At 41.5% G+C, this 72,089-nt stretch overlaps 6 protein-coding genes across 6 annotated transcripts in view; 3 read left to right on the forward strand and 3 right to left on the reverse strand.

Moving 5' to 3' along the window:
- Window positions 1–21,362: 21,362 nt before the first annotated feature.
- On the forward strand, window positions 21,363–23,568 carry dmbx1a (diencephalon/mesencephalon homeobox 1a; the record flags this gene model as incomplete). The annotated part of the gene is made up of 4 exons (XM_080502870.1): window positions 21,363–21,516; window positions 21,833–22,011; window positions 22,562–22,961; window positions 23,129–23,568. 4 exons carry the CDS (start codon window positions 21,363–21,365, stop codon window positions 23,566–23,568), a joined length of 1,173 nt encoding a protein of 390 aa, XP_080358996.1.
- A 7,401-nt stretch (window positions 23,569–30,969) lies between these two features.
- Window positions 30,970–34,410, reverse strand: nsun4 (NOP2/Sun RNA methyltransferase 4). Its single transcript, XM_080503272.1, has 8 exons — window positions 34,294–34,410; window positions 33,536–33,755; window positions 33,208–33,367; window positions 32,969–33,123; window positions 32,717–32,877; window positions 32,484–32,608; window positions 32,243–32,375; window positions 30,970–31,651 (listed from the first exon to the last, which is right to left on the reverse strand). The coding sequence occupies exons 1-8, from the start codon at window positions 34,384–34,386 to the stop codon at window positions 31,508–31,510; spliced, it is 1,191 nt and encodes a 396-aa protein (XP_080359398.1). The 5' UTR covers window positions 34,387–34,410; the 3' UTR covers window positions 30,970–31,507.
- Window positions 34,411–34,575: 165 nt separating this feature from the next.
- On the forward strand, window positions 34,576–36,739 carry LOC308135505 (cytochrome b-c1 complex subunit 6, mitochondrial-like; the record flags this gene model as incomplete). The annotated part of the gene is made up of 4 exons (XM_080503533.1): window positions 34,576–34,722; window positions 35,606–35,668; window positions 36,141–36,302; window positions 36,440–36,739. The coding sequence occupies 4 exons, from the start codon at window positions 34,576–34,578 to the stop codon at window positions 36,470–36,472; spliced, it is 405 nt and encodes a 134-aa protein (XP_080359659.1). The 3' UTR covers window positions 36,473–36,739.
- Window positions 36,740–37,281: 542 nt separating this feature from the next.
- pif1 (PIF1 5'-to-3' DNA helicase homolog) lies at window positions 37,282–43,928 on the reverse strand (the record flags this gene model as incomplete). The annotated part of the gene is made up of 12 exons (XM_080504087.1): window positions 37,282–37,329; window positions 37,525–37,716; window positions 38,397–38,542; window positions 39,300–39,387; window positions 39,488–39,594; window positions 39,964–40,103; window positions 40,551–40,657; window positions 41,100–41,214; window positions 42,128–42,281; window positions 42,623–42,748; window positions 42,841–42,964; window positions 43,377–43,928. 12 exons carry the CDS (start codon window positions 43,926–43,928, stop codon window positions 37,282–37,284), a joined length of 1,899 nt encoding a protein of 632 aa, XP_080360213.1.
- A 14,683-nt stretch (window positions 43,929–58,611) lies between these two features.
- On the forward strand, window positions 58,612–60,174 carry ptger4c (prostaglandin E receptor 4 (subtype EP4) c; the record flags this gene model as incomplete). Its single annotated transcript, XM_080503647.1, has 2 exons — window positions 58,612–59,463; window positions 59,581–60,174. 2 exons carry the CDS (start codon window positions 58,612–58,614, stop codon window positions 60,172–60,174), a joined length of 1,446 nt encoding a protein of 481 aa, XP_080359773.1.
- Window positions 60,175–62,998: 2,824 nt separating this feature from the next.
- LOC308135180 (uncharacterized protein) overlaps window positions 62,999–72,089 on the reverse strand; it is a gene marked incomplete at both ends in the record, with an annotated part of 16,638 nt that continues 7,547 nt past the window's right edge. Inside the window, 3 exons of the mRNA XM_080503055.1 lie at window positions 62,999–63,501; window positions 63,719–63,932; window positions 65,755–65,825. Coding sequence (XP_080359181.1) covers window positions 62,999–63,501; window positions 63,719–63,932; window positions 65,755–65,825 — 788 coding nt within the window. The remainder of the gene's footprint in view (window positions 63,502–63,718; window positions 63,933–65,754; window positions 65,826–72,089) is intronic.

Consider the following 72,089-nt stretch of genomic DNA (forward strand, 5'->3'; position numbering starts at 1 on the left):
GCTCCCCCACTGGGAGGCGGCAGCTTGAAGTTTACCCAGGGTTCACGACCTCGTGACCCAGAGGCTTGACTGAGGCAACCGGGCTCCATGGAGACGGCGCTTTGAACGTATAAACAGTCTCACATCGCACATGCGACCTCGTGCTCACGCGTAGACGCACGCTCAGGTGGGAACAACTTCAGACCCAACCAGAGGAATTTCCTGCACAAGTCAATGAAGTATAAAGTTTGGTGGTTGATCTGCACACTGCAACAGAGGTATACTGTGCATCCAGTGGTTTGACATGTGGGGTTCTGTTGAGCACCACGGCGGAAGTTTGGCGGGAATATTGTGCAGAAATGCAAACCACAATTACCTGTACAATTTTAATTTACTACAATTACAATTGAAAGCATAATGCACTCTACCCAGAAACTACTAATCGACCCCCTTTTTTAAAATATTAATATAATTTCCCATAGCAGGCACGTAAATTAAATGTATGTGTTTGAAATATATCCAAAATTAAAGCACAGTTCACAGACAAGCAATAAATGTATACTTTATGAAAACAACTGTGAATTTGAAGGATGCATTTTCTTTTTATTGATTACATTTATTGACTGGGAAAAAATGCAGATAAAACAGTTTGAATAGTCGTGAAAAAAACATTTGTGTACTCACTAGAAAAAATATTATTTTAGATTTCACAAAGTAGATAATATGCTTTAAATTGTAGCTACAAATTAAGTGTAGGTAGAATTATATACTTGAAAAAGAACTAGTACCTCAAATTACACCTAAATACAGTGATTTGTGTACCGTCTTTATAATTCATTACTTCCTCACCTAGTGATACACCTTCTGTGGCCAAAAGGAAAAAAAAGGATTTCTTCCTACATCTATATAGAAAAAAACAAGAACAAGGAACAAACCCCCATGATGGTGATTTAGAATGACCAATTAACCTTACCCAGAGAAAGAACCGGATCGAGTGCCATCCACTACACTGTGAGAAGTGTCACACAATATATTTAATAAACAGATATATGATTTTCGACAAAGGGAGGACACTGAATTACCCTGATAGAAACAACAAATAACGCGGTACAACATGCAAACTCCACACAGAAAGGCCCCACTACAGGAATTGTATAATGGATGTTTTCTTTGCGGGGTAGGAGTGCCAACACTACACCACTGTGCGGCCTTACAGGAAACCATTCTATGCAATCATATGCATTATAACGATAATTAATTTGTAGTTTCACTGCTGCTTGTTTGGTTAAGAGATTACAGCGCCAGAAGTCAAGTATTATTTCCACCACTATAATGCAGCTAATGTAACATTGATAGGCTATAATGATGGGAATAGATATGAGACATTAAAATATTACAAACAATTCTAATGGGCTCACACATTTCTAAATGCATAAAAACAAATATCAATTCTCTGCAGGAGGTTTTCATTACAGCCAGCTGTGTTCACACACACACAGACACACACAGACACAGCCAGTTTCGGTTTTTATTGTTTTGTTGTACACATGGCAGATGGAGCATGAGAGGTGTAAGAGGGGCTGTCCAACCATGAGATCAGAGTAAACACTAACCCTGACACAATACTGTGGAAATACCTCAGTGACTTACAGGAGCTCCGAGGTGCAGGGCAGCAGGATTTAGAGGGAGAAGAAGAAAGACGAGAGGACGCCGACATTTAGGTGAGTCAGAAGGTAAACTACAGGGCGCACGCACGCACGTACACACACACACACACACACACACACAGGTAGCTGTCCCCACAACACCCGAAGCCACAACCACCTCCATCCCTATGATGACACGTCTCTTCAACACCTCCACAGAGCTTAGCGGGCAGAGTGCCGGGATAGCGCAGAGCTTTAACACAAACTTTAAAAACCCAAGTCCCCTCATTTTGTCCCATTGTGAGACGCTATTGAGTCCACATGTAATAATGTATTGAGTTTAGCTATGGATGCAGATGTTCTGTGACTGTTGTCTTTGTTTTACGTGGATCTGTCTGAGTTTTTAACTGCCTGCGTCTTCTTTCAGATCTGAGGGAAGGTGTTTATGATCTGAGCCGACCATTAAAGCACATGAGAAGGCTGATGGTTTCAGAATGATCACATTACGAATACATGCTAAAGCTGCGAGGAGACAGTGCGGCCTTCTATTTATTATGTTTTCAGGTCGGGGCAGAATGTTCCATCAGACTGAGAAAAATGACGGAGACTTCACCGACGCACACTCGGGTTTCAATGCAGGTGGGCAGGAAAGAGTGGACATGCGTGACTATAGTGTGAGTCAAGGGTCACATCTGTATGGCGAAAGAGGAAGGAGAGGGAGAGAAAAGGAGGAAAGCGAGGAGGAGAGGAGTGGCCTGCTGAGCGAGAGTTTCAGTCAGGGTGCAACATTTCAACACTGGACTGATAATGGAGTCAACATACTCTGCACAGGTTCAAGAGCAGAAGGATGTATATGAGGAATGTAAGAGCAACAAATAAAAGCACTTTCACCCCACAAACTAATACATGCTCTTCTTAACATATATATATATATGTGTGTGTGTATATATATATATATATATTCTATATATTCTATTCTATTCTATTCTATAATACTGCACAATCATCCATGAATCTTGAATGATTCTGAATGAATAATAAGTAGAATAAGTAACACATCATTCCTCCATCTTCTAAACTGTTTTATCCATTTCAGGGTCATGTGGGGCTTGGAAATGATCTCAAACACATGTTTTTGGACTGTCGGAGAATATTGGAGTACCAGAGGAATCCCGCCCATGTGTGCACAGGGAAAACATCAACGTCTCACACTCAAGTCCAGACACAAACTGTAGACGTCTAACCACTAAACAGCAGGGGGGATCAATACAGTGATTTTCAAGCTTAAATTGAAATAATCAACATGTGTTATTTATCCAAAAGTGACACCATATCATATAATTTAATTACACAGAGCCAGCGACTAGTGTCAGCAGTCCATTTTGGGATCCTACACAAGCGCTTTGTCTTTCGAAGCAACAGAAATGCAATATTAGTCAAATTAGTGTATAAAAAAACCCTCTAATGTTATTTCCAAATGGGATTTCCATGGCATCATCATGCTCTACGCCTGCACAAACAAGATTTGAAGATTATGAGCAACAGAGATGCAGACTAATCGCTGGATTTGTTGGAGTAAATGCCTGAAAATCCTGGGATTTTCCACTGTGGTTTAGATTTAAATCCACCCCGAGATACACAGTCGAGGCACTTTTTCTTCCTGTACAACCGCAAGCCATCACTAGTTCTTGTAGGGAAGTGGCAACATAATGAAGGATTATCAAATATTATAACATATTTCTTACAGAATAGATTGAGCTCTCATGGTAAAGGTTGGAGGTATGCACACATATGAAAGTTTTACGTTTTTAGCAGGCAGAAAAAACCCCATCAAATTCCTGTTATAATGACATTGATTATGCTTATTGTGCTTAATGTGTCTGTGCTTCCAGTTGCTGTTTCGAATTTTTTCTTCTCACTTTTAAGTACATCTGAATTTAGAAGCAGATGAACAGAAAGAGGATGACGGGTAAACCTGTTATGACGTCTTTTATGAAACATTTCAGCTTAATTAAGAGTGACAATACAAACCTCGGCAGGCCACTCCAAGACATTACAAACTCTTGCCGTTTCAAGCCGAGGTTTCGGCCGCACGGTGTGGCCGAACACCCCGAGTGCTCCGCTGGCTGCCTCTGAATGGTGACCCTTGGGAGCAAATGAGAGGGGTGTCAAGAGAGAACAGAGGAGGGTGTATGGAGGAGGGAAAGGGGAGGCACGCCGGGATAGAAGATGAAAGGGATAGACGACAGAAAGGGAAACAGAGGAGGTTGTGAGGGAGGGGGGGGGTCGGATGCAGAGAAACGAGGGAAGGTCGCAGTTCTCAGCGCAGGGGAATCTCTCTCCGAGGTAACAGTGTGGAACCACCCAGGGCCTTGTAATAGTTAAATCATATCAATTAACCATGGGACATCAGGGGATTAGGGGTTAATCTCTCCCTTGAGGGGGGAGAAACAGTAAATTAGAAGGGAAGAAAAGAAGAAAAGGGAGAAAAAGAAGAGATCAAAAATGTACATATTGAAAGGGCAATGGCTGACGTGATGAATTAGAGAGCATACAAACGCATGTTTCACATAAATAAATAAATGTTATGCTGATGACTTCTTGTTCTCCCATGCTATCAACAATCAAGTGGTGTAATTATTCTGCAGAAAATGGGCGGTGGAACACTACATTTACATTTTGCTACCAGCACCAAAGGGACCAGAAGTGGCATTTCGGGATTAAAAACAACACAAAACAGAAGATAATCCCGCAGCTCAGCCACACCCGCCTGGGAAGTGATTCATGCCATTTTCATTTGGGGTTGAGGGCTCACAAGAAAAAAAAAAGAAAAAGAAAAGAGGAGGGGTCTGTATAATTTACTAACCTTGAAAGGCTCGTTCCATCTCTTAAAATGGTCCCATTCAGATTTAGAAATATACGCCACTGATTGAAAATGAAACTATATGCAATGAGAGGTGGCATTGGAGGTTTTGGGAGGATCTATATTTGGGGGGGGGTGTTGAAGGACGGAGCTTTGGGGGCTTGTGGATGAGATGAGGAGCCCCTTTTTCTTTGGTGTAAATGCAGAAACGGCTAAAGTGGGTAATGGAGCAGAGAGGTAAGAGGATTAAGATCTGCATTGGGTCAGGACTGATAAGGAAGTATAGCGTGGTGGGAGGACAAAAGAATGAGCAAAAGGAAAAAGGGAAGAAATGGGCAGAAATAGAGAAAATGAAAAGGGAAGAGATGTCGAGTAAATTGGACAAAGATGAACGATTTGAGGTGAATTGATATGAAATTCACACTGGAAGGTCTGTGCCTCGTACTTTTTCTGTTTGAGGGTCCAAAGACTTTCCTTCATCAGTGATGAGGATCTTTGCGATCTCACTCTGGTACTTGTACTGGTTCTGACAGCTGGAAGCCTGAAGCATCGACACTGAGAAGACCTGGAGGCACGTATGGAAAGACGAGTGGGCTGAAAACTGAAATGAAGAGCACAACAAAAGTTTGAAGGACTACAAGTTTTGAGGGTATGAAGAGGCATATGAGGGGAACAGCTATGAGCAGAAGCTTTCATAAATACAATATGAACCAGGACACCATAAGTATCTAATTATGAGTTTGTCTCATTTCGGGGTAAGTCCGTGCTTAATTAACAGAGAGATTTATTTATTTAACTGACAAAACATCTGCGGAGGGACTGAAACGTTCCGCAAAACAAGTGTGTTTGAAAAAGGTTAAAGATGACAGAGGTTTACAAACTTCTTCATAAGTTTCTGCTTTGAAAAACTTCAATTGTCACCCCCAAAACAGTCTGTAAGAACTGAGGAGGAGCCTCTTCCGAATGTTCCCCTGACCAATACGTCCTTCCTTTAGCCAATTAGCTTCCATCACAGGATCAGACTCAGCTCTTATTTGCCAGCCAAAGAGGCTCAGCTGCTCGACCCCGGCTGTAGCCTAATGGAGTAACCCCCCCCTCCCCTCCTCCTCCATGCCTCAGTTACCCCATCCCAAGTCTTAATTCACACACTTTGAAGTATCTTGGTCGGTGGTGAGGAGCCACTCAATCAATTACGAATGAAATAATCTCCTTATGATATTCCGAGGTTTCCCCAAGTATAGAGGAGGGGGGCAATGCAAGAAGAGATTACGGAAGCCAAATCAGTCTCTCAGCTGCGTCTCAAGTGACAGGGGGAGAATCAGCTGAGAGGATGGTGGGAAATTAAATAAGAAAAAAAAAAAGATTATGTATAAGTGTGTCACCTCCGAACACTGCTGTGAAATCTCTAACCTGATCCATGAGGAGTGGAGGAGCGAGAACGGATTATTGCAAGCCGTGTTTAAAAAAAAAAAAAAAAGGACCCATCATTGCTTAAAAAAATGTTTTGCTTACCACAAAAAAAAAAAAGAAAAAAAAAAGGAGCAATAACAAAGGAAGACGGTGTGTCATCTTGCAGGAAATCTGACTTTTCCTGATGAATGCAAAGTTAAGCAGCATTCGGTTCAGTTCTGAAACAAATAAATCTTGTGAGAACAACCTCCAGTGTGGTAACAGGCAGTGTAGATCAGTGACACAAGCTCATACACATGTTTACATGCAGAAATCATTGAAAGCGCACAAATGTTCTTAATTCATTACCCAAAAAAGTCAGAGTTTGGAGCCAGTTTTGATAACATTTACAATTATTGCAATCATTTTTTTTCTTTTTGGAGATTTGATTGAGCCACAGATTATTCGCTGATCAATTAAAGTGAGAAGCGGACACATAAAGTTTAAACATAATAGTAGTCCAATGGAAGCATGCAAATTGATTGATTTGGGTTTTTTGATACAAGACAAGTACGAAGTTTCATCCGTCTTCTGTGCCTCTTCATCCTGTGCAGGGTCGTGGGGTGCCGGGGGACCAATCCCAGCTGACTGTGGGAGAGGCCAGGATACAACCTGGACCGGTCGCCAGTCCACCTCAGGGGCAAACACAGACGCACACTCATTCACTCCTAAGGGCAATTTAGGGTTACATACAATTTTTTTGGGACTGTGGGAGGAAACTGGAGTACCTGGAGGAAACCCATAGGCAATGGGGCGAACACGCAAACTCGCAATGAAACAGTGATGAAGTAAAATTAAAAATATAACCATCCATCATCTTCCCGTCATCTGTGCCCGTGTAAACATAAGATTTATCAACCTGAGAAAAAAAAATGCTTATTAGCTTCATGTAATCATTCACTCTAATTGTTCAGATGGACTTTGAAAAAACAAGCAGTGATAGAAAGCTATAATGCTTGATTTATTTGAGTAGATCTTGAAGGAGATGGGAACTTTAGATTATTCAGTCATAAAGGTGGAGAAACCAACTAAAACCCAACAAATAACTATTGTGAAGTTCATGAGCCATGAGAAACACCACGGCTGTCTCCCCAATGTGCTGCTCTAACAAACACACATGTAAAACTTTAAAAGCTTGTGCACTTATCATCTTGTTAATATGAAAGAAATAAAACAAGTTGCTTTGTTAATTCTCAGAATCACAATAGAATTCACGTTTCAGAAGAGTTGCATAGCGAGAAAGAACTTGGATTTCCAAACTCCCAAGTTGCTAATAAAAATGTGTTGTTATTGATCTGGCGCCTTTTTGTGGATTGTTTGTGCATGTCTTTACTGTACCTGTGGGCTAATGTTTATTTAAGTTATGGAGTGCACCAAAACGAGTGCGTGTGTGCGTGTGTGTGTGTGTGTGTGTGTGTGTGTGTGTGTGTGTGTGTGTGTGTGTGTGTGTGTGTGTGTCTGTGTCCCTCTATCCCCATCACCTTGTAGAGAAAATTGTAGGTATTGCATGTTATTACCATTCTACAGCTCCTCCCATCCCCATCACAGCTTTATAGGTATTCCTTTTCTGTTGTGTAGTGAAACATCAATAATGGCCAAGCATCCAACACATGATCAGAGAAGAAACATTCCCGTCATCTCTTCTCCCTCTCTCCTTCAGTTTTCCTCACCCATTTTGCCTGTGGCCCTTGGGATTTTCTCCATGGCTGACTGTTGTTTCTGCTGCTGCAAGCTCTGCCATCAGCGTGCATTGATCGCTCGCCTTCATCCTCAGCATCCCCTCCGTTATACCTGACTATGGCGGCTAATTCCCCCCATTCTCACCCCTCTTCATCTCAGATTGAGTGGGTCGGAGGTAAAATCAATAACTGTGCCAAGTGGGGCAGGGTCAGGGGTCAACGAGGCCTTTGACAAGTGTGTCAAGGGAAGGAAGGCGAGGGAGAGGGAAAAAGTGCTTGTGTGTGTGTGTGTGTGTGTGTGTGTGTGTGTGTGTGTGTGTGTGTGTGTGTGTGTGTGTGTGTGTGTGTGTGTGTGTGTGTGTGTGTGTGTGTGTGTGATATCAGGAGTGGTCAAGAGAAACAGAGTGACCAAAGGCCTCGTGGGTTCTGGTGTCAGACTTGTCACGGATCAAATTTATGACCATTGATCGAAGCAGTGTGTGGAACTGTGGGCGGGTTAGCGGGTGATGAATGTGGGTTTTTGTTTGGATCATGGTAGAATCTGACAGGGGTGAGGAGTCATCATATAAAGCCCATTACGGCCAAACAAGCCAATGAAACAAATGAACCCCTTGAGATATCTCAGCGAAGGCCCTGCAGTTTATGTTTCCATCCCGTCCAGACTTATCTTACTGGACTGTGACGAATACCAACTAAATGGAGACACGAAAATGCAAGAAAATATGTGAATTGGCAACAATTTACAATTAGAATGAATTGCAATGGCTTGTTATTTATGTATCTGTCATACAGATATTGCAGTAATATTGCACAAAGTCCTGGTGGGATTTGGGAAAAAATGTTTCTGGTATTTGCATTTATGATTTATGACATCTACTCAGAATTTTGAATGGAACGCACTTTAGATTTGAATTCATCGACAGTAATTTGATTGATTTGATTTTCAGTCATCAAGAGAAATATAGCTTATGAACTGAAAGAAGTACAGAAGCTAGTAAAATGCAGGTTTCAGACGATCGCAATGACGATGGAACTAAATAATTAGACCCAGAAAATGTTCAAAATTCAAAATAGATTTGTGAGTTTCTGCCTCTCTTACCAAGCCTCTGTGAAAATATCAAGATATTTTCTAAGCTGTTTCGGGAATTCTTTTGACACTTTTTTGCAACATTATGAGATAAGAGCTTTTGTCTGAGAGGTTTCTGATATTGTTGAGGATTGTCCAATAACAACAAACTTTCTATAAATAAATGGCAAAGGCAACTACGTACATATTTTCTTATTAAAATAAACACAAACCTGCATTCACACTGCGGAGGTGGGCTCTTGAACACAACTTCCATACACAAGATGGAAACTGTATGGATCTGTACAGTAACTGCAGTCAATGCATCATAATATCACTCACTGACCAGTATTTCCTTTTGTTCAAAATCACTTATTCACTGTGTTGTCTTCTGAATGTCTCAGATCTACGACAAACTAAAAAAAAAAACATTGCCATGTCATTGCCATGTGTATGCAGAAAGCTTTAGTGTAAAAGGTTTAGTAAATATGAACTGCTTTTTATTGAAAGTCAGATTAGAGAGACCCATTTCTCACATCTGTTGATTTAATTAGAAATTGAGTGTGATAAACTGTTATTTTCTTAACTTTAACGTTTTCTTTCCAGAGATGTTGCCTCCAACAAAAGGTTTAAGCTAATTAGTTGAGCTCTACATGAACAATATAGAATAACAATATTAAGCCATGACTCGTTGTCAAATTGTGATTTATTGGGTGAAATACTCAATATTACTCCTGAAAAAATAATGTAGATGAAAAAGTTAAGTCTAGGTCAGGTCACCACCAGCTGAGTTGTTGAAGTAGTATCATAATGTCTGAAGTTGATCAATTAAAATCTGCATTTTGGAAGACAATATAACAGCGACAGTTCTTCAGCAAGTTCAGGAAATTGCACGTCTTCACTGTTGAGCAGCTTCTGACATTTCGTGGAAGACAACACCAATGTGATATTACAATATAACAAAAGGTACATTCATCATTGTAATAGTTCTGTTTGGTGGAGTTGGATTTAATATTTTATGCGAGAAACACTAAACAGAGACAGAGAAGGATAGTGCCGCTTCTCAACAGAGATTTAAAATATGATTCTTTCAAATCACATTAGTGTAAACTAAAACATTCACAGCTAAAACTTGTCGCAGCATGTTCAAATATTCAGTTCAGCAGTTAAAGTGTATTCAAACTGCGCTCTGCAGCCAGAATCGCATTACAAGAAACTCATCTGTGATAGTGTCAATTAGTGCTGAGCTTAGTGATCTCCTGCTGCTGCTCAATTTGGCTGCTCAGTCCCCCTCTGTTTAAATTCCCCATCAGTAATCGTTAACTGTAATCTTCCCAGCAACACATAATCATAGGCTTTTAATGCCCCGGAATTAGCTCACAGTCCTCCCGGGAGACTGTGTGTGTGTGTGTGTGTGTGTGTGTGTGTGTGTGTGTGTGTGTGTGTGTGTGTGTGTGCGTGTGTGTGTGTGTGTGTGTGTGTGTGTGTGTGTGTGTGTGTGTGTGTGTGGAGGTGTGTGTGGTTGATGCTTTATAAATAATGGAAACAATAATAGTCGAGACTCATGTAAACCAAAGTGAAACTTTTTTTCCCCTCTGAAATTAAACTTCAGCTTCGTACACTCAAATATATTTATGCGGCAAGAGTATTAAGGTGTGCACAGACACACGCACACGCACACGCACACGCACACGCACACGCACACGCACACGCACACGCACACGCACACACACACACACACACACACACACACACACACACACACACACACACACACACACACACACCTCTACTGTACATTCACAACACACACATGCAAAGGTAATTGGAAACAAAGATGAAGCCTCGCAGAAATCCATTTGCAATTTAAATGGAAATGTAATGAGTCCATAGTGGCAGTGAATTAGCCCGCTGATCAATTGATCATGTCAAGGACAAATAGGTAAACAAACATATCCATTAGCCTCCTGCTCCACCTCCTCCCTCTGCTCCCTGCTGTGGAGGAGTACTGGAAGATCACCGAGGAGGTGCGGTGGTGCTGCGTGTGTCTGTGTGTGTCTGTGCGTGTGTGTCTGTGCTTGGGATGAGAAGAAGTGCTCACTGCAAATACACTGAAGTGCTTCTGCTTGGGGAGAGCCCCAGACAAAATTACAAGGTGCTCACTATAAATGCATACATGCAAATGTAAACACACTGACACCCACAACGGCATACCCCACTGTGACTGTCCTGCCCAGCTCGTTACACAGACAGTTGGGCCCAGCAAGGTTCCTTTTCAGAGGCAATGGAGAGAGCAGAGGAGGAGGAGGAGGAGGAGGAGGAGGAGGAGGAGGAGGACGAGGGCAACAGAAACAGCAGCATGGAGAAGTCAGAGCAGAGCCCGTGAGAGGACGGACTTCCACGTCTGAGCCCAATCGGTCCGAGTGCGTCTGACCGATTGAGAGAAGAAGCTCATCCAAGCATTTTAACTCTTCTTTGTTGTTTGAGAAACTCCCACTTTGGCTGCAAGTACACAAAGTCATCAGACTTTCATTTTGCTCCCAGACAGTGAAATTTAGAGCCGATCAAAACATTGATATTCCATAAAATTGCCTCGGTCCAAACCTACTGAACCACGTCTCCTTTCGGTCACAGCTGCTTGTGGGGCTAATCTATCAGAAGCGTCTGAAAACTCAATCAACCAAACTAATTCATCTTAATAGGGACCCAATGAAGAGCTTCGGTGGTTTGAATGCCTGCTAGAATAACTTGATTGCTGCTCGTTGGCCAAAGCAAGCAGAGTAATCCATTTCGCTGACAATACTTATTGGAAACTTTGGGAATACTTTAGATAAGAATTCTTTTATTGGTTTCTTATCTGTTTAACCGATGTCTTTGTGATCATCCTGCTTCTCATTTCAGTTGCTTTTACTCAGTTTGGTCTTTGGGTATCTTGGGTCATTTCACAGGTTTTTATGGCCTTATTGGGTCTTTATTCATTGTTTGAACTTGGAATATAGTATCCTACATTTCTTTTGGTATCACTTGGAGTCTCATGACTCCTTGAACCGTGCCTGGTAGAACAGTTCAGTAAACCACATATGGGTCAACCCATAAGTCTTTTTTTTTTTTCCTTGTAGCATTTATCTTTATCGGTTTCAGTAAATAATTAATATTAATAAAATGAACTTACTGCTGGGGTTTTTTTTTTTACTTTGGAACTTTCTCAAAAAGTTTTATCTGAATAATTTTCAGTCGTTAATTTGGATACTTTCCAGAACTTCTCAATACAATCTGTTCGGGCTCAGTAAAGCCAGCAAAGGAGACATGGGAGAGGATGACAGCTTGAACATTTCTATCAGGACTTATTTCATGCTGGCTGCCTGTTCAACGAACAGAAAAAAATGCTACCATCTCCACTTCCAAAGCAGGATATTACCCTTAGCTTTTGAGGGCAAGGACACATGGAAAGGCATTTGGAAAATTAGAATACCCTAACATGTACTGTATCCCGCATTGGTCTATCTACTGACACCACTGCTACCAGCTAATAGGAAACAAATGCAATTCATATGGAAACGGGTCTTGTAGATTTGCATTTTGTGTGTAAATACACTCAGAAGACGTTCCAGAAAGAAGGAAACGAAATTCTACAAAAATAGGTTGCTACCGATACCCGACCCTATGCAAGCGAACAAAAAAAATTAAAAACTGCTGATGAGGAAACAGCAGGTTAATGCAGGATGAAGAGAAAGAGAAAACAGATCCATGCAAAAAAAAAAAAAAAAGAAAGCTTTTTAAAGAGGACCATTTGTAAAACAAGGAGTTTAAAGCCAGATTATAGGCCAACAATGACACAATCCCTTATGTTCATTCCTGTAATACGCTGTGAAGAAGAGGATTTATACTTTATTGTGGTGGAATGCATCACGGCTGCCTTGTGCCTCCTCTGTCTGCCTGCCTCTTTGGGAAACATTTTCCTCCTCCTGAGGCCAGGTGTAATCCCTGCGTGAAGAAAACTGAGATGCCTTCAGCCAACTGCTGATCAGCCCTGTAATGGTTCAAGTACTGCGAGTGATACCACCAGAGGGAAAATTCCTTCAATCCAGTCTAAAGCATTTTCTCCACACCGGCTGACTTTTTTTGCAGAACGATGCTTAGTTTGGGTGTCTGCTCGACGGATCTCTCCATGACTTCTCTCCTGGCATGAGTTGGATTGCATTGGATTGTCCTAATTGTCCTTAATGACTAAATTGTCCCAACTATTTGCTTCATTAGCTCTGTGCTAGCTCTATTAGGATGCAGAGCAGTTGAAAAAGGAGGAGGGGGGGCATAATTGGAGGAGTTAATGAAGGCAACATGATCAGTGCAACATTGAATGAAGCTGGAAGTGAAAGAACTGTTGTACTTGTGCTGACTTTCACAGACTCGTGGAGTATTTTATTCGCAAAGACTGTCTTATTACTCAAAATTACAGAGAGAAAAAGCAACACATGACAAAGTCTCAGAAATGAATGTAATATTCATGGCAATTAACTCTAATTTCAATGACAGCTTTTAGTACTCATGCTGCAGGTGTGCTTTGCCACCTTTCCATCTGAGCTCTGACTTAAACTATGCGAGCTCTCAGTCTGCAAAATCCAGCTCCAGCTTAAGGTCTGATTGCCTGCGGTGGAGCCGATACAGTAGGATTTTCTGTCGTAAAGACAGATGTTTGAGAGGAAGTGAGGGGATTCAGGCTCGACAGAGGAGCTTTAGCTAAGTCATTGCTGTTAAGATTTGGCCTCTGTACCCATTTCTTTAATTGGAGCATGAATCTGGATATAAAACAGGCCACACCCAAAGTCAGGAGGAGGCACACCCGGGTCCACAGACCCCCCCCCCCCTTCTGTCCAATGCCATCACAGATTTGTTTTTGGTTGTTTTATTTTGGTTTTTGGTTTTTTTGGTTCCGTATGTGTCACAATCCAAAAAAATAGCAATGTGCCAGACTCTATATTCTTCGTCAGTCTCTGTCTTCAACAATTTGACAATGAAGCTTTCCGGTTACAGTGACAGATAAAGGTGCATATTCATCTCACCGATCTGTTGAATCATGTCGAATATAAGCCTGGCATCATCAATCATATCATTAAAAATGTATTTGGGCTTCATGTAAATATTGGCAGGATAATAGGCCAGCTGTGGTCATAGTGTGATAACTATCATACCCCCCCCAAAAGTAAACACCCAACAGCTTAGCACGTGACTCCTGACAGGAAGGATACATTGTCTGTTTTTAATATAGTGAACCCTTAACGCACATTCAACAACATGTACATCCTTATTTAATTGACAAGCTTGTAGCCAGACAATCAATGGTTCAAACCCTGGTGCCCACAGGTCACCACTGCAGGTCACCTAAAACCCCAAATCACTCAGGTGCTGTCAGGAAGGAATCTTCTGCAAACTTCTGATATAACTTCTAATCTAATATGAGATCACATGATCTGTTGTCGCAAATAGAAGAGCAGATGAAACACACCCTCATATTCGTTTTTCTGTCCTAATCTCGAGGTGATTAACACTTGTTTTTCAAGTTAATTTCAGAAAACAGAATTATTCTGCCACTGTGAGGAATTTCATTAGACTTGTAATTTAAGTAAATAATAAAGGTGCATTGAGTTAAGCCTTCATCGGAGCATTGGGCAAGAAAACAGCCAAACTTTACAATGCAAGTTGCAGTGAATTGATGTGGTAACCAAGTGATAAGAGAACAGCCAAAGAGAGCATGATTCTAAATTAAATGTCCGAGACTTGCTGCATATTCACTGAAAATCGAAACAGAATATTAAACTCTACTGTTCAGTGGATTGACAGGGTGTTTAAACAAGTAACGTGACCACAGTTATGTGATGATTTGCTTGCATCGGTCCAATACTTCAACCTATGTTTTTAATCACAGTAAAACTGCAAAGATCATTTATTTTAAAATAAACCAAAAACATTTTTGTCTTTGAAATATCGCTCATTCCCTTACATGCTGTTGCACTTAGTTGTTAAAGTTTAGGTTGTCCTCTCACTTATTTCCTTATTGACCGATTGTCTCCCTGGTTTGTTTAAAAACGTCATACACCTTGGTAATTTTAAACACACTACCTAACTACCACCACTGTATTTTGTAATACACGTGCGTTAATGTGAACCATCTTTAAATGAGCGGTCCTTCACATTGTGCAGTGTTGTGGTGAGCACATGAAGCTTTCCGCAGGTGACAGCTTGTCAGCATTACTTACCTCTTCCAGGAAACTTCAACCCTCCCTGTATGATCTCTCTCAGTTCAATCCCAGTGTGTGAGATTTTTTTCCTCTTGTTTTCACCCTCTTTTCTCTCCCATTCTCTGCCACTCTCTCCAATTTTTCCTCTTTTTTTTTTTTTTTTTCAACACATAGGTGGATTAAGGCAGAGGGGCTTTTGTTTAGATAAAGCGAAGGATTAGGGAGAGATTTGCCCCCATAAAGTTGTGGGCTTGATGGGCCTTTTATCCCTGCATGTCCCTAAAGCTGTGTTGCTTCTGGATTAGGACTATACAATGGGGCCCCTTGTGCAGAGGGATCCGGGCCAGAGAGAGAGAGAGAGAGAGAGAGAGAGAGAGAGAGAGAGAGAGAGAGAAAGAGAGAGAAAGAGAGAGAGGAGAGAGGAGAGGGAGAGAGGGGGAGGAGAGAGGAGAGAGGGGAGAGAAGGCAAGGAAAAGAAATGAGACAGAGGGATTGAGACAAGGAAGAAAAGAGGGCGAAAGAAAGAGAGAAGGGGATGGACGGAGAGAAAAGAAGAGGGGGAATTATCCAGCTTTCAGAGGAAACTGACAGGTTGAAAACTTTTAGAGGAGGGATTTGCAGAGGAGATCCTGAGATCTTGTCACCAATAAAAAAGGATTTCAGGAGGATTCAGAGGCGTGGCGCTGACAATAAAGCACAAAAACTGTTGCTTTCTCTTTAAATTCATTTATCTAATATACTTTAAAAAAAATAACTGAGAAAGCAGGTCTTACTGTGGAAGTGCTGCTAATAACGTGTCTAAGAGGTGGCTTCCGGCAAATTGCTTTGTTATTCTTGTCAAAAAGGTCTCCTGCAAGAAGTCGATTTTAAACTACACATCAAAATGATTAATTGCTGTGGGATGAACAGATGCTGAAATACCCTTGAATGGTGCAGGGAAAGCTGAGGCTTGCTGGATTGCAGACCTAATGTATTCATGAAGTTGCAGAAACATCATTAAGAGTATTAATTAGCTATTAGAAGGAAGAATTCAGCAGCATTAGAGATTATTTTCCCTATTAAATAAAAGGGTGAAACAAGACGAGCCAGTGACTTCTTTACATATATCTGTATGAATTATAGAAAGGGCAAACACACTTTCTGCTGGGGGAGGGAGGGAGGGAGGGGGGGGGGGGGGTATTTGATATGGGTTGAACCTGGAAAGAAATCAATAAGGAAACAGAAAGAATTCCACCCAGAAAATTTTGATTTAGAAAACCAAAACCCTCATACTTTTAGGGGCTTAAACATTAGTTTCAGGGCCATTAAAGGGTTATAATTAGAATGGACATTTCTAAATTCGGGGCTGTTCATGGTGTGGAGGTGATTGTTTGTCCACCTTGTTCTCAGCAGTGCATGGCAGGCTACAGGGCTACAGGGGTAAGAGGAGCTGTTTTTTGGCGTTTAAGCCCTTCAGATGCGCTGGACAGCTCTAGTCGCACTAAGGAGCTTTAGGTGGAGAGGCGCTGAGAAGAAACTCTTTCTCGCTTTAATTGCTTTAGAGACGGTCCTCACAAAGAGACAGTGGCCAGATTTACCTCCCGTTTAAGTTCTTATTTCCATTGGTTCACAAGTTAATCCTCTTTCTTTCTCAGACCTCGCAGAAAACCCGAGTGATAGGAGCCTACCAAGGCGACACAAACAGAGAGGCACACGAGGTTTTTTTTTTCTTCCAGGGAAAAGACTTTGAAGCATACTGAAAAGTTTTAGGTGACTGAAAAGAAAATAGTAAAGGGGAAGACGGGCCAATGGTGGAGTAATAATAATAATAATAATAATAATAATAATAATAATAATAATAATAATAATAATAATAATAATAATAATAATAATAATGATAATGATAATAATAATAATAAAGCCCGTTTCACAAATGGTTGCGGTTCTTGAATTCAGACTTTCATTTCTCTTGCTTTTATCTGCACAATATGTGCGTAACTTGAAAGCTTTTTGGATATTCCGAATTAACCTCTTTTGTTTTTTTATTTATTTATTTTTTCACAAAGCTAATCTAAAAAGAAGTAGAACTCATAGCTCTCTGGCCATTTTCATCCTGCCACATAGAGTATTAACTCTCGTCTTGTAAGTGACCTGTGTAAAATGTATTATAAATATCCACAAATCGCTGACGCTCCGTAAAGTGCGCACCTCGCCGTGTTCGCACCAGAGCACATTAATATGCATGTATTCCGTGGGATCTTTTGTCTTTCATTCAGATTGTTAAAAGTGGGAAACGTGGTCAGAGGAAGAAAAAAAAACTGCGTTATAGGCCAAGCACTTTCCCAAAGACTCTCCCAACAAAATATGCAAGCTTTACATTAAAATGCTACTTTACGCTGCCCTTAATTCCCTACCTAAACGGTTTTGCTCCGGGAGAAGAAATCTTCTCTAAAAACCCTTCAAGAAGAGAAGGGCATTATTGCCCTAATCCTCTTACCCGCAGTCATTTTAAGACAGGGGTTTTTGGAGGCTGAGATGGCGTCTTGTCTTCCCTATCCCATCCCAAATCCTTCCAGGCCGGGAGAGAGTCTAAAGGCAGCACCCTGGCATCTATTAGTCATCTCTCCAAAGTCGCTCTCTGTCTCTGTGTGTACTTCAGTGGCATGGAGAACAATCCGAAAAGAAAACAAACTATAGGTTGGTGGCTTTGCTCACTGAAACCGAGAAAAGAAGAAGAAGGGGAAAAAAAAAAACCCTTCCCTCACCAAGTGCAGGCGGAAGAGCGCCTGGGAGAAACAAATGAACCGTCGCGCACAAAGTTACATTCCGATAAATGTTGAATATTTATATTTAGTAAATTTGCCATCAGTAAATTTAAATATTGACAGTCTCGTTCTGTTTATTGATATTCCCCACAAGAATTCCTTCTGTGACACAGCTCAGATTTAAAAAGAATTTAAAATCCCCCTAAAGTGAGTGTTTAAAAACTTTAATCGTTACATCTCGGGATTGTTTATCACTTTCAGAAGATAATAGAGAGGGGAAAAAAACGTGTAAACAGACTTGGGGAGAATCCAGCGGATGTTAAGTGCTTAAATTGATCATATTTGAAAATAAGCGGAGACGTCAGCGCCGCTGGATGGCCAGCCGCCTCGTGCGTTTAACTGACAGCCCGAGGAGCCAATCGGAAGCCTGCACGACCCCCGCGGAGCGCTGCTTAAAATCCCACCGCCCGGATCTCGCGCTCCAGCAGATGGCGGCTTCCCACCTCGGCTCAGGACGCGGATAAACCGGGGACGGCACGAGCTGGAGGAGTGTTACCGCGAGCAGACCTGTGATCTGTGTGTGTGGGAGCGGAGAGCGGAGCGCGAGACACCGAGACGCGAAGCCGCCGGAGGAGCTGCGACGCTCGGATCAAGGAGTGGATTCTCTTCGCTGTCCGACACAAGAAACCCAGTCCGTACAAGAGGTAACAAACTTTAGAACTTTATGCATTTGTTTCCTCTTCAAAAAATTGTTTTGTTATGTTTTGTTTGAACTCTTCGCGATATTTGAACACGTTAAATAGTTTTTTTACAAGAACTAAAATGTTAACAAAAATGCGTCGATTTTGGCAAAGAATAGAAATGTAAAGCTTATTGTGGATGTTAAATCATCACCAATACTGATGTATTTCACTTGGCACGTTGCAACTGACGTTTAAGTAACTTTCTGCATTGATATCTCGCTTTTATATAAATAGCTATTTCAACGTGCAACTAAAAGCCTAATGCTTACTAAATTTCGTTCATATGAAAAGGGTATAACAAGAATATAATAGGCCATACTTTTAGCCCTCAATTTTCTTGCTATATCCAATCTCTAAAATCAACTTTGCTCGTTTGACCACGTCAAAGTTAGGCCACTCCACTGGGATTATTTACTGTTTTTTTTTTTTTTTTTTTACTGTGGTACTTTATAGCAGGAGAAAAAAAACATTGTCTGCAGCAGCATTCTGGCTCTCTCAAATCAATTTCCTGAAAATACTATTAATAAAATGACTATATTGTTCAATATCTCCAAATTTAAGAGAAGACTGACAGAAATGATCATGACAGCTCAGATGAAATCACAGATGCTCCTCGCCCTCTGATAGTTTAGTGACACAGCAAAGAGCAGCTTGTTGTCGACTCCTGCCCCAGAGGGCTATTAGCAAATAACATTTTTCCTCATTTCGTGGGGATCAAGGAGTTACACTGTACATGCCAATTTACATAATGACTGTTTGATAATCGAAGCATTGAGCAGGGCAGCCAGGAGGGCCCAGTGCCTGGAGCACAGAGCTTATGAATGACAATAACAGCACTGACAGACTCACAGCGATGAGCTATTGGGAATTCTGAATTTGATATGGACAGGGTATTTAGATGGCCGTATGCAAAAGTTCAGATTAGATCGTAGTGATATTTATTCTTTAAAATAAAGACCCCCCATCAAGTTTGACTGATTTTCACAGATGATATAGATTTAATGAGTAAAATAAAATATGTGTGATAACGTCGCACAAATTACTTCACTGCAGTAGAAATCGTGCCAAATGCATTTTAGGGAAAAAAAAAAAAAATCACGTAAGAAAGTGTGCACACGCTTGGTGCACGACGGGGACCGGAGCGCAGGGTTGACCTGCACGCGGTCCCACTGTACGTCCGTCCGTCCGTGTCAGCGGTGATGATAAATGGAGGGCCTCGCAGTCGAAACCTATTTGCACTTCCATTAGACGGGGAGCCAAATGGGGATCAACATGCATATTTTTACCCGCGGAGAAGCCATACATCTCAGCCAAAACGTTGCCCCGGGGCGATAGGATAAGAGGCCGCCAGAGAGGGGGGGAGGGGGGGGGGGGGGGGTGCAGAGGAGGAGGAGAGGGGAGGAGGAGGAGGAGAGGGGGACCCATTCAACTCAAATACTTGGGGGAGTAAAGTAAATGTTTAGCGAAGCACCTTCTGTCCCGGCGAATTAAACTATTCCCCACTGCCCTCTGATCACATTCATCAGCCGCCGCAGCCACTTAATAGGCTGGGAATGGGCACTGCGGGCATGGCGCGCGCACCAACACGCACACACACACACACACACACACACACACACACACACACACACACACACACATGCACACGCATACACTGTCTTAGGGTTCACACACAGAAAACCCACAAAACCCAAAAAACAATAACCGCAAAAAGTGACCACCCAGTTTGCTTTATAATACATGTTGATATAATAATAATAACAACAACAACAATAATAATAATAATAATAATAATAATAATAATAATAATAATAATAATAATAATAATAATAATAATAATAATAAATTATCGAGCTGTTTGTAAATCACATTTCTAAATTTAAACTTTCACTGTCCAACAACACAACATGATTTTTAGGTGCACTGTTTAACGATAGCCAGTTTCAGTTGATCATTTTTTTTTCTTTCACTGCACTAAAATCGCCGCCAATTGATTAAATTAAACAAACCCACAAGAAAATGGTAAAATGAAAAGGTTTTGGCTCTTTGCACAATATTGTGTGAGTTTTTAACTTGCGCATTTCCCAGAACACCTACCTGTCACACAGCAGAAAGATTTATATCTTTCCCCCGTGGTCCTCCTGTAATAGTTATAATAACTGTTTGGGCCTGGGAGATATCCCCTCCTGTCAGCCTGCTTGGTACTAATACATATCTAATCGTATCCTGCAGCGTTTCATCTATGAAAATCTCGGACGTGAAGGAGAACCACAGAATCCACTTTTGAAAATTGGCACCTTGAGAAAGACTGGATGATTCATGCCAAGAACTTAACGTGCCCCTATCTTAAAATAGAAACGTGTTCAGGTGCATGGGTTATTCGTGAATAATACGAATTTACGAGAGAAGGAAGGTTTGTTGTTAAATGTTGCAAGAAAATCATGGTCTAACGCCGCCTTGACGCTTTTCCGCAATCACGGCCTATTAAAAGTAATCTTGATATCCGGTTGCAGGTTTTTTACCACCGAGACCCGTAACAAATCAGCTTATATTATTATTTTCCAACACATTTCATCAAGGCCTTGATCTGTCAGGGCAACGTTGTCAAATGGGATTTGGTTTCTCCGGGATCGCGCAGATTCATGAATAAGGCATCCGTCACGGTTCATTATAGGAACGAGTGATAATTACCCCAATTAAAAGTCTTTTGTATAATTAATGGATTGAACAGAGCGATAATTGGATGTTAATGGATAACACTTTAGTCTGAGTGCCCACATTTAAATCTATTGGCCCTTGAGCACGCTGTCATTCACTAATAATATTTTTTTTGGGGGGGTGGGGGGGTGGGGGAATGGAGCGCGTGTCGCGGGATGTTTGATCTCACGTGTTTGAACGTCCTTCACAGCCTCTCCTCCTCTCTGTTCCTTCCGGTCTCCAGGTAGCGACCTCTCGCCATGCAGCACTACGGGGTGAACGGCTACTCCCTGCACGCCATGAACTCCCTCAGCGCCATGTACAACCTGCACCAGCAGGCCGCGCAGCAGGCGCAGCACGCGCCCGACTACAGGCCGTCCGTGCACGCGCTCACGCTGGCTGAAAGATTGGCTGGTAATTGAGTGCACGCTCACACACAATTAGCTACTAGAACTTGTCTCAAATTTGAAAAAAAAAAAAAAAAAATCTTTCAATAAGTTGATTTCTTATTGGAGACGCTTCACATTTGCATAATAATCAAGCAGGTTTTTTTTTTATTTTTTTCTTTAATTTAATCTTATATGAACACATGCACTATTTATTTTTTATATATAAAAAAATTTTTTAGAGACGTAAAAATATCACAAAGCACGTGCAACAAACTGCGGCGTTTGCTCGGTAAAATAAAACTTGCCGCTTGTTTTCTCTTCCAACGGCTGCGCATTTCAAGACATCATCCTGGAGGCTCGCTACGGCTCTCAGCACCGCAAGCAGCGGCGCAGCCGCACGGCCTTCACCGCCCAGCAGCTGGAGGCTCTGGAGAAGACTTTCCAGAAGACACACTACCCGGACGTGGTGATGCGGGAGCGGCTGGCCATGTGCACCAACCTGCCCGAGGCCAGAGTGCAGGTACAGCGCAGGCCCGTTCCCGCCGCAAACGCTGCGCCATATTGTGGTTATATCAAAGTGCAAACGCACAAGTTCGTAGATCAGAGCAGTGGAAATTATATGATGCTTCTCGATTTTTAAGTATAAGTTGTTTTCTAAGTTTGTTCAAGATGTTGGGATTGTTTTGTGTTGACATTCAATGAAACGTTTTTGGCTGCATCACTTTGAAACAACAGGGATGAACATTAAAAAAAAAAAAAGTCTTTTAAATGCCAACTGCTTAAAATAGCTCATGTAATCTTACCATGTTATATAGTATTCAACATAATTTGTTGTGCACATTTTATTAATTTTGACTGCACATCTAAATAAATGTTTTGTATAAATTCACAATTTACAAACATTTACATGTTATTTTTATTTACTCATCTATTATAAAAATAACACATATATATATATATATATTGTGTGTGTGTGTTTTCATAATTACAAGTTAATTTGAAGCCTTTATCACATATGTCACAATATTGTTATTTCCTTAGTTAATTGTATTTTCCTGTTTTTCCCTCAGGTTTGGTTCAAAAACCGCAGAGCAAAGTTTCGTAAGAAGCAGCGCAGCCTCCAGAAGGAGCAGCTTCAGAAGCAGAAGGAGGTGTCGGGTGAAGGAGGAGGCGAGAAGGAGGACACACCTCCCTCTACTACCATCCTCCCTGAAACCCAGCTCCCTCCTTTGTCCGCCTCGTCTTCGTCCTCCTCCCTGGAGACGGAGGGTCCGGCAGTCCGTCCCGTACCACTGGACATGGAGCTGAATGTCACATCAGCAGAACATTCAGGCAGCGAGTCGGCAACGGAGGATAACGCCACAGATAAGGAGGACGAGAGTAAATCCCAGAGAGAGGAGATGAAGTGTGAGAGGGCAGTGACACCGGGGGACGTCTCCCCGGGTTGTAAAAGACTCAGTCCAAAGCCAGGTACGACCACGGCGCTCACTGTCATTCTAAAAATCAAGCTCAATTTCTGATTTCATCCTTTGCAAATTCAATTCATTGAGCGGCTGGCTCATAATACACTTCCATACCAGCGACGGCGTTCCTAATCCTCTTTCCTTCTGTCCAGATTCCCCTGTCCTTCTGTCCAGATTCCCCTGCCGTCTCTCCATCAGTGACGCCCTCCTCCTCCAGCAGCAGCCTGGCCGGCAGCGGTCCTCTCTCCCAGGGCCACTCTTACTCCTCGTCCCCTCTCAGCCTGTTCCGTCTGCAGGAGCAGTTCCGACAGCACATGGCCGCCACCAACAACCTGGTGCACTATCCCGCGTTTGACCTCGCCGCCCCGTCTACGCTTCCGTACCTGGGAATGAATGTTAACATGCCCCCTGCGCCGCTGGGCTCCCTCCCCTGCCAGTCTTACTATCAGTCCCTGTCCCATCACGCCCAGCAAGTGTGGAACAGCCCGCTGCTGCAGGCGTCCGCCGCCGGCGGCCTCACCAGCCACAACAGCAAAACCACCAGCATCGAGAACCTGCGTCTGCGGGCCAAGCAGCACGCCGCCTCGCTGGGGCTGGACACGATGTCTAACTGAGGATCGGACTGTACGGAGGACGGAGATAACCAGGCCAGAGCCTCAGCCGACACGTCATTCCATCCGACTGCATGTCCACGTGACTGTGATAGCTCTTTAGGGATCAGTATACACACACCGCTTCTTTACAGGACAAACGAAGATGTCCACAAGTGAAACCCTGGGACCTACCGGACGTCTGCTGAGACGACAGTTCACAGCCGTTTGACTAATCATAGCTTCTTTTGCAGCTCGACATCCAGAACTGTGTCACTGGAAAAAAACAAAAACAAAAACCCTGCAAGACTCTGAACAATGTGACATTAAAGATGCGACAATTAGGAGTGAATGTTCAAAGGACAATGATGGTATTACTGATCAGACCTTGTATTAAGGCCGATGTATTCAGCAGACTTCGCTGGACCTTCTGGACCACCGACATGTTTCAAAAAAAAAAAAAAAAAAGAAAGAAGAAGAAAAAAATCACTGATAAAATGTGAACAGTTGATGATGGATGCACTCAGTTTAAAAGACAATGCAAATGATGTTTACAAGAATAATGTGAATAAATGAGGCACTTTGGAACGAATTAGGCTTGTTGGCCAGGAGGGAAAAAAAAGGTATCACTCATGCAGTGAACCAACCTTTCACTGAAGCAGTGTGGTGATGTACATAGCATGTACTACATAACAGCGCATTATTTAAAAAAAACAACATCCAAGCCGTGTTGTCCTCAACAGCATAATTAAAAGTGAGTAATTTACCAGTTAAATGGCCAGTGATGTGCCACTTTGTACAGAGGCTGGCTCGATAATGAGAAAATGATTTCAGTGACTAAATTCTCAGAGCTTTTAATTACATTTTGCCCTGGGCTGAGGGAGCTGGGGCAAATACAATTAAAGAAGCATGCATTACATTTGAAACTTTTTTTTTTTCCTTTTTTAAATATAAAATCAGAAGCCCTGGACACGAAAACACCCAAGCAGAAAGATTCACACCACTTTGCATTGAATTGAGTCAGTTTCTGTCAATACAAAATGACCTATTGGGTCAGCTGGCTAAATATTGTCTTGACACATATAGTCTGAATATTTACTCTCGCCTTAATTTCTTCTTGAGGAAACATGCTGCTTTTCACTGAGTCGCTGACTGCACTTGATGAGGAAAATCACACACACACGCATCTCTGAGGTTTTCTGTTAATGTGTTCTGGAAGATAAAGTCTTCAAATAAAAATAATAATAAAAAAAAGCACATTATTTTAATATGTAAAATACAAAAGTCTATCTATTAATGTTTACTGGTAAGGTAATTGTAAAGTTCCTGTTATGTTGTATAATTGATAATGGACTCTGAAATTTCTTTAGCTGTCAGATTGTAAGATTGTACTTCCTGAGCTCATCGACAGCCCCGTCTACCCCGTCTTTCTCTTGGTTGATTGTCTTTTTGATCCTGGTTTGAATTACTATTTGAAATGTGACGAGTTTATTTTGTGGAATTAAAACAAACAGCAACAAAAAAAAAAAAAACAGTTACACAAATTTGGCTCTGTAAAAACACAAACAAACAAAAAAATAAATACACCACCAATATTTTGCAGCCAATCCAGAGAGAAAAGTCAAAGAAAGTGAAGCTATTCCAGTGAATTATTGACCCAAGTCCTCTGTGTACTGCTGTCTTGATTCTTATTTGAGTTCTCGTGTTGTTTCCCCAAGATGTTTCTGTCCCACGAGCTGGTTCACTGGTAGATCGGTTCATATCGGTGGTGGAAAGAGTGATTTGGACCATTTGCAGTGTCTTTTCCTTTGCTCTTCCCAGTAATGTAGAGTTGAACTAGTGTTGATGTAAAATAATTGCCAATAAAAAAAAAAATGCTTGAAGATGTTTATCATGAACACCTCTCTATATATGCTCACTACAGCGGATAAATGGTTCGAATTGGGCAAATGCAAGTTTTGTTCTCCACACGAGATACGTTTTGAATCATGAAGTAAGGGTGTTGAGAAGAAAAGGAAATTGCAAATTAAAGAGAAAGCATCAAAACACACAGCATAGAGAAGGTTAAACTGAACAAGTAATTAGATTATTATTATTATTTTTTTTTTTGCCACTTCACAGAGAGTACAAGACAAAAGACACAGAGAAAGCACAACGTAATGTAAAATATCTAAAAAATAAAAAGCGGCGTGGAGACATAAAGCATCCCCAATGAATAAGCAGGCCATTATCCTGAAGAATGACAGCCTGGGGCGGTGATTATGCTGCTATTATATCTTTAACAGCATGGTTTGTCAAAACGCACAGACCCCCACCCAACTCCCCTCCCTCTCACACACGTACACGCACGCACGCACGCACGCACGCACGCACGCACGCACGCACGCACGCACACACGCACACACACACACACACACACACACACACACACACACACACACACACACACACACACACACACACACACACGGCAATGGGGCATCTCAGTTACATCCTCTGGATATTCGCCCTTGCTTTTCCCACACTAAACTTCACTTGCATTACAAGAGCATCGCTCTACCTGTGTGACATTGTTCTACTGTTAATTCAGTTGGCCTTGAACATATATTTTCCCACCTGTGTGTGTGTGTGTGTGTGTGTGTGTGTGTGTGCGCGCGTGTGTGTAAATAACTAACGCTCCCTCACTCCATGGAGAGATTTCTCCAAATGTTATGAATGAACCTTCTCCAACAATCGGGTAGAGGGGGGGCTAATAATCCCAGCAGATTAGCAGCGTTAATGTGGGTGTAACACCTCACCCTCACCTTGTTGTGTTTTATTACACTATATAAGAGTGTGTCCTCAACCAAGGGCAACTTGATCGTGTGACTGATAAAACTGTGGTGTGGATATGCATCCAGAGTGAATGTCCTTGTTATCCAGAGGAGGAATCTGTCCAGGTACATGGCAGGATTTCCTCCCATGGGGCTCCGGTGCAGAGAACATAACGATACTCTTGTTCCAAATGTTCTCCCTTTCCCTAACACCCATCCCCCGAACGCAAACTCACACACACCCTGGGGGGTGAACAGGGAGTGCTTGATTGTACCGCTGCAGGGTCAAGTGTGTTGAGCCCTTGATGCTGGATCAGGTGCTTCCATCTCTTAACACTCAGGGCTGTATAGTCACCACTAACAGCATCATCATCCATTTATAGGCACATGCTGATCTCCATCGACTTCCCCTTAAGCAGGTGATCGTATGTGGCGGGACAGTCTTGTAAATCCATCACCTGGCTGGTCGTGGTCACAGTGTGAAGCTACAAAATACACAACACAGTGATGCAGTGACTGGCTCTGTTGCACGTTTGAAATGTATTTATGCTATAATGCGTGTTTTGTTTCAAGGCACGAAATGCAATTGTTTAGATTTTTTGTAGTTTGGCCTGCTCTAAAGAAATAAAGTTTAACTTAATAAGGTTTAACTTGTTTCATGAAACTAACTTAGAGGAGGCAGGTACAGAAGAGATGAAAGGAACTGCCACTTAGTACAATTCAAAATGGCTAATATTATAACATCCCAACATTTGTGTATCCTTCCTGTGTTGAATTTATTCTATTACATTTTCATCAGTTTTTATTTGCCTCAATGAATTCTGGCAAGTATGTCTTACTTTAATCTTTCTCATGAAATGCACTTAAAAAAAAAAGAGCCAAATCAAACTGCACTCCAGAGGACCAGCAAACATTTTCTGACAAGGGTATGTTTTTGTACCTGATCCACACAGGCCCCACCAGCTTGCTGCTTCTCTTGCTTTGACTCTCCTTCTCTGTTATGCACATGCACACAAACGTGCGCACACACACAGCCCTTGGAGCAGGACCCCCACACAAAAATCACAGTGTACCATTCAATCAGTGCTTTTTCTCCCTCCTCTCCATGGTTCTCTTAAAGGTTTTAACCATGGCGAGAATGAAAAGTGCCAGCATTAGAAGCCTTGGCCTATTGAGTAGGTGACAGGGTCTGCCAGAATATGATCCTAATCCTGTTTCCAGCATTCTTTTAGCCCAGTGGCATTGCCATTTCGCAGCATATTCTCTGAGCTGTCAGGCCCAGTGAAATCCCTCTAATAGTGCATTGCCCAGATACACATCAAAGCCCTCCTAGAAACCACCAGCATTAACTTGAGAAGGAATCACAAGTACAATCAGGCTCACAGTTCCACATACACATGCAAAAACTTGCCTCAAAGTCGGTAATCTGAAAATTAAAAAAACAAAACAAAAACCCAAGCTTGAAACTTGGAGGTGTCCAGAAAAGTTATATATAAAAAAAAAAAAAAAAAGCTGCTTCATGTGGAGGTACCCTTCAGATGATGTATCAAGAGAGAAATAAGTTATAGATATAAGCAAAACAAAGAAAAGAGTGATATCAAGAGGCAGACAACAGGTGGCTAAACGGTGTATCCAGGGCCACCCTCCTTTAGTTCCACTTCATCTTCCATTTTCTTCTTGTCCTTTTTCTCTTAAACACTCTGACTGCCATCTCGCCCCTCCCCGGGTAATCTTCTTAGAGAGAAGAAAACCTCCATTCTCTCTCTTCTTAATCTGGCTGCAGCCTAAACCTACGGCTGCATTTCCAATGTGGGCTTCACTGAATCGAACGGCAGTGCTCTCAGCCACTTCATGGAGTATCAAGGCTGTCTGCGAATGCTTAGATCACACGCTGGAAAACACGCCTGGTTTTATGAAGCCTTTTTGAAGGAATATGAAGGAGAGCCTGTGGATCTGAGGGGAAATGTTGTTTGCTCAAGACTGCAACTAAAAGTGCATGACTATATTACAGAACAGCATTGGGCAGTGTAAAAAAAAAAAAAAGAGAAGTGAATCATACAATTGTGTTATTTTCATACTTGACAAAGACGTCCACAGACCAGGAGACCATCGAGCAAGGCCAAACAACATTTATGACTAATTGAGTTACTAAAATTGTAAAGAGAGAAAGTTAAAGAATAGCTTGGAAACATATGAGAAACACATACACTCAAATGTTTAAATGACTTTTGAGGTGTTCTCTATTTGGTGCTACTATAATTTCAAACACTTTTAAAAACCAAAATATTAACTTTGGGGGGGGGGGGGGGTAAAGGTGTCACACATCAAAGATGTAACTGGCTTCATTAAGACTCATCTCAGTTTTTAACATGGTTAATGAACATTTCCACACAGGTTTGTTTATGTTGCGCTCAATAATAAAGTTCTCAATTTCTGTTTAGATTATTAGAATCACTTGAAAAGAGCAAACATAAAGACGACTCAGCAGAAATAGTTTGTAGCACAAATGTATTAACTTAAGTAACTGATGTGCATAGTTCTTGGGCCACTTATGACTAATCAGTGAATTATTATAAAATATTTGCTCATTGATCAGTGACTTTGTTCAGTCTCATTTGAAACAACTTGGTTAAGCAGACATTTCTCAAAACAGACTTGCCTACCTCAAGCCTCACGAAGTCGGGCGATTCCATAAATAAGGAATAAAGTCATATACAAAAATATTTAAACATTGACAAACCTTTCCGCTTGTTGGCTTTGTGCATCGCAACAATGGATTAGACATGAAACGTTTTTACTCGATGCAATGTTTTTTTTTTTAAAAAAAGGTCCTACAACATTCACCTGATTTGGATGCAAACACTCCCAAACTAAAGTCTGCACTTGAAATCGTGGTTGTTATATCTCAAATATATTATGAACGTGTGAAGAGCCTGAAAATGGAACTGAAATGATCAAAAAAATTAAAGTACCATCATGATGGTTTGTATCTCAATAACATTTGTGAGGTTTACGTTTCCTTACATTCTTCCTGCGATCATTAAGACATTTTGATCAACTGCTTTAATAAATAGTGTTAATTAAAAAACAAAACACTTTCAAACTGTTCTTTGCCTCATGAGTCTAACACTCAATAGATTGAAAAAAAAAAGTTTCAGTGACTTTCATTCTGACATAGTGTGTTTGTAATAAAAATACGTTTCAGAACTGAGCAGTAAAGACAGGAACAGCTGTAATCTGAAAATCCTCGGTAGTATTTTTTTCTATTCACCCTGTGGCTGCGAGCAGCAGAGGGTGCATCCTGCTGGGCACCGTCTACATGGTGCGTTGCTAACAAAGACCCCCACTGTTGAAATCTGCTCTCCCACCGCTGACTGGGATCAGGTCTGATCTTTACCTCTGGGCTGGAAACGCCACAGCAGGAACACCAGCGCCTGCTTTAAACACACAAACCGCCAATATTACCCTCCACATGTGGCTCTACAAAACACACAGACTGAATGGCTGAGGACAGATATTTTTAACAAAATAGGTACTGTTTTGGTATATGGAGCTTGACACTGATGTGCACAAGAAGATTCATTCCGGTGCTGCTGTGATTCGAGGTGAGAGCACAAGACTATTACAGTTTTTTGCATGTTTATTATCGGAAAAAAAATAAAAAATACAACATTTAAATTGTGTTTGAAAACACAACAGAAGCTCGGTTGTGTAGTTAAATCCATAATATTCATCTTTCTAATACACAGCATGTCTCCCTAACACAGGCTTACACACAGGGACACAAATGCACAGCGCTTCATTGGCTAATTCAATAATAAAGCAGGCAGCCATTCGAGTCTATAGACAGGAGGAATAGAGAGTAACTCATCTCTAACAGTCTGCCGTCTCCTGAGTGTTAAAACATGTAAATTTATGGAGGAGCCCATAGGAAACACATATTTACAATACGTTTAGGTAATCACAAGATATGCGGAGAGGCATTCAGGGCCCTGGGGACGAACGCAGTCAATACAAAAATAGTTTTTATGTGTCATTAATTCCCTCTGCATTCCCCGATACATCCCCCTTTTACCGCAGTAATACAGTAATCACTCACAATCGCACAGAAAATTATCTGCACTCATCTGTGGAATAAAAAAGCGGAGGGGCAAAACGGGGCGAACCATCCCATTTTAGTTCTCTGCTGCCTCTTTAATGTTCATCTGGGAGCCGCATGGCTGCCGTCCATCCCTGTACAGGGATGGGAGTCAGCTCCGGCGCTTGGAGCAGCTTAATGACAGTGGGATGTGGATGGAGGATTCGTTGGAAACACACACACACACACACACACACATATACACGCACTCCACAGACACACACACCTTTTTCACGCTACATTGCCTGGCCAGGACAACATAAAGGGTCATCGGCGGTGTGATGAAAAAGAGGCACCTCTGCGCTACATATTAGGTTGTGATAAGAGGAAACATTTCACCTCTGAGTGATATCAATGCAAAACAGAGTCAATCCAGCTCTAGTAATGAAAGTTGCAGATTCGGATGTGAGAAGCCAAATGGTCAAATAAGTCATTACCTGTCTGCTCATTACGTCGCCCCGCCATAGAGCCACATATCGCTTTATTAGGCAAAGCCATCAAACCTGATGAATAACCAAGGAAACAAGTCAAGCCCCGTTCCAGTGCAGAGTTAAAGAGAATTCTGATGGAAATTTGTGTCCCAATAATGTGATTCTGCAACATGAAATATCACCTCTATCCATGGGACAAAGTGCAGGAGGACAGACATACTGCAGCTCCTGCCATCTTTACCCACATAGGTTTAGTGTCCTCTAGTGGACGCAGAGGTTATAGGATATATCCACTCTTTAGCTACTGTTGACACCTACGGGACGAACATGAAATTGCAAGTAAGAAAAAGCGTTTCAATGCTTTTAAAGGAGCAACGCCATCACGATGACATAATCCAGTTACATCATCTAGATAGGCCAAAAAAAAACTTGGTGGCCAAGCCCAACTGTGCAAGAAGACATGAATGAAGGAACCTTGATCTGGCATCAGAGAGACAATCTGAGCTCAAGAGTCCAGAAGGAAATGACTTCAGGAGCCAAGATCTTGAAGTGATTTCCCAACAAGCCCAGTGGTCCCCAGTCTACGTCAGCCTCTTCAGTTTGCACATGTAAATGGGTCCAAAGTTCGAGGCTAAATGTGGGACAACCATCTCACCCAGGTGGAGGTCAGGAGCAAAGTGAAAGGTGTTTCTGAACATTTGTGTGAGCGGTCGTAGACTGACAACCTGGAGATGGACAAGATCAGAACAAAGAGAAAATGAATAAATCACCCCGAGATAGGTTCTCAGATAATGACTGCATGAATGCAAATATTAAAAAGGTGTGTGTTTTTATTGGTCTTCAAACTGCTTAAAAATGTCAACAATCTTTCCTCATGTCGTATTTTGTCTTGACATCTTATTCAAAGCCAGAGTTTATGTTGATCACCATGAAGAATCTAAGTCCATCTGCCTCTCCAGCCTTCTTGTTAACCGATTGTCCATTAAATATAGGGTGTTCATTCGGTAGTGCAGGTGTAATCCCTCTATAAGTTTGTGTTAATGAAAGCTAGTGGAGCTCAATGTTTCACATATGCAACATAAAACAAACACACCAAGTTAATGCTTTAATGCAAAGTGGCATTCAATCAAGTAGGAAATACACCAGAACAGAGAAACCTGGCGAAAATTATTATGCTAGAACAAATTAATAAAAGCTTGTCGACTTCACGTACATGATTTTCTTACTGAAACATACCAGAAAGCCCCATTACATTATTTATACCACTATTAATACAACTATAGTAACACATAAAGTTCACTGAGTGTCTCACTAACCTGAAGGTTGATGTCGTGGTTCTCTCGAGCGACATAGATGGCCTGTTCAACCACACTTTGGTTCTGGCTTTGAGAGAGTGTGCAGGTGGAGTAAAGGATCTCTCCACCAAGACACGCTGCTTGTATTCCCGCTCTGCGGGGGGGGGGGGGGGGGGGGGTGTCATTAAACTGTTCACCTTGTAGCTTTAAAGTGAAACCCTTGAATAGTGTAACGTTTTCTAGGCGTTATCACCACACTTACACCAGCAGCTCCAACTGTAGTTGAGGGAGCCTCCGTCTCTCGCCGGTTCTGTTCTTACTGAATATATTGTTGTCGTCCTCCATGAGTGAATGTCTGTCTGTGGTGCAAGGGACGTCAACGAGTACCTGAACCCACACAAAAAGGTGGAGGGAGGACACAGTGTGACATCGTTTCGACCAGCGCCAATCGGGAAATCTCAACATGCTGAACATGATGGTGGGAGGGCGTCTTACTCTATCAAAGGTGTTCCTTTCAATTTCACCCCATTTTGTGCCATCGAATGAGGTGATGCGTAGTTTCTCATTCGTCAAAAACTCCTTTGGAACGTAGCTGTTGAGAACCTTCCGGAGTCGCAGGGTTCGGGAAACCGACGTGTCGTTTACACACAAAAACCCTTGCAGACAAACAGTGGATGATATTCAGACGAGCTGCAGGAACATGTACTGAAAGTGGATGGAAATCAGAGAGAAGAGAGTGCTGCTCACTGATGGATTGGGTTTGAAGTAAAGCAAGGGTCTTTCCTCCCGGAGCAGCACAGAGGTCGAGCACATTGTGACCGTCCTGTACGCCCAGTGCAAGACAAGGAAGTACAGATGCTGCGTCCATCAGGTAGTAACTCAACATGCCACACATGTCTGGCCTAAAGAACGAAGCGCACATGAGGATCAGACCACACATTGGTGAAAGATCCCATTAGCAGGCAGGACAGAGGAGTTTGTCTCACCGAGCAGGCTTGAATCGCGTCACGTCGCCTCGCGGAAATACTAAACACTTGATGTTGGGGCTCAGCCGTAGGGCAGTTGGCTGCTGACCGTCAGAATCAAAAACAGTAGATTCCTCGTCGCACCCGATTTCAGAGTTTTGATTTGTGCGCAGTGGTTCATCTACAGGAGAAGATCAAACTGCAGTGAGTCCTTGACAAACGCCCTGAACAAAATACTAACACGGTTTCTAATTTTCCGATGAACTAATTTAGCATATAGTGTATCAACAAAAATGAGCACGTTACACAGAAATAGAAAATGCTACGAACACTAGGGATGCACGCGTACCTTCTACGTGTCTGTCACTGATGAAGTCTCTGCATCCTTGGCTTTGGAGGTCTTCCACAATGCCGTGGTTTGAGAAGCAGTTGAGCAGGGCTCCGTACTTTCTCTCCGACAGGAGGGCAACTCTGACCGACGGCCAGATCTTCCCCAGCTGGACATTATAGGTGACATCAAAGTGCTGCAGGGCCAGGTGGGTAGGTGGGTGTTTGACACGTGTAGCCGCCTGGAAGGCAAGGCACATTTCTTCATAGAACACCAAAGTGATTAAGAATTTTAATGGCAAAAAAAACCCAACCCCAACAACAATGCATTTAAGAAAGGCATAGTGAATATAGTAAACAATGTATTACCATAAATGTAAAACAATAAGAAAATTCTATTGTGAAATAGAAAGGTTGAACAATTAATAGTGTTTTAAGGCCTGATTTAAAAGAAGTGGGTGTGCCAGCAGCCCTCAGGTGTTCAGAAAGGTTGTTCCACAGGCGAGGAACGGAGGAACGAAGAGCTGCTTTACCTGGTTTAAACATTTGAATTTGACTGTTACAAAAATCCCATTTATAGAGTTATCATTGACTTAATTTAGCAAAACATGATCATCTATTTTCACCTAAGACTCTTCCCAAAAGGCACGTGCACATTTATAGGGGAAAAAAAGGCTTCAAGGGCTTTTAAAGGATGTGTATTCTGAGCATCTGTAAAATGAAAAACATCGACCTTATTAGCGTTCTATCTCGCGATCTATTAGCGTGTCCAGGACGTACCCATTTCTCCTTCACCCGGTTTCTTCTGGGTGTTAAACTCCTTAAATCTTTAACTTTTCTGAGCAGCAGCCTGCAGTCCAACATCAGAGCCATCACTACGTGCAACCGCTATTTCCTCCGACTTTGCCTCGATGACCAAAACAATCGTTCCGTATGTTGAATTCTACATGGGCGGGCCTTTGCCTTAAATCCCCGATGTGGATTGGCTAAGAGAAGCTTCGCTCATATATTTCAACCAATAGAAATCGTCTTCCGGTGAATTCTTCCTGGGGTTTCCGACGGATGACCGACCTCGCGTCCTCAGCCAACCTCCGAGCGCGACACCTTCGCGGAGCAGCGGACACATTTCGGTGCTTTTTTGTCATTTCAAAGACATTAATCATGGGTTTCGAGAGGAAAATGCTCACGTACGGAGACCCCGATGACGAGGTACGGAAATATGATTATTATGCGGCTTTAAGCCGCTTTGTAGGGCCGTGTTGTGTGTGGTTACCTAACTGCTGCGAATCCTCGCGAGTTCATTTGAAATTACATGTTATTTATATAGCCAATGTGACACACAGCTTAGTCTATGTGTTGAAAAGCTACGATCGAAGAAACTGGAGGATTGTTTTTCATGTCACTGACCTCAGATCTTACCTTTTCATCTCACCGATAAGTTCCGCTCGCTGTCCTACAGATCCCTAGCTAATGTAGACCCACAACAAACTGAGGCAAAATCACATCATCGTATCATTATACCAAAGTTTTTATCCTTTTCAACGCTTTCAGTTAATTACAGTGATTGACTCAAAACGTATTGAGTTCAAATAGATCCTAATTTAGAAAAACAAAAAGTTTTGTCCATCTTTCAGTATTAACCTCCATTGGGCTGATGATCAAACTCACTATTCCTAATAATTCAAATATGGATAAAATATTTCCAGGACTCTAAAGTACATAGATAACTTTTATCTGCACATAACGATTCTGGTAACAAGTTTTAAAAGGCTATAAAATGTCCTCAGTTTTTGCTGAAGTTACTAAATTCATATTTACCTAAATGGGCTTAATTGAAATATATTAGTCACTGTTGTCTTTCTGAAAGCTGTACAAGTATTTCCTTCTTTTGCAACAGTTCAGATGTGTTATAAAGCATTTATTGTATAATTGTTTGAAAACCTTAAAAGCCATTTTGCACATATGAGTACTGTTTTGGATTTAACTGCTTTATATATTTTTTATTTTTCACTCAATGCTTTTTTAACAATATGAACTGATCAGATTTAATGAACCAAGTCATCTTAATGTCATCAATATTAAAAATGACCAGGAGGAAGATGCACCTGAGGAGGAGGAGGAGGAAGAAGAGGAGGAAGATGAGGAGGACCTGGTGGTAAGTTTCTTCATTATTACTTATGAATATTGATTGTGTATAATAAGTGCATTCATCTGAAGATTTGTACATTGGTCACATAAATGCCTATTTATAATAATGCATTTTATTTGTATGTTTTAAAACACTTTATATCATACCATTAGGAAATCAACAACCAATAAATGGACAAACATCATAAAAATAAATTTGTAACATTTGTAGAAGAAAGCATGGGTTCCAGGTGCCTTTTAACATGCCTGGCATCTTTTGTTGTATTTTAATTGTATTTAAAGACAGTAATTCCCCCTCCTTCAGTATCACATCCTCGATTCTATAAAACCTGGTTTATTCTCACATTTTACAAAAAGGCAAATTAATAAAATAGTATATAGATAGTAATAGAATTAACATGAAAATACATGTGTAGAAATTCATAGTTAGCTCAGCTTCATCCTATTTGATACAAGCAATTTCATTTTGTGCCCTTCAGGACCCTTTAGAAACGATACGGGCCAAGTGTGAGCAGACTGAACACTGTGTGCACAACAAGGAGCGCCTGGAGGCCTGCGAAGCTCGGGTCGGCTCCAGATCCAACACGGTAGAGGAATGCACAGAAGAGCTCTTTGACTTCCTGCATGCACGAGACCATTGTGTAAGTATGTTGTTATGAAATGCGTGGCATCTTTCCCCATGTTGTTTTCTCTTCCGTGGTCCACAACACAAACTGGACTGCCTTTTGTTACTTTTTTGCAGTAAAGCTGCTAATTGTTTTGTCTTCTATCTTTGCAGGTCTCACATAAGTTGTTCCACAATGTGAAATGATGTGCAAGACCTTACCTCCCAGATTCGTCTATTTAACTGTTAAAGAACTGTAAATCCATGATGTCACCTGATGTGAACTTGTCAGGGTTGTTGCCACAATGTGTTGTGGGCACCTTCATTTTAACAGTTAATGCAAATAAATACTCAGACTGTCATGTTTTTTTGTGGTTCAGATTCAACAGCAAGATCACGGCTCCAAAAGGAGTTTACCTCAGGTTTAGTCATGGCTATATTTTTCTGATGAGAAAATAAAGGTTTTCTTTGGTTTCCACTTGAGTTGCTTGTCTTCATGTTGAATTGATTGCAACAGCTGAGGTGACACATTGTGACTTTCTTAAAATTGTTACAATAAAAAATAAGCCCCTTGATTTAAAGTTACAGGATGTATTTTTTATTTGCATAGTGTGTGGCAACAACAGCTTAGATTTGAGTGGTATAGAGGAGAAAACGGTACATGCACATACAAAACATGATCCCTTGTCACAACAAGATGTGAAGCTTTTATCTTGATTTCCCACAAACATTTAAATCAGCAGTTGACACATTTTTGTGTTTATGGACTCAAATTTTATTTGAATACATGCAAGTGCTCACGATAAATTATTGTTAAAAAAAAAAAATATTTGGAAATAAAAGTTCCAGCAATGGGCAGATGGTGGCAGTGTGACTCCAGACACAACTAGTTAAAAAAAAAAAAAAACCCCGTTAGGTCTATGGCTGGTTTCATTTCAGAAAACCTGAACTTCTCAGCACAAAAAGCACTTCTCGTGCACACAGTGCACACCTTCACATCACTAAAACACTCGACCTCACCACACATTTTCCTTGCTGCAGTCAACAAAGTCCTCCATGGAAGCCTGCGGGGAGCAGAGTGGAGGTTATAGGACTGAGCTTCAACAAGTGCTCTTCTCAAGCACTCATGGGATTAATCGCAGTGTATAATGAAGTCAAATACTGCAATTAAGTGCTTGCCTCCTTTTTCCGATTTGCCTTCGACGCACTCAAACAGTAAAATGATGCATTTCAGTAGAGGCATTCATATTGGCACTCGCCTGCATTAGCAGTCGCTCCTTTCTTAGTTTCTTGTAGAAGAGCAGAACATCTGGATCTGCCCGGACCACATGGGGGTTGAAATCCATGACCCTCAGACCTTCCAGACTTCGAGCCCGGGACAGGGCCACATAGGCCTGGCCGCACTCAAACACACGTGCCAAAGAGATTTCCACACAGTCCAGTGTCATCCCCTTGGTGCAACACAATGTGGAAAATTAGAAACCAATACAAACATTACATCAGATAGTACAATGGCTAAAAAAAAAAAAAAAAGGACAGCTGATTCATTTCATACATGCAAGTAGAAATTAACATCTGCTCATTTAAATTTGTGTATTTTTCATCCAAACAATGAGAACTATATCACTGGAGAGAATGTACTGGCAGAGCTCACCAGAGGAAGGTTCTTTCGCACCTCCAACTCAATATTTTCAGCTGCTACTGATTTTAACAATCATTGACTTCATCTGTTGAGGGCGATTCTTTTTTTTTTTTTGTCCTTTCATTTCGAGACCAAGCACTGGCCACATCTTGTCAATGAAACCCTGACCTTTGAAACCAATTTCAGAGTTTGAGGTCAAGCATCTGTTGTGGCAGCAGGACTGAAGCTGCGGCTCATACAGCAGAGTGATCTGAGATGATGGATGCATCTTATTTGTACAGTCAATGTTAATATTTTGTTTAGTGGGGGTTTTCACCCGAGCTTCCAACGAAGCCTCTATAGGCAGCCCTACCAAATCAAACAAGACTCTATTCCCTCTTTACCAGGTTAAATCTATTTAAATTCTATAAATACCAATTAAATAGTTGGTATCATGTCGTTTAACTGGTGTGGCGTCCAGCAGCAGGACAATCGTGTGTCTGAGCTCACCTGGCTCTTGTGGATGGAGATGGCCCAGGCCAGTTTGAGGGGCAGCTGCTGTCGGCTCAGGTGGACCCCCCCACTGGACTTAAACACCCAGCGCTCCAGCTTCAGTACCTCTGTGACGCCACACAGGAAACGCACGTGTGGAAGTCCTATGAAAACCAGTCCAGGAGTCAGTACATTTACATGTAGAAAATGATCCTCACCATTCCATCTTTAAAAACAATCTGTGGCATTTATATTACTGGAATTTGTTATATGCAGCTCTAATGTGAGGAATTAATCAAAAATCCTTCCATGATCCCTTTTTATTCTGCATTAGAATGGTGATTAGTGTGAATGTTTCACATAACTTGGGTGAGGTTTTTGACTCAGGATTAACTTCGGTGCACTGCAATGCTGTAACAGCCACGATTCACGCAATCTATAGAAAGTGAATACAAGAAGTGAGTGTTTGGTGCGAGACACAAAATTGCTCTTGTGTTCGAGTCCCTTCTACAAACATCCATCAAGCCGGAAGGAAATAAAAAAAACATGTTTTAGTAACGGAGACAGACTGACAATTTATTTCTGAACACACAATAAAGAGAGAACTGATGGTTTTAGGAACTCTTGTGACTGTACACGATACAGAATTAACCTGTGAAGCCACAATCTGTCAATCTCCAAAGATCGAACTATTATTACTAAATATAGATTGACTTTTTGCTCAAATAGGGATATCTAGCCCCACACTTCTACCACACCCACAAACAGCCCTTTAGTTTCTTGTTTGCTTTTTAGGACTATCTTGTTAAATGTCAAATTATCTATTTAAAATGCATCTTCTATTTTTTTTTAATCAACCTGATACTTTCCAACGGATATTGGCGATTATAAACACATGATGTAGTAAAGTTGAACACAGACCCTGTTTTCCAGAGTCAAAAGCCACCACGACCCCTCGTGCTCCGTTGACCAGACCTCGAGCAACGTCCAGGTTCTTTGTCAGCATGACCTTTAAAATACCCAACGAATGGACAGCAAGGTGAACGCACTCCTCAGGAAGGAGCAAGAGTTGCATGCAACGGCTGCGTGTCAAACTGCGACTGTCTCACCTGAGCTCCCACTTTGAGTTGGATCAGTCGACCGACGGGACTGTGAGCGTCGATGGTGCGCACAAGTGCCGGGTCGCTGTCCGCTGCTTCAAAGACCCGGTCCGGCCCTGCAGGACAAAGACAGGTTCATTGAAAACGCCACTATTTTAAGGGGGTTAAATTGAATTATAAACATATGAAAAACAAATCCATTGTCTTGACTCAAACAATACAATTATGTGTGAGAACATTGAAAGAAACAGCAGGTTTATTTCTGCTTGGCTTCACAAAGTAGTTATATCAGGAGGGGAACCGACGCACGTCACAACACGTTCAACCCCCTGCTGAGACGGGCTCTTGAGAGGAAATAAGGAAGAAGAAGAAGAATATAGAATAAAATAAGGAACCGTGAATGATTGAAACCGCAGCTACTAAATTAGCCCGTTTTCACCTGCATCCCTTCAAATTAACACAGAGCCAAAAGAAAGGGACCAGACCTGGCAGCTGCTGCAGTTTGTTGTTGTTTGTGAGCTCCACGTCGTCCTTGTGCGTGCACAGCCTGGTCGCCAGAATGCCATCCCTCTCGATCTGGTGGTAGGCGCTTCTCATCAGCTTGGCTGTGACTTCCTCCGTCACCCTGAACCACGTTATTGAAAAAGTATATTTTCCTCAGAAAAGAAGTGCCTTCCTGAATAAAAAAAACCAATGGTGCACTTTTGGAAGTGGCCAAAAGCAAAAGTCTCTGAGTCAGGAAACCAGGGTTCCCGGGGAAAACCCACACATAGAAACATCACGAAAAGTTTGGACTTCAGGTCCCAAACAGACTGAAAAAAAACAACAAAACAAAGATTTGCTGTGAGGCAAGAGTGCTAACGCCCACACTACCAGCTGATTGGAGATCTGTTACAAATGGGAACAGGTATGAATAATGCTATGGGCATGGAATATAGATACAAATGGTATAGAAGCATTTTTAGACTTTGCTTTACAATCACATGGACTATACATTACGACTATATAGCAGCATGAATAAAGCTTGCTTATTACTTTACCTTCCCTGAATAAAGCTTGCTTATTACCTTACCTGCCCACTCTCACTGCCTGCAGGAGGGAGATGAAGCTCTGATCAGTTTGTCTTCGCACTTCCGTTAACTCCATGTTGACTTGGATGACCTTACGCCAACTCCTGGCCTGAAGGTTCACAAAGCAGAGTAGGTGTTCATTACTATTATTGTTTACTTTCCAACAACATCCATAAATGCTCTTCAGGAAATAAGCCCAGACACTGCGTCCAGATTGTGACGTGTGAACAGCATAAACAGATATGAGTGAATCCATGCTGCTTTGTGCAGTAATGACTCACAAGGACTAAGAGCAACCTGGTGGCATTATTTTTCAACACGCTGCAAAAAGAGACACACTCACCACCTCAATACACCTTTTATACGCAGTATGGCGAAACAATATTCATTCACAGATGAATAAGTGAACGCTCTTGGTTTGGATCAAAACATTTTTTTTTCCCAAAACGACACTCACACCTTTTGTATGGCAGTTGTATTGACCATACATCCTATTTTTGCTTCATTCAGTGTCACAAACACTCAGAGTGTGTCGAGACTGTTGTTCTGACCTGGAAGCAGAAACCGGCCTTTTCCTTTCCCCTACAAACTGGCGGCAGCTGAAGGAAGTCGCCACATACGATGAGCTGGATGCCTCCAAACGGCTCGGTGGATCTCCTGACTGACCTACAGGAGTGCAACACAGTCTGTCACTCATCACCAAGTACATTCTATTTATACGGCACTTCTCACAGATCGAAGAACCTCATAATAAAAAAAAAAAGTTGGGAATTCAACATCTTTTTCAGTTTCTCGGTGATACTGTATGTGTCAGTTACCAAATGGTAAACTTTCTCAAGAATAATGGTAAATGTTTTTTAAGGGGGGGGGTCATCAGGACCACTTAACTTTAACAGTAAAATATGTTATACTAACCAGACTAGTGAAAGACAATTTTTCCATTGAGTCACATGCTGAATTATGCAGCAACTTCTTCCCTCTGGCGTCTGTGTGATTTACCCATTATAGTCACAAAAAGAAGAAAAAAAAATCTTATAATGAAAACAGCAATCAAATCTGAGCCCTCAAGCAAATTATGTACGCCACCTTTGTTTTCCTCAGCCGAAATAAAATTTGATTAAACCTTTTTGTCATTACAAAAGGTACATGGACAGTAAATTTAGTTTGGTATCCATGAGAGAGGAAAGCTGTGGAAGAAATCAAAATATCCAAGTTAAATGTGTAAAATTCAAAATGCATGAAATCCGGATTAAAAAAAAAAAAAGAAAAGAAGTTGTGTCTTAAAACAAGGTGCCAGGTCTGAATGAGGTATGGGATAAGTTAAAAACTCTCCATCTGAATGTGCACACATAAAAGATAAAAATGAGACATTAAGGCCAGATATAAGTCAGTAAAAAAAAACACAATCTTGATTTAATCAAGTAAAACAAATGAGTTGAACATGTTATTTTAGCACACCTTGCTATGTCAATGTCTCAGAGGAGCAGAATCACAATAAAACAGGAAACAATGAATCAATAATTTAACATTATGAAGTAAGTAATGAGTGTCAAGTGCAAAGTTTGATTAACATCCTCACCTGGCTACCGACTCCAGCTTGTCAAAAAATTGGGCCTCCACCATGGAGACTTCGTCAATGATGAGGTGTCGACAGCTTGTCCAGTGCTGCAGCACCCCGGGCCTCTGAGCCAGCTCAATACACTGCTCCAGGGGGGCACATCCTGAGCCAATACCTAGAAATAGCACGGACACAATGACGAAGACGCAGACGGCCAGAGGGAACGGAAATAGATAACGTGGACAAGCTAGATTATGTGGGAAGCCAATATTTAATTAAAAACATTAGTTATCTGGTTTAAAAAAAAAGAAATTTCATCATAATGTTGCAACTTCATGTTTTCTTAATGAGAGCATACATTTGTATTTCTGCTCGTTTTACAAACAGAAATTGGATGAGATTCAGTACATGGTCGTGATGCTGGGTGAGAGATCTCTCACACAAATGTATTTTTCATTGCAGAAAAGCTGTTGGATTTAGATTTGCCCTTTTTCTGACATACAACGAATGACTTGCCAGCAAAGCTGTGTAGCGTCGTTCCTCCGATGTGACATGCAGCTACTCCTGTACTGGCTGTGGCAAAGGTGCTCTTTGGTGGGAGAGATCCAATAATTCTTTTCAGCAGGAAAGACTTTCCTGTACCTGAAAAAAAACACGCAAAAGTCAAAACCCAATTTTCCCGTCATACTGTCATGAAAAGGTCAGCGTTAAAAGCAAACATGTAAATCTTGTACCTGCACTTCCGGTAAAAAAGACATTCCTGCCACTCAGCACAGCACTGAGAACAGCCGCCTGCGCTTTATTTAGCTTACGAGTTGGCAGAGATAAGATGGGTTTCTTACTCGGGTTGGCCTTCACCTGAAAAATGAACAAAAACAAATAGCTGTGATATGATCGTTAAAAGGCCCTTAGAGTGTGGACTGAATCAGAAATTCCCTGAACCACTGATCCATGAGAAGAAATATGAGGGCTACTATTATTCACCATTATATCCATTACAAAATGGAGATATGACCCTCGGCTGCATCGTGCTCCTGCCTCACATTGAGAAGGTTCAAACACCTTCCTGTGGGGAGTTTGCACGTCTCCCCCACCAGTCCAAAAACATGCATGTGAGGTTTTGGTGATGCTAAATTGTTCTTCGGTGTGAATGTGAGTGTGCGTGGTCGTCTGCCTCTGTGTGTTTTGCCCTATGAAGGATGGATGTAAATATGGACCGTCAACAGTGCATTTCAATGGGGAGACGTCAGGTGCTGTGTGCACAACTCACTGGGCTGAAATTACAGTCACTCCTGGATCTTTTGACCTGCTGCCCAGGACCTGCAGCGGCCGTCTTATTAGTACGGTCTGTCAGTCCAATAGAAGTCGCTTTATTCCTCAGCTCATTGACCTTCTGGATGTCCTTCTGCTGCAGAGGACTGATGGACTCGAAGCTGCGGGGCAGCCCCTCTTTGAGCTTCTCTCGGTCGGTCAGGGGCCTGCTGCTCCTCCAGGCCTGGTGTTTGATGCTGAGGGTTTTCAGGAAGAGGCTCAGCTGGTCTGGTGGGCAGTTTGAGATGAGCAGCTGGAGGTTTTCAGGAAGCAGTTTGATGGTGCATTTCCCATCTCTGGCGAATTTGTGGAAAAGCTTGAACTCCTTCAGATGGTAACTTTGCGGGACTTTGCCGTCGTGGACTCGGAGGATGATCTCCTGGAACTCATTCCGGCCCAGGATGACGGAGGCTTTGCGGACGGCCTTCCGCCGGGTGGCCTGGCCGCAGCTGTTCAGCTGCTCCACCGTCACACAGCACTGCAGCTGGGCTCCGTCATCTCCACACGACATCGCATCGACCCTGTGCCAAAAGCAACAATTCGCAGTAGTTGTCAGAAATAACTTCGCTTCCCTTGTTTGAGATGAGCAAGTTCACGTCATCAGGTTGAACAGAAACAAAACTCCTGCGCTTCATTTGAATGAACATAAACTTCCTGATCACGCCACTTTTAAGCTTGACAACGTGATTATGAAACATAATTAACCATGGCATCGGGGAAACATTAAACCAAACACGTACCTTTGATTTCAGTCAACTTAAATCCTGATGTTTGTCTCCCTGACCGGCGTTCCTACTTTCTTCCTCCACCGCTCAACACAAAACACTCATTTTCAAATCCTCAGGACTCGGATGCAGCCAATGGGAGAGCGACTTTATTGACCAATCAGGGAGCGGAGGTTTAAACTTTCAGCCAATTGATGGCAAGGAGGGACGCCACGTGCATTCAACCGCCAATCGGTAAACATATGGATATCCGGAAATCACAAACAGTTCCAAAGTAAAGTATTTCTTCTTCTTCTTCTTCTTCTTCTTCTTCTTCTTCTTCTTCTTCTTCTTCTTCTTCTTCTTCTTCTTCTTCTTCTTCTTCTTCTTCTTCTTCTTCTTCTTCTTCTTCTTCTTCTTCTTCTTCTTCTTCTTCTTCTTCTTCTTCTTCTTCTTCTTCTTCTTCTTCTTCTTCTTCTTCTTCTTCTTCTTCTTCTTCTTCTTCTTCTTCTTCTTCTTCTTCTTCTTCTTCTTCTTCTTCTTCTTCTTCTTCCTCCTCGAATCAACTATTCAAACTATACGTTAAATATCTAATTTAAACAACAACCAGAAACCTCATTGTACAAATAAAGCTGAGGATGAGAGAAATATTCTGATCTTGTTTTGATTTTATTTAAATATATGTCATTGTAATTTGCAATGACATGATTGTATTTAACATACCAGGCTTCTGTTTCAATTTTCTTCAATCATCCAAAGTCCAAATTAAAGTATTTTCAATCTTTTTTCAACATTTCAAAAATAAATAAGAACAATAAAATTAATAACAACAACAACAACAATGATAATAATAATAATAATAATAATAATAATAATAATAATACATTTTGTTTATTGATTTTCTTTTAAAGCGTTTGACAGCCTTCCATGCGCACTGTGCCATTTCACAAATCCCTTGGAATAAAGTACAAAACATTGACCTCTTTTTCACAGACGATTATGAAGAACCATGCAGCCATCTACCTCAAACTGCTGGGTACAGCATGGAGACTTTTAAACACAATGATGATTGCAGCACTCGCAGATAATAGACATGCCTGGAGCCTGAAATGCCTGCAGGAAGGTACAGGAATAATGCAGGGAAATAATACAGACTACAATTGAAGCATATAAAGTAAATCTGGATATTAGGGTCATGATCATGTATATGAAGAGAAAGCAGGAAGAGGGAAAGAATTAAAGGTTATGATTTAGGAAAACAAACCATTAAAAGAAATAAATGTTAACAACTGGTGGTCTTATTACTCCGTGTTTAGTTCCTCAAGCACCCATTTGAGTTTAATACTCTATAACACAGGCATGCAACACACATGGAAGCAAATAACATCAAAGCAGGCCATCTCTCACTCTAATGAGAATAAAAATTGGCAACAAATATCAAACACTCATTAGAAGGGGTTCAGTAAATCCAACTCAAAGTGACCCACACATTGATCTTTCTGCTGTGTAGCAATGCACTCTGACAGGCAATTATGATTACTGTGGTAAGTGAGTCAGTCCATCATCCAAAGTCTTAAATTAAACAATATCAAACGTGATACTTCATGTATTGTGGTTCAGGATGTTTGATGCCTTTGCCCAAGCTCTGCTGGAATCTATTGTGCCCACATGAAGTGGATATACAATGTTTGTCTGATGCCGTATTCGGTGCAGTCCACGTACTTATAAATATGAAAATATGAAATTGTTGCTTCCATCCTGAATAAATGATATTTTTTTTTATTTTTGACACTGGAAAGGGATGTGCACTCAAATGAAATTATAATAATTGAAATGGAGCTGTGATGACCTTCCCACACACAAAATGTTAAGTAATGCTCTTAAAAGGCAGATGTGCTCAGCTGCAGGAAAGATTTTTAAAGCCCTAAAAACTTTTCATCTTGGAGATTTGTTGTGAAAAGCAACGCACTGTGTCAAGACATTCTCCTTATCTGCTCGGTTTACATTTGATGTAATTTATTGGGATGTGTGCTCTTGCGGGCAGTGCAAACCCGCATGAGGGTTTAAAAACTGCATGGCCACTTGCATAATCTGCTCTCATGGGACATTTATAGTAAACAGACGCTTCTAATATTACTGCACATACCCCGGCTCAGGTGGTGACTACAAGCACTTGGCTGTCTGCAAACCAAACCAAGTTTTAATTCCATGTTTGCCAGATAAACAGCAGAAGAACAGCAGCAATGCTGACTTCCAAACATTATGGGGAAATCAAATATGCATGTAATTACATCACAGAGGAGGCCAGATAAAAGCTCAAAGTAATAAGCAGACAGTCACATTTGAGGTTGTTTTCAGCATATAGATACAATTTTCCACTGTGGTGTGCATTAGAACACATTTCCATTAAAGGTATCTCTGTGATGGGTCAATTTTTACCCAATGAGAAGGCACAGGAAGACATTATTTGCAATTTCCAGCTGACCTTTAATTCTCATCATTACATGGACCGACTGAGGATTTTTGTGCCTCTTTATCTCTGAGTCTTGCAATGACTTTAATGGGGACCTGTGGGAACTGCGCTAACATCACATTATAAGCCAAATGCCAGTGAGTCACAAGACAAATGTAACTTTTTATGTTAGTGGGTGCAGATGTGGTGCTCTTGACATCATTTTCACATAATGTTATGAGAAAAAAATAAATTCCCTTTCTGAAATGTGCATTCAATCATGCTGCTGGCTCATCTGGCCCAAGTTATTGCAGATTCCAATCTAGTGTTGAACAGAAAAACACTCAACAGACCCACCAAACAAGTGTTATTCTAAGATATTAATCAATTTTTTCTTGAGTTGTATTTTTCTTTTTTTTTCTTACACACTCTTACGTCACAATGCAAATTACTAACAGTAGATAGAAAAAAGAAAACCTTACTTGTAAGCTGTCGAAATAAAGGGCACATCTACTCAGATCTCCTCTCATTTATTCACCCACACCGGCGTTTGTCTGCCAAGAAGTGAAGAAAAATCACAGCAGAGGGGCTAATTATGTGTCGTACCTTAACTTTCATGGATGTTTGGGAAGCGTGCTTTGTATGTCACTGCTGACAGGTCGCCACAGTGGCTCCCTTAAGGAGACTCTTAACCTACGACATCTCATGTTGCGTCCTTCAGTATAATACCTTCAGTATAATACAATTCAACAAACTCAAACATGCAGACTCCACGATCTGCTGTGATCCAGCCAACATGCAGCAACGCTTGAGTGTGCCGACTCTGGACCTCATCTACTACATTTTATCCAAGTATGAACAACTGTGATATTGTGCAGACACTGTGGAAACGGGTCTACTTCAGTGGCATAGTCATGTGGCAGACGCACAAAATATCACACCATCAGTTACATGCATATGCAATTGAAGATGTCTTTATTTAATTCCAAGTCGTTTATTTTAATCAAATGGCTTCCTCTGATTCTGTCATGAGGTATACCTGCATGTCCCTGTTGGACTATTGTTTCGTTGTTTATTTCTTTTCTCTCTATCTGTCATTTCTTTATATTTAAAACGGGCTCAACATCAGTCTTTGTCTGCTCTGTGAACGTAATCCATTAGTCATCCATTCAAAACGTAACCTCACACCACGCAGCTCTTTCCTACTTGCATCACAGCTCGTCTACCACTCTCTGCACCACCAGTCTGATTATCAGCAAGTCATAAAATTATACATTATTATCAGCAAGAGATGTAATCATAAACATCAATAACACGTTTTTAAGTCTGTTTTACTTCATTCTTTGGTGGCATGATGCCAAAATGAAGTGAAGGCCAAACATCAGTGTGAGGTCACACTCACAACAGAGCTCAGTGTTGTAGGACTTTTAGGAAGCTGGTCACTCTCACTCCTGCTGGCCCCTGTTGAATGCACACAAAAAAGGGAACAGAACTAATTAAAGGAGTCAGATTTTAGCAACAAGATGCTCGTTTTATTTGACTAGATCTGTTTTCTTGTCAAGAAGATGTATCCTTGAGCAGCTTAAAAATATCGTTTTTAAAAGATAATAAGAGCTGTGTGAGATTGGGTATCAAATGTTTCACTTGTCATTGTTTTAACTGACATACTGCGCTTTGAATATGGAGAATGTAATATGATACAAGCATACATTTTCAAAATTGGCAGATATCATCTTGTGTGAAATGTAAAATTAATTGTGTATCTTTAATGTTATTAAGTGTAATTTTTGTGGAGGTCCACACTTTTTCTAACACAACTCATTATTTCATAATTGGATGGCTTTGCCTGATGACTCACCCTGTTAGATGTGAGCATGTAAATGCAGGCTTTGACATGGAGTTCAGTACAATTATACTTTCACCCTTTACTTAGATTTCAGACGTTCTCTTTTAATTGAAATGAATTTTACAGAATGGGAGTCACCATAGATCAGCAATAAATTAAAGAAACAAAAGAACAAAAAAAACAAGATTATTATTGCTATCAGATTCTTTTTCAAAAATGGGGTTATCGAAAATTACCCTGAGAATGCTCATTAGACCGTACACACAGTAATGAAGCTATCTGCTTTCTGGAGATGACTCAATTCACAAGTGAAGTGGTGACTTTGATGACTGACTTTGACAACTCATGAATGACTTGTACCAGTATTTGACACAAGAGGACATCAAATAGAAAAGTAGAGCCAGTCAATCTTAGCTCTGCCTTTCTTGAAAGATATAGAGAGACCAAGGTAAACACAGACAGAGAAAAAAACCAACCTTTCCGCTGCTGCAAAAGCACTGCAGGAAGGTTGTACAGTTGAGCTGAACATCTTTTGAAGGTCCCATTGGAAGAGTGTTTTTTTTTAAACAAACAAGCAAATAAAAGCATCTTGAAACAAATACATGTTATTTCATCCCACATTCACGTACATTACAAAATGAAGCTTCTTCAAACATTAAAAAAAAAACAACTATGTGGGTGTTTAAATTATTTAATATCACTCAGGTAGTCCTTTAAATTCTGACCATGTGTCAGATAATTCTATATATATATTCTGGTCCTCAAGGTCAGAGATGTATTCTCTTCCATTTAAGGCTACTGACACAGTGACAGCTGGAGTACTGTCATAACTCTTTCCCCTGGTTATTGTATTGATTTCAGGTCTAGACAAATTTGTACTATTGACAGATTTCACAGCTTTTTCAGAAATCCTTGTCAGAGTAATATTTCCTCAGTATGTCTGTCCTGTCATATTGGCACCAGGTTGTCGTTTGGAGAAACCCTGGCCATCGTGCCTGGCCTTTAGATGGACAAGGGAGTCAGACTGAGCTCAGATAAAAACCAGGAAGGACCCTCATTAAGGCAGACAGCCCACTGAAACGTACGTGTCTCAGCTGGAATGAAGACTGAAAATATATAATGGGAAAAATCAGAGAATAGAAAGAGCACTCTAAAATTAATTTTATAAACTCAAAAAGTGAATGCCTTAAGTTTTTTTTAGTGTGCTCCTATTATTTATGAAATGTCCCATATTTAACCCTCAATTGTCCCCCGCCTTTGAATGGAACGTTTAGGTTTTTTTTGGCTTAAATAAATCTTTATTTTACAACAGCAATACGTGTTGAACTTGTTGATGTGTTGAGCTGAGATGGTCGATTTGAATGAAATGGAATATGTTTTCTTGTTATTGTGAAACCAGTGTATGTCAGTTGCTGCCATGGTCATTTTAAAATAACAGACAGAAAAAAAAAGCCCCAGTATTGTGTTTTTTTTACTGCTTTATTATTATTTTTAATTATTATCTACAGTGAAAAACAGATCTATTTTGAAAGAGTACTCTTGCTCCAAAAACACTTTTGTATGTCTCAATGAGGTTGCGAGCGAAACACAAAAGCCTTGTAGCCTTATTTGGCCTTCTTGCTTCCCCGACATGAACAAAAAAAACAACTGTCGTGAATGATTAACGTATCAGAATAATCAAATTACCGAAAGAGGACAGTTTTTGTCCACAGTTCCTGTGTTTACCTCAGCCCCCAATCATTTTCAATCCCCAGTCACCAAGTGTCCTTTTTCTTTCCTCCTGATGCACCAAAGACAGCAGCAATATAACATGTTCACCTTGTTAGACACATTCTGTGGACAATAATGAGGCGTCTGAGATGTCAGGTTTTAGTGATAGTAGCAGTCTGATCATTTACTGATTTAGGAAACTTGGCTACAAACACATCATCTCTCTGTTGACTCACATGCCCCCCCCCCCCCCCCCCCCCAAAAAAAAAAAAAAAAAACTTGTTTTAATTAGAAGGTTAAACTGGCTCTTGGACAGCTTTGGTGTGGAGATGATGAGGCTCCACAGGGATGAAGACAGATTAACTGTGTATTTTTCCATCAATTAATTGGTTTTCCCGAGGTAGTATATCTCAGGTTCTCTTCAGCTACTTACTCTGTTTAAATAGCATCTCAAACAGCTTTTAATTGCGGTTTGAAGTCACCCAGCTCTCTTTAGTCTTTCTTACTCACAGTGCGGGAGAAGAGCTTATCCTTTTATCGTGTCTCCGCAGGTTTTCATCAGGTGTTTGAGACTGATGATAAAATCCTTTGACTGCCGAGAACAGACTGAGGGAAGTGAAAGTAAATCACACAATTTGATACAGGCAAACTAAACTATCTAAAAATTGAAGGAGGCTGTTTGGAGTGCAAAATGATTATAGGTCTGAAAACATGGATCAAATAGTCGAGTGAATCTTGAAATAAATAGGGCCATGATATATGATGCATTATGATGTAAGTAGATTACAGCCTTAAAACAACATCAGATACAAGTCATCTTTGAGAGGCTTTCGTTTTCACTACGAGCTCCAGTCTCACAACAGCACAAGTGTTGTTGATCCTTTCAAGAAAGTCATTACAGGGAAAATAAGCGTAATTCTGTAAATGTTGCCACTGAACTCCTCAAATTCATTTGAATTGACGGAGGCACTCCTATTTATGGCTTTCAGGATGGATCTGCAACAAAACAAAAGAGAGGAGGATCACAAGATTGTTTTCGGCCGTCAGCCAAATGAAACGTGTGGCGTTCTGGGAATAAGATTAGGCAACACATCAACACCTTAAATCATCCAATTAGCCTTCAACTCCGATGGCCTTCAACTGTGTCCTCTGTGTGTGTTTATGTACTGCCTGTAATTAACACATAGGTGAGCAATAGGTGTCAATACTTTGGAGAAAAAAAAAGCTTGTTTTTTTTTTCCAACTCAATGGGCAAGGACGTTGCAGTGTACTCCTGCTATATAACATTTATATGAAATCCAATACTAATTCCTCCTGAGGCAGATTTTTTTTTTTTTATTAAACCTTCATCTTGAACATGTCAACATTTTATGGTTAATGTAATTTCTTCCTCTCATTCTCACAGCACTAAGCTGATTTATATTGGATGAAAGAGATACTTTACCACACCGTAATGAGATTAACGTTAAATGGTTCGGCGCTGCAGACTGCAGAGGCAGTGTTTAATATTGTTTGGGGGATCCTCTGAAGGAAACAGAAGGTGGCATGTCTGTCCGTAACACTAGTGGCAGACATTAATTATACCTTACTGTGTGGTGGCAGTCCACACTCTGTGCATGAAGAAAATGTTTCAAAAAGCGGGACATTTGCATTCCTGAGCTTGCTCTATCTACACTACAGTATTTGGCTTTTTGGTGAAATTTCAGGATGAACCTAGGACATGCTATAACCTTACAGGTGAATTTAATGTGGCCATCTCTAAATATTTGAATTTTCAATTGTGCAAAATGTCTCTTCTTTCTGCATAACTTGCTCTTCTCTTCTTGCAGCCTGGCAATGTGGTATTTGGCCTTTTTTTTTTTTTTTTTTTTACCCCACACAATACATTCCCTTATTAATGCTCATAACTTGGAAATGTGTTGTTTTTTTCCCCTCCTCTGTAGCAGGCAATGGCACAAATCAGCTCGGGAGCACATCCAATTCAGGAAGTACCCATAACTTGATCCGTGACGGGTTGTAACGTTTACTGCTGAGCCAGTTGACACGGTGGCCAAATCAACAACTTTCAGTAACTTAGCAATCAAGATAGAGTGAGAGGATGTTGTGCTGGTGCAACAACCTGCGAAAGGGGACGGCATCACCGTGAGAGAAAACGAGGCTCTGAGAAAACCTTGAGAATCACAGAAACCCAGGTTGGACCCAAGCTGATGTTTCACTGTTACATAAGAGTACAAACATGAAGCAAATTTCTCCACTGTGGGACAAATAAAGGATTATCTTATTACTGTAACACATTTGCATGAAGCAATACAAAGTGTCTTGTATTGTATATCTGATAAAACCAACATTATTGGAGAAGTATCGACTCAATGTTGAAAATCTTTTTTGTTCAAATACTAACAGTGAAACATCACAATACTGAGCATTACTGACATTTCTTACACATCACCCATTTTCCCATGATTTAATGGTTTATTCAACACTTTAATATGCAGCAGCAAAGAGGGACAAAAGTTCATTCAACGTCTCAGTTATTAACATCACCATGCTTTGAGGTGACAGTAAAAACACAAGCTGCTCTTCCTGTGTGTCTGATGAAAACAATCTGCTCCCGATGCACATGATTACTCATTTTCAACATTAAGAAAGCCAACAGATAACAAACAACAAACACAATCACAAATTCTAATTGAATATTTAACATTTCACGAGGCAATTTTTCATGGTGCGGCACTTTGTTGGAACCAGTGCTGATTACTGCAACTCCAAACCACTGTGTTGCATTCCCAAACCAGAAATAAAGAAAATCATTAGACTTACAACTGCACCAACATGGCATCTGTTACTGGAGAGTTTGACACGTAGTAGTGAGCAATTTGTTCATCTCAGTGTTTGTGTTAGTAATGGCCCTTATGATGAAAACGTGCAATATCCTGCAGCCACCTGAGGCATGATATGAAGTTGCAGCATGAGCTCTGGCTCAAGCAGACATTGTGTCCCTTGGGGAGGATGTGAACAGCGTAGGCATGGAGGGTTCTCCTTGACATGGATGTACAAGCACGTAGAGACAAAAGCATTGGAATTCATACTGTAATATATGTTTGATCTTTGTGGGAATTTCCCCAAAAAATGTATGTCAACTTACCTAAAGTATGATCCCTCCTGTGCACATGTGGAAACCATTTTCTAAAACTGCTTGTTTCCTATATTGTGTTCATTACAATGCCAGAACAATCTGGAAGGAGATTGATATCTTTAGAATTTGTACAGAGACAAATGAAGCTGCTGTCATTCCTGGTCTGAGATGAGGCGGCTGATGCTGCAGTAGGTCCGAACCACTTAGGTTGACGTCGGAGCTCCAGGGTTCCCCAGGATGTGAAAACCTCAAGGATGAAGATGTGTGGGAACATTCAGCCAACTGAGACATTTAGTGAGACCTGTGTGGGATGCCAGCATCAAGATGTGTAAACATGTCTTATGAATGTGGGAGGAACATTTGTCTATTACTATCATTTAATACGGGCAAAGACTGAAAACTATCATAAACTGTATAATCTTCACCATCCCACCATATTTTAGGAGAACAAACACTGGCCATATGAACAAAGTCAACACTATTTTTCCATCATGCTTGCTTGGCAGATGTATTAAGAGGAAGCAGAGGAAAGGAGCAGAAAGAAGTAAAACAATTAGTACATACAAATTTAAGGAAGAAATCCAGAGAGGGGAGGAGAGTCGGTTGGAGAAATTAAGTGAGCCTGCACCTCCCCGGTGTAATGAGCCTGCAGGCAGCAGCACGAGCACCAGAGTGAGTGGACGTCTGTGTGAGGAAGCAGCGGCCGTGGGAGGAGAAAGATCCAATAGAGGTGCCTGATGTCATCGCAGAAACGCAGCACTGAGCCGAGTAGTCCCGCCATCAAATTACAGCAGTGGTGTAGACGTCACAAACACAGTGATGTCATCTCAACTCAACCCTTCACTTCCACACAGAAAGGAAAGTCGTCATTGAAAGCTGACAGACAAAAACACCCTTTCCTTGTTTTTGGAGACTGATTCTCTCCTTTCAGTGCAGAGCTGAGCCACTTCCCCCAGCTGCCTGATTGAGTGATTATTTCTCCAGACACTTGCGTACCTAACAAGAAAAGCAACAACATTGCATCCGTCCACCCTCCAGTCATTCATCCTTGTTTTTATGTGAATAAGGCAGTTACCGGTAAAGGGGTCGATCTCAGCTGTGACGAACTATGTTTGTTTCTTACAAAAGCAACAGTGGTGCAAAGCATTTTTTTTAAAATTCAAAGTAGAGACAAAAAGCAAATAACTAAAGCAAGTCTGATGTCTATTGTATGTTTTCTATGCCAATGTCTGTGTTAAAACATGACAAAATCATTGAGGTTGTACCTCTGAGGGTGCAGCTTTTTGTTGTGCTGACACTCGTATCAATGGAGACAGGAAATTACTTTCAGCAAATAACCTTGATACCAACGTTATGACTACAACACTGTACCTGCTTTGTCATTTGATGAGTTTTTACGACATTTTGAAAAACAAAGTGCTTTCCTGTGGAAAGTAAGAAGTGAAAATCAATGCCACTTTTTGAATGTGTGGTAAACACTAAGTCGTAGCAGTAATGACTGTCCAGCCTCCCACCTGGCTGACCTCAATCTATATGTTTTGTCCATCCTCACTTCCATTTCAGACGCACATTCTCTGGTCTGATAATGAGCTGCATCGACATAGATCGTCTCCTCCTGGATTTCTCATTGCAGCAGAGACGTGACGATCCAGCTGTTTCCCTTTTACTTCCTTTGAGTTGGAAAATCCAGGAATGGTAATTGTTGCTGTTTTCATTGCTTGTGGTGTAATCTATTTTTATTTATTTTTTGCTCACCTTAAGTGAAGGACACTGACCAACAACTTAATAGTGGACACAGTGGGTCTAATGGTCTCTGATATTGTTAAAGGAACATATGTCTTAATTTCTGTACCTCACTTATAAACTAATTAGCCAAATCACTACTAGAGGGGGACATCAACATATTTTCTCTATAATGTGACACATGATGGGGGTGGAAGACAGGGATGCGTGGATTAGGCTGCCATTGAATATATTGTCTTCCAAGTTGAGGCATTAGAAGCAGGAAAACATTAAAGACCCCAAACAGAATAACCAAACAGAATAGCATAAAAAAAATGTTTGTTTTCATTAAAGGTCATATGTTGACTAATTCGTTGGCTGGGAGCATTGACCTCCTCCTGGAGCCTTCAGCAGTCACTGTTTGGGACAAAGTACAATCTGATTTGTATCTTCATGTTTCAGTTCAAGTTTCAGATCAACAAGTCAGATTTCCTAGACAAAGCTTTTTATTTTCATTTTTGTTTTACCTTTTCGCGATCAAAAGCTAAGATATTGCGCGTTTATACTTACTGCAAAGGTATGCGTGTGGACTCATACCTCATATCTAATTGGAAGCAAAAAAATCCAATAGATTCACGTCAAATGATTTCTAAATACACATTCAGGTTTGCTGGAGAGCTGAAACACCACAAATAGAACACATGTGTTTTTTTTATAGAAAGACAAAGGCTTTTCCATCTGTATTGCTTCAGGTCTGGCCCCAAATGTCCCACAGATGAAATATTTCCATTTGCAGATCACATGATATCAGATCGGATTGTAAGTCCAGAAATTCTAGGCGAGGTCGCTTCTTGACAGAAAAATGTTGATCAATACCAACTTTGTATATTGATTACCCAGTAGACAGATTATTGACTGGAGTATTTCTTCTGCAATAAACTGTAGGGATTTCCAAATTACTTCAGTCGTATTGCTCAGTGCGGATTGAGGTCCATTGTTAACACCATCACACATGGTGCTGTTATTGCCTGTTGTGCCTTTTCTCAAACAGCATGGCGAATCTGTATCACCGCCACTCCTCTTGGACCTTTAAAGACAATGAAAAACTGATGCTGAAATGAAGGTCCTGCAATTAAAATGGGAAAATCCAAAGTGGCCATATGTTGGAATAAGAGTGGCCGACTCATGCACATGCAGTACAGTGTACACACACACGCTCTTATTAAAACCTAAGGTATGTCTGCTCAGTTAATCCCTCAGGAAAATAACCCCTCCACACACATTTTTATTTTTAATGTGGGCAGCTCAGCTACTGACGTCTGAACACATTCGGTTATTGCAGCACAGAGGACTGAGTCAAACCTACAATCACAGGCAGACCCAAGAGGCATCACGGCACAGGAGGAGGAGAAGAATCCATTTATACAGACAGAGACGGAGAGCTCCAGCCTTCACCACAGCCTACCAATAAACAGACTCTGCTCTCCTGCACCGTGTATGATGAATTCTTTCATTTTCACCAATTAGATTATCCTGCTGCTCATGCTGTATGTGTAGGTGTGTGTATGCGTATTTATGTATGTATGTGTGTGCCTGCGTTTTCGTGTTTTATGGTGTTTGTGCGTACGGATTGTGGAGGGCCAAATTGGCAGACCTAAAAATGTTGAGATACATTACAAAGGGTCAAATTATAATTTTAGGGCTCAATATGCAGATCTGCAAGTTTCCCTGCGGCACGAACATGCCACTGAGGGAAAACATTCATGCACTCGTTGTGTGGTGATTTTTTTAATTCAGCATTGACCAGACATTCATGTAAAACAGCTTATTTTACCCTGTACAACTTTGCTTGCCACAGACACAGGTTGCACTTACAAATACCTGAACTTTCAACTTCTACTCTTTTCCTCATTCTATCTTCACTGAGGAGATTCAGAAGTACAATTGTTAAAAAATATCAGTGCAATAATAGTTATCCACACTCCCATTGCAGAAGGTGTCTAATAGCTATGAGAGAAGTCAATTTTAATGAATAAAGATCAAATGCCAAGACTCCCGATTTCAGTAACTCAAAACTGCAAGTTGAATCATAATCTGAGTCATTGCTAGTGATAGGACTGGTGGCTAAACAACCATGAAAAAAACTATAGCGTGTGTGCATGTGTGTGTACCATACCACTACCACCACCAAAAAAGTCCGCAATGACACCTGAATATACATGTACATTGCTTGAATGGTAAAAAAAAAAAAGAAGAGACTTTTGTATTTCAATTCATTTCAAAACCTGTAGCTTTTCCACTTTAACGCAAGTAAAAAAACTTGCATTTGTATCTATAATTTTACTTTTATCAACATATTTGTCATACACACATCTATAATTGCATAAGGTGAAAACTAGAGTGTTCTGTCTGACTGATAACTTATTTATTGTTCTTGTTTTCATTACTCGTTGTTATTGGTCTATACTGTCAGATAGGTTTGCTTGGACAATAAATACAAAAACACATCTTCAAGCAAAATAATCAAAAAGATGCTTCAGACCAATTTTCTCCTGAGACTTGTTTGAGAGAAACCAAATACAACAAGCAGCAGGAAGCAACGTTGCAGAAATACTAGTTGTTATTTATTAAAAAAAATGTCCACGTTTGTAAAAGGTGTAATGCTGAGTTTGTGGTGTGTGGGCGTGTTGAATCTGTCTGTGGACGGTCATGACAGATAAAGATGAGTGGCTCTCAAGCCATAAACATTCTGGCATCTAATAACAACTTTGAAGCTCTGTGGTGATTGATGGCCGCCTCTCCTTAATGTCAGTCCCTTTCATCTGCTGCGCTCACACCTGACGTCCATTTGCTCCAACACCAGAGGAGCTTTTGTCTAAACAAATCAGATGAGCGCAGATTAAAGAAGGTGCGTTTTGATTGGATGAAAGATTGTCTACTAATCACCACATCACAGGCTCACAATGAAGGCATAAGCTGCACCCGCATTTACTTGACCCTGCGCCCACTGTGCAGTGAGAGTCGCTGACCTTGGTGCTGAAGTTTATTAATGATTACTGACCTTGTGCATTTCCTAATGCTAACCTCTATTGCTGGCTATTGGTATACACACCAATACATCTTTAGAGCACCGACAGTCTGTCCAACTGATTTTTCAGTTATTTTAGGGCTGATTGCAAAATCTGTAAAATGAGAATCGCGCTGTTTTTGTGTCACACTCCGTGAATATAAATCAAGAATTTCTGTTGCGTTCTTGCATGTTGGCCCTGTAATAAATCTATTGCGTGATACATTGCAGGTGACATGGTTAAAATATAGACATTTTAGGACGAACATGTTGAAAGATGAAACGTGGTCGCGGATAACGTGGATAACGTGGCTGCACGCGCGTCACTCCTGTGACATCTGCACTCGGTTTAAATACCCGCAGCGCGCAGTGGCGGAAAACACAAACAGCCGCACCTCCATGTGGGCACGCAGGGAGTCAAACGCACTGGAACGAAGTATTGTGACCTACTTCATGTTCTGTTCAGAGACATGATGTTCGATTCTACATTTATTGACTTGTTTTGAGTTTGTTTTTGGTTTTAAAGTTCTGGAGCAAGCTTTCGACGCGTTATGATGATGATGATCAACGACTCTCTGGCTTTTGGAGAAATAGACACTAATGTTTCCGTGCCTCCTCCTCTCGGGCACAACGGCCCGTTCCCTGCTCTCCGACTGGAGTCCAAGTCTCTGGTCACATCAGCAACAATGTTCGCCGTGGGGGTCCTGGGGAACCTAATCGCTATTGTGGTGCTATGCATCTCTAAAAAGGAGCAAAAGGAAACCACCTTCTACACTCTGGTCTGTGGGATGGCCATCACAGATTTGCTGGGCACGTGCTTTACCAGTCCGGTAGTAATCGCCACGTACGTGGCCAACCGGTGGCCCGGAGGAGCGCTGCTCTGCCACTTCTTCTCTTTCTCCATGCTTTTCTTCGGCTCCGCAGGTATGTCAATCCTGTGCGCAATGGCGGTGGAGCGATACCTGGCCATAAACCATGCGTATTTCTATTCTCAGTACATAGACAGAACTATGGCACGTTTTGCGCTCCTGGTCATCTACCTGGTTAACATCATCCTGTGCCTCATGCCCAGTTTTGGGTTTGGACAGCACGTGAGACACTTTCCAGGGACGTGGTGCTTTTTAGACTGGAGGGCGACGGATCCACTCGGGGCGTGTTTTTCCTTTCTGTATGGCGGCGTGATGCTGGTGCTGATCGCGGCTACAGTTGTGTGTAATTTGGCGGTGTGCAGGTCGCTGGTGGGGATGAACCAGAGGACCGGGATTGTCAGGACTGAGCTGTGTGAGCAGGGAGGCTCGCGGAGACGCTTCCCCCGGCTGCCCTCCGTCACTTCTGCGGCGGAGATCCAAATGTTCTGGCTCCTGGTCTTCATGACCATCGTATTCCTTGTCTGTTCCATCCCTTTAGTGGTAAGAACATTTTTTTTTACATTTCATATTCTGTGTACGACTGTATCATGCTTGCGCGTAAAACACAATATTGTGATTTTATAACATGAATCTTCGTGTCATGTTTCTACACGACAGGTACGAATCTTTGTCAACCAACTTTACGATCCTGCCTACATCTCTGCTGGAGGAAAACCTAATTATCGGAGCGACTTGTTGGCAATCCGCTTCGCTTCTTTCAACCCCATATTAGACCCCTGGGTGTACATTTTGTGCAGGAAGAACCTGCTACTGAAGGGCTGTGAGAAGATAAAGAGGACAATCACTGGAATCAAGGACAGTAGTGGGGAAAACGTAGGCTGGGTGGAAGGTAAAAACTCCCCCCCGTCTTCCAACAGCAACGACACCAGTTATGCGTCATTACGCACAGCCAGTTACAGGAATGACGTTGAACACCGGGTGCCGGCCCAAGACAAATCCTTTACCGACTTTGCCATGAGGCATGCGTGGGAGTACGATACAGCTCGGGTCAATTTTCACCCGTTCAGCGTAGAATCGACCGCGATCCTGGGCTGTGAGGAGGAAGAGGCAGTTCGGTCCAAACAGGTGGTGGGAGAGATTTCTCCAGGACTCAACACGACGCCGCTGCGCGCTGTGCACGTTAGGAGAGTAGACATTGTCACGTGCACCTTCAGCACACCGAGCTCTTGTCAGTCAGCTAAATGTCTTTGATAAACATTTTTATGCTCCAACATGTAAAAAAAACAACAAAAAAAACATATTTGAGAGTTACATTACCTGCAGCAAACAAGTATTCTGAAAGCGGGAGCGAGAATTACTTTCATTTCACTTTTTTTTTCATGAACCAAGAGTAACCTTGGAAAACAATTTATATATTTGTGATATTTAATTTATTTCACGTGCTGAATCCAACATGAGTAGATACATCAGTGTGACGTCTAATGAGATACATAATCATGCCAAACACAAACAAGATAAAAACCGATTTTGATTGCCAGCTAAACAAATAGGAAGATAAAACATTAAGGAGTATTTTTTTGCGGGGCCACACACAGGGACCTCAACAATAAAACATTCTTGACTGTATGATTGGAATCAATGTGCAAAACCTGGCTGATGTGAATACACGTAGAATGTCATCCAAATATTTGAGGTTTTCAAAACACTTGATCCGTACTCTACCATTGGCAATCATTATTGTTTTGTGTTAATTGTGGTAATTTCTTTGCAATTATAATCCACATGATGTTATCATCCAGAATTTCACCTGTCTGTTTGCATGTACTGAAGGTTGATTTTAAAGGAGCTCATCGTTGTGGGTTCATTACGGTATTTTCAGTTGAAGTGTAGGAACAAAATAATGACCTCTAATAAAACTTAATTGGGCCAGTGGCTGCAATTGTCTGTATACGTAAAAGGATTTCAGCAGAAAGTGCACAGACAGGACATTAGATGGACTGTGATGATTATTTCCAAATATGGAAAGTTCAGCAAAATATGACCATACCCCATGGGTACAAATAAAATATTGTAACAAATATAATTACTGTTTGTAGATCCATAGGTAGCCTACTACGTCCATTACATGTCTATCTGCTGAGTGTTGTTGTCACACTATGTGCATTTGTTTTTCATTCTACATGCTGCTATTTTACTCTGTGCCATTGACTATGTTGCATGATGCAGGGAAATTTTAATGTAGACACTATGAATGTTTTGAGAATGTATTTGGCATATTGGCATTTGATGTAAACAGCCAACGAAAACTTGTCAACATTAAAAAAAAGACAAAAAAACCAAGAAAAATACATGATTACTGTCAATGACCTGAAGATGGATGTGACGGTTTGTCTTGGCAAATAAATAAAATTACACGGATGACTGGAAACTGGCAAATTTAGGCTGTCGTGTTGAGTAAATGATGGACTGCCTTTGCTAAGAGTCCAGCATCCTGAATTGTATTGTATCTATCATGTATTGGATGGATGGATGGATAGATGGACATGTTTTCCCATGCAAAACAGCAGTGGTACCAAGTGTGGAAACAATTGGCTCAAGCTACCAGCAGGTGGCGCAACAGTACAAGTCAATATGAATTGAGCTGGAAAAGGGGCGGAGGTGTTCGTTGTAACATGAATATGGAGGTAATTCAACAAAGTGGTTGTGCAGACACTCAGAACACCATATTTATGTTTAAAAACTTTATTCCCTTACAGGATAATGCCATACAAAAATAAAGGAAATTCTATGATAATATTATTAATAATAATAACAACCATCATAATTATAATGACTGAGTGACATAATGGCAGAGTGTAAATTATTGAATTGCTGAACCACTTTGAAGTGAATAAATGTTGAGGTCTTGTTGTGTAAATGTGTGCTTTGATTCAACAGTATGTTGTGGACTGACTTCCCATCTTCACTACCAAACTTGACAGCAATAATACCAATTGGCTGTAAAGCTCAAGTATGAAGTCCAATTAAGAAAAAAATAATTTATTACTATTCCACATCATCTAAATGCAGGTCACTTTGTTTCTCATATCTGCTTATCAGTGATAAAATGTAAGCCAGAATTTTAGCTCTTAAATACTGTTTTTGCTTCATAGAATTAAACCACCAATCTCAGAAATCCAGTCGATTTTTACCCTGGAACAGGTGCTCAGCGCAAGTTTGAGTTTCTGTACAGGGCAAAGGTTTGAAATGCATCGTTCAAGAACAAAATGTATGGATACTGTAAGCCAGCAGAAGCTACTGTCAGCAGGAAATGTGAATCCTTACAATAAATAGATATATATATCTTCATTATAGAGTTCATAAAAACAGCTCTCATATGAAGCCATAATAAATAAATAATTTATCTGAAATAAATATATCTTACTTTTATACAGTAATACATGAAGATGCATGGCATCCATTTGGCTGACTTCACCTGAACATAGGAAAGCTACAATGCAATGTTTGTGTATAGAGAAAACATTATATGGAGCTCCTGGAAAGAGTCAGCTTCACTGTAGGTAGTGAACATTGTGTCCATATGTTTGGTCTTAGCCAGAATAGTGTTCGCAGTCCTTTGACTTTGTTTTCTTTGTATCTCTGGAGCTTCAGCTTTCAGGTCTCGCCCATATTAAATCAAAACACGTCCACATAATAGAGGCTTTTTTTTTTACGAGTATTGCCCAGCCTCAAGTATCACGCATTAGTTACCAGCTGTTTGGGTAAAAACAATTCACTCTTTGATGAGGCAACAATAAATCCAGACTGAGGCTCCCCGACGACCTCCCCCTCGGTCTCTGATTGTGACCTTGGCCCTCAATTGTCCAGCTGCACCCGGCCCTCTTCCTCCTCCACAGGAAACTTTCCACAGGAGGAAAACAAGGGGCCTCAATCCATGCGTTTGCTTTTTCTGTGTAACAGCACCCCCTTCTGGTCATTGGATACACACAGGACACACTGCACAGAGCGTCTGCCCCTGAGCACTTTGTTCAGGATGAGTGACATCTCTCCAACTCACTCTCCTGTGCGCGTCCCTTCAGCCCATGCACATGCAGCTCGCAGCGGACAGTGACTGGATGGTCCTCCACGTGGTCTGGGCGTCCATGAAGGAAACCGGCTCGTAGCGGTCGGGCCGGCAGCAGGGGTGGTTGCTGACCTTGCGTGCGGTGCGTCGAGGCAGCGAGCCGTTCTCCAGCAGAGCCTTCAGTGCCAGGTCATAGTTGGTTCTGGAGGACTGGCAGGAGCCCACACAGAACTTAAACAGGACGATCTCATCTGAATCAAACCCCAGTCCCAGGTCCCGCACCTTCATCTCTCGCTTCTCCACCCTGCAGTCCCTGCTGCTCTGCTTCGGGTGCCTGCCTTTACCTTTACCCTTTCTGTCTCCTCTTCCTGCCTCTTCCTCTTCCTCCTTTTCTTTCTTCTTCCTCTTCTTCTTTTTCTTTGGCGATTGAGGTTCCGTGGGGTCAGAGGAGCGTGGCGAGCGCCCCACCCAGCGGCTCCTGGGATGATCATCCATCTCATCCACTACAAAAGGGTCTGAAAGCAAAAGGAAAGAGAGGAAGTCAACAGAATATTAAGTTAGCCACTCTTCAATAGAAGTGAAAACTTTGCCTCTATTTTTTACATTTAAAACAACTTCAAATGACACGACGGAGACACACAGCAGACGTCAAGGCTCAAGTCTCTTTCTATTCCGACACTGCCAAGAGGAGCCGGCCCGTTATAAATGATCCTCTCATAAGAGCTTCAGTACCATATAGACTGTGCCAAGGGGAGTAGGGGTCGCCATCATCTTCCTGCTTCTTGTCCTCCAGCACCTCTGGCAGCGTCACAGGAAGCTCTCGCTCCTCCTGGCCTCCCAGCAGCTCCACAGCGTGGCCCGGGTCTGATCCCACACCAGCAGCGCCAGCTTTCATATGAGCTCCTTCCACGAGAGGCAGCAGGGACACGAGCACCCACAACAGCACCTGAGGACATGGAGGACACGAGACATGACGAGGACAATGGGGGAATCTGTGTGGCTCACTGCGTTGCATGTAGACAACAAGTATTTTCTTTCTTAAAAGATAATAGTTAATTCACAAGTCTCTGATCTGGAGTTGAAAAAAGGTCTTGTTTATCACTGCAGTTTGATGTTTATGGTACATTTCAAAGGAAAAGTGTTCCATATCTTAGCAGAGCAGCCAACAGAAAACTCACTTTAGCTGTATGTTTGAAATGTGGAGAGGAATTAGCAAACAACAAGAGGGTGATATTTCAATTTAGCTGAACATCTTAAAACTGACAATTCATCTGCATTTGTGTCGCTTCATAAATGCAACATAAACTACAGTTTGTACAGCAAAGCTAAGTTGTCTCTAAATTGTGTCAAATCACATTATGTGGCTTCAGACAATTTTCATTTGGTGAAATGGGGTCAAGACGTTCCGTTGGCAGACCTCTACTGTAAAGATTGATATAAACAGATATACTTGTTTACATTGCAACAGGTTTGTGTTTACATGACAGTTATATCTCGAAATCCACACTTACTTTTTCTCGGTTTTAGTCTGCACCAGCAGTAAAAACACCCAAATGCCTCTTTTGTTCATTATGTAGTCAAACCTTATTTTCTTAATTAATTTGTGGGTTAGATGGTGGACAGAACATCTTCCAAACAACCCAGCTAAAGCAGTGTTTCATCAGAAATCCATCCTCCAAAAGAAGCTAAGTAACCCAGAAGAACAAACTTGTCCAAAATAAGTCTAAGACCAGGCTGAAACCAGTCCAACAGTAGGCCAGAGCCCAAACTGAAAACAGTCCAAAATGAGGCCACAAACCAGGCCATAAATAATCCAGAAATTAGTCCAAAAATAGTCCAGAACCCTGTCCAGGACACGGCCAGAACAGGCTGAAACCAGTTCAAAACCCGCATGAAATTAAGACAGACAACCAAGTTAGGAATCGACAAAAACATTGAAAAGCCTGCAAGATAAATAAATAAACAAACAAAAGGAGTGTAAAAGTGGGAAGAAACCACTCAGTCAGGCCAAAAACAGTCCCCATTAGATCTGCTGATGTAAAGACTCAGACAGATGCATGTTAGCTGCTTGAACTCTACATATGTTGTTAAATATAGTTTTTAACTACATATTGTAAACGTACGATTTTAGCAGCAGGAGCCGGCAGTGGTGAGCAGTACTGCTGTTTATTTGTCGGACATTCCAGAAGAATTTCAACGAATGAGTTTTCCCCTTTTATTCTGGTAAGATGTTAAGTTACAAACCCAATTCACATTTATTATCTATTCTATTCTATTCTAATCTATTCTATGAGGAAAGTTGTACGTCTAGCCATATGCATAATGACAAAAGCCCAAAACATCATCATCGGTACTTTGTCCGAAGCCCGTTTCATCAAAAGTGATCTCACTTGCATTTCAGAAACACATAAGTCAAATAAGTCACTGCTTACTCCTGCAGGAGATCAAGCTCTGTCCACTGGCTCATAATTTAGCAATGAGAGCTTCGGTGCAGACAGGGCTCCACGAAGAAGCCGAGTTCAGAGCCTTCCAGGGATGGATTCCATTAAGAATTTATACCTACACATAACTCATCATCCGCTTCATTGTGGGCTGCACGGCTAAATTGAAAACCTATCAGGCTAAGTTATTTGCAGAGGAGATGATTTCCTATCGAGGGAGGGGTGAGAGACGGAGATGGAGGACAGAGGTTGAAAAGAAGGCCCGAAGATAAACGACAGGAAAGTGTCAGGGTGCTCCTGTTGCCGTGATGAGTGTATCTGACAAACCTTGGCCTTTGCCGACATTACAGAAGTAATCTCCTGTCTATCCTTCCTCCGAACCCTCCATCTGGTCCCACCTGGCAAGAAAGAGAAAAGAGAGGAATGTGAGAGCAAGAACAAGGCTTCATTCTGTCGGGTTTCCTCCTCCCAGAACTGCCTTTGAAAAGAGTAACATAAACTAAAAGGCACAACATGCGGGCAATACGATGTCTGTACGATCACAATTGTCCAGATACTGTTAAAAAAAAACAAAAAAAACAAACAAACTGTCCTGTGGGCCCCTGAATAACCTCACATGTCACATAAATCACGTCCTCACTGCTTGAGGACAGTGTTTTTGTTGCAGTTTCAGTAAAAGACCTGTTTGCTGCCATACAGTGTGACTAGTGTCGGCTTGTCCGTTCATACATCCCTACAAAAGGCCGTATCTGCGATATACTTGTCAAAGGCATTCTTCAAGGTTATGCCTGTGGCAGAGGTACGAGCGGGGGGACCCAGGCATAGCGAGAGCACTTCACGGAGGTCCCAGACAAAAAAAAAAAAAACACAGAGATGCCGGACAGTTGATAAGAGATGTTACGGGTGCAGATGTTTATATATATATATAGTACGTGCAGTGTAGAGGCCTGCGCTCGCCGTGTAGCGCCCGTAACATGAGGTCATTGTGCTTTGTTGTGGCCCCCAAAGAGTCAGACTCAGTGGAGGTTAGAGCATCACGGAGTCCTGAAAGAGGAGCAAGTCGGCGTGACGAGATTGTACAAGTGTTCTTTCTTTTTCCATCTGATGTCGGCGCAAAAAGAAAAGTGAAAAGCTCGTCAGTGAAGAATAGAGAGTCTTGTGTGTCCTATTGTGGCGACTCCAGGAAAAAGAAGTAGATACGATTCATCCAACGTAAACTATGAATGATGGTGGGTAAAGTTGAAAGAGAGATTTCCCTCTGCTGTTACATTATGTTGTACAGTTAAAGTTACTATTCATTAAAGCAGACTGCACTCATTCTTCAAGAAGAAATGTTCTTGTTGCAACCAACTGTAAATTATAGACATATTGAATGCTAAGTTACCCACTCAGCTTGCATCAGGGCAGAAGGTTCCCCTCTTTGGGATATGGAACCAATACAAAAAGTCTGTATTTACATCGACATTTACTTAAAACTTTAAGCTGAAATACAACTTCTTTGAAGTCTTTTTACCCCCTTTCAATCCAAAAAACTAGAATATTCCCTTCACTTTTAATGGATATTTAAATGCCTACCTGCAATGTGGTTCTTGTTACGACTATAATGAAAGTACAGTACGCTGGTCGCTGGTGTCAACAATATATATATAATGACATTTTAGTTTGAGGATATTAGGAGATTCACTGGGTTTCAAAAATGTAGAATTGAATATAGAAACACTTGGCTGAACAAGATCCAACAGGACATCTCGAAAGTGACTTTTCATTGAAAATATTGGACAAAAATCCAGATAAAGACGTTTATTTGTTGCTGAATTTTGAGCATTAGGTTCATCAAAAAACATGTGAGCATAAAGTCTGTTGATACTGTTCAGGAGGTGTTGGTGAACTGTTATCTCAGAGCTTTCCATAATTCTGAACAAAACAGGCAAACAAGAGCCAGACAATGATTTCTATCTATACATTAAAGTTTAAATGATGGTTGTGAAAAATGCTAATACTGCCCAGCCAAGGTTCCCAATCTGGGATGAACCCCAGTTGAAGTGAACTGTAGTTGTCGTTCTGCAGGAGTAAAAGTTAGTACTTTTCCTGAAACTACAATTGTATACAGGAGAGCGTGAACATCAAGTCTCAGTAAAAAGTAGAATTTAAGAAATGTGACCATTCTGAGGAAAATTATCGATTGTCATAATTTATAGGCCACTTGGTTTTCTGCCACTTTGAAATTGAAATAGACTGTATGTATGTGGCCCCTGAACTATGAATCATGCTGTACCAGCGTTTGACTAAACTGATACTTGACTCTTTGGCTACTAAAGTGACTGGATTCCTATTGATTTTTCTGAGGCTTTTTTTTTAAGCTCACTTCCACATTTTAGATAAGGAATTCTTTCAATATCAGTGTATGTGGATGTATAGTTTTCCCACTTATGGGAATGAGGATCGGAGGAAAATTATTCTCATCAAGAATAGGAAACTCTAGAAACCTTTGGATGGATTCAATAAAAATGTTTTGTTTTCTTTCAGGTATTTGTAATCATAGCCCAACTTTAAAAACTTTAAATTACGAACTATGAGACATGACAGTGACTTGCTGTGATACAGTACCGCTTTTCACTTCATTCAGGTTGTGTTTTCACTTTTTAGGCACTTTCCAATATACCTTTTAAAAATGTTTCTCCAGCTGGAAGTAAATAAATACATCATTGAACTTGTTAATGTGTGAATCATTGGTCTAACAGGACTTTTGTCTGGCCACAGTGGCCTCCGGCATCCTTGAAACCACATCTGTCATCTCCGAAAGGCTTTGTATTGACTCGGCACTGAACTACAGACCCGCTGTAACATACTCCAGCATGTACCGTTCATTTGTTTTCAGATCACAGCGATATGAAGCGCACCATGTTTATTTAACGTTCAAAAACAACCACAACAGTTCTGCCTGTGCAGGCAGATGAAAGACTGACAAAAGTCTATGGATCAGAGACTGTGACAAGGCTTGTTGTTGCATTTATGCCACATTCTGCACTTTGCGAAGGCAAAGTGAAGCGACGCGCTGAACGGCGAGTGAGCGACGAGGATGAAAGAAGGCAATGTGGGCATGATTTAGACTCACAGTCATAATCAAACTGTCCTGACGCAGCAGCTCTCCGTCTCCTTCTCTGAGCAGCTCTCGACTCGAACGGTGAAGTGAAGCAGGACAGACGGCTGCAGATCCTCACTCAGGTCTCAGGAGAGGTGCCGCTTTAAGCCCCTGATGCCACAGCTGGGAGCGTTTATTCCAGCCCCCCCTTTTTTTTTTAGATCAACGTGCTGGGAGTCTACATGGGCTTGTCTGCTGGTTCGTTTCACCCCGGCACTCTGGAGCTGTTTACAGCCCCACGGCTCCAGCCTTTTTGGAGATGAGACGGGTGGGAGGAGAAGACGGGCTGAAGAAAGGAAGACGAGAAGAAGCAGGACACCGGTCCTGAGGAGCTGCAGAGTGACACTGTTGATGATCATGTGTGCGTTTGTGTGTGCACAGTTTCACATTCAACGCTGCATATTTCTACGTGTGTTTATACAGCTAAACATGTGCCCCCCCCTTGTTGTGCTGATTAAAGCCTTCAGTTTGTCCAGTGGCCTGCCTCACCGCAGCGGCGCGAGCGAGTTACTTGTCACCTCTCGTTTAGTTCGTTGGTCCTCCGCGCGAAAGTCGACGTTCACAGTGAGTTAAGTGGATAAGCTCTCCAGAAGTAGGAGCGACCCATAAAGCAGAGTCAGATAATATTACAGGAGGTGGTCGTCTATTCCAAATAGAGCTTAAGTGCTCGACGAGCATGCACATAGATTTTTCTGTCAGGGATTTTATGAGGGAGAAGATCAAGACGCTTCCACAATCAAAGCAACATCACAGCAATATGTACAAAACTACCCCCCACTGTGTTCAGGTCTTCAGCCACCAAAACATAGTAACTGCACGCTCAGTCAAGACTGTGTGAAGACGTGTACTGTACTATAAAAATGGGTGATTTGGGGGGTGAACAGCACCTACAATTTGCTAGAGCCACAAAGCAGAGGTCAAAACCAAACAGCTCATTACAGCTACCTGGAAGTCATCATTCACAGTTTCTATTTTCCTGCAAATGAAAATTGCAAGCATGTGTAGAAAACAAAAAAAAAATCTGAATATTGTTAACATACACTGCATACTCAAATATAATTATAATCACAATTTAAGAAGGAGTTGTTAAACCAGGTCATTAGTCCAAACGCATTGGAGATTTTGGGAGACACAAAGGCTTTTTATTTTCACACACCAAACTGAACTTTTTGTTCAGCTGCTGCCATCTTACATTTAATGTGGCGTCTGTGACCTCAGATGTGACCTTTAGCCACAAAAGAGCCATAAACCTCACACATTGAAGGAAAGAAAGAAGGAAAGAAGGAAAGAAAGAAAGAAAGAAGCTAGAGACGCTCTCTGTTGGGCCTCGTGAGCAGAATGTTCTGACCCGCAGCTTTAACCTGTCACTACCGTGGTGCCTGATTGCAGGAGCAAGGAGAAAAACAAGAGTGTGGTAAATGACTGCCGGCTCAATAAAAGACACCTGCGGTGAAAGAGGAGATCCAGGAGAGAGAGAGAGAGAGGCTGAACACCAGGAGAGCCGCCTGATCACTACCAGACACTCAGAAATCTGGGGAGGTCCCGCCAAGCCAAGTGTGATGATATCTGCCTGCCCTGGAGCTCTGCATATATGCATCCAGAGTGAAAACTGGTTTGGTAACTTCACTTTAATCTCGCATGCATCACCGGGTTGATTCAGTCTAATATGTTTTTCGTGACACAGGAGCTCCCTCTCTTCAGTTTGACTGGCGACTGATCAAAGACAGCAGTCGAAGAATAAATATGCGATTTGGAACTGTATGAAAATATTTCAACAATTTCTGTTTGCGCTTTACTTTCTGGCGTTTCTCTCATTTTCATGCTTCTGATTTACAATGTCATACACATTAAGTGTATTTTTCTCTTGTTAAGTGTGCTTTCCTCCCCTTCAAGACTTAAACCAATTTCACTCTTCAGCAGTTAACCACATCGTGTCTGAGCTGTGTGAGGCAAAGGAAGAAAAGCCAAGCATAAAGGACAATGATATTGAGAGAGGGGGGGAGAGTGATAAGAGTCAGGAGAATTAAAAGGAGGAAATAGGTTAGCATTGAGGGGAAAGACAAATAATAAAAAGAATAACTGAAGCATTAAATGGCAGAAGTGTAAAAGCAGAGATAAGGGTGAACAGGGGGAAATGGGAGAGAGTGCAGAAAGGGAGCGCAGACTGGAGCCGGTCACTCTGTAATCCCATAATCCCCGGCAGGCAGGCAGGATGTAATTGCTCGTTAGTGCCAGTTTCTACTCTGAGGCCTGTCACTGCTGGAAAACCACAGAGCGCCGTTAAAATGAGAAACAGATAGAAGGTCCCATGCTTCGGTTAAGATAGGTAGGCAGGGCCCCCCAACCAACCCCCCCCACCAAAACACACACACATGTGCCCACACACTCCTTATGTTCGCCGCGAGTCTTTTACCCAAAGCAACAAAGATGCATGAAAAAGATCATACTTCTGTTCATTACTCAAACAGTTCCTGCGCACACATGCAGTGGATCCCACACACGGAGGGGGCGGAGGGAAGCAGCGGTGCGGACGCCGCAGCGCCGGGAGGAGGACGGCGAGGAGAGGAGTGGATCTGTAATGACCTCAGCCGCCTCTACGTTTTTCTCTCACCAGGTGGTTTCATTAACTGACTGACAGCTCCGAGAGTCTTTCAGGCCCACAGCAGATAGTGAAGTTGAGGGATGCTGCGAGGCTGAAGAATCTGTGAGGAGCACTGGAGGGATTCGATGGTTGTGGTGGATTCACTGGAAACCACCACAACCAAGACTGCTTCTGCTCACAAAGATGATGCCTCTCATCCTCCACTCAGCGAGTGTGGATACTAACATTTGGATGAATTTTAGCCCATTTTCACCGTCATCCGTCTTGTTTTCAGATGATTATGGTGAAGGAAAAATAAATTAAACAAGCATGAATCATGAATCATCTGAGCGCCGAACAGTCCTGAAGGAATTGGGGAGCAATATATTGCTAATTCAAGAGGCATAAACTATATTTTAATGGCTTTAATGCAGCTCTTCAGTGTGTGATTTTGGCCAGCTTCAAGGGGAAGATGGCAGCCGATGTCGTGATCGCTGGATAGAACGATGGAAGAGACACAGAGGCGGCACCAACACGACAGTTGGCAGATGTCAAAGGAGGAAAAAAGTTGGACAACAAACAAACTGATCCTCTTCCCTGCACAGAAATGCTACTAGAACAAGTGAACAAATGCTAAATTAACTCGATTTACTCATTTCCTGAAGATGCCGTTTGGTGTGCATGAAGGATGTTATGGGTAACGTTGCACGTCGTCTGGGTCATGCAGACGTACTGTTACTGTAGACTTACTGAAATTCACATAGTTAATAGGAGCCTTCAGTAGTCTTTTTAAAAATTTTATTCTTCTGCATTTTCTGTAATTTGCAGTCATTTTAACTCATACAATATTGTTTTGCACGTTTATATCGAGTCTCTTTGACTTCGTTTCGAGCCATTGTGTGTTTGTTTTGTGTCTCTTAACAGCATTTTTCCTCCAAC

Source organism: Blennius ocellaris (assembly GCF_963422515.1).
Source record: "Blennius ocellaris genome assembly, chromosome: 10".
Taxonomy (NCBI): domain Eukaryota; kingdom Metazoa; phylum Chordata; class Actinopteri; order Blenniiformes; family Blenniidae; genus Blennius; species Blennius ocellaris.

Coding starts and splice junctions, on each gene's coding strand:
- nsun4 (XM_080503272.1), bottom strand. CDS start 34,386: ATGGCTCTGATGTTGGACTGCAGGCTGCTGCTCAGAAAAGTTAAAGAT. Junction 33,756..34,293: donor ACCGGGTGAAGGAGAAATGG/GTACGTCCTGGA, acceptor CTTGCCTTCCAG/GCGGCTACACGTGTCAAACA. Junction 32,376..32,483: donor CTACAGTTGGAGCTGCTGGT/GTAAGTGTGGTG, acceptor CCCCCCCCGCAG/AGCGGGAATACAAGCAGCGT.